The 72,089-nt window shown below is 41.5% G+C and overlaps 2 protein-coding genes across 3 annotated transcripts; one reads left to right on the forward strand and one right to left on the reverse strand.

Annotated features, from left to right (window-relative positions):
- The first annotated feature begins 18,421 nt into the window (after positions 1–18,421).
- LOC131240854 (uncharacterized) lies at positions 18,422–47,698 on the forward strand. The gene is made up of 11 exons (XM_058239357.1): positions 18,422–18,611; positions 20,530–20,712; positions 20,820–20,878; positions 21,930–21,995; positions 22,157–22,264; positions 29,390–29,456; positions 31,882–31,966; positions 34,825–34,985; positions 40,067–40,168; positions 44,023–44,245; positions 47,402–47,698. Exons 1-11 carry the CDS (start codon positions 18,573–18,575, stop codon positions 47,533–47,535), a joined length of 1,227 nt encoding a protein of 408 aa, XP_058095340.1. The 5' UTR covers positions 18,422–18,572; the 3' UTR covers positions 47,536–47,698.
- Positions 47,699–49,773: 2,075 nt separating this feature from the next.
- Positions 49,774–59,409, reverse strand: LOC131240855 (E3 ubiquitin-protein ligase GW2-like). 2 transcript variants are annotated; one of them, XM_058239359.1, is made up of 9 exons: positions 59,248–59,407; positions 58,738–59,098; positions 57,668–57,719; positions 57,526–57,571; positions 57,314–57,395; positions 57,042–57,201; positions 56,829–56,931; positions 52,561–52,627; positions 49,774–50,758 (listed from the first exon to the last, which is right to left on the reverse strand). In XM_058239359.1, the coding sequence occupies exons 2-9, from the start codon at positions 58,927–58,929 to the stop codon at positions 50,195–50,197; spliced, it is 1,266 nt and encodes a 421-aa protein (XP_058095342.1). In that variant the 5' UTR covers positions 58,930–59,098; positions 59,248–59,407; the 3' UTR covers positions 49,774–50,194. The 2 variants fall into 2 exon arrangements, with proteins under 2 accessions (XP_058095342.1, XP_058095341.1); XM_058239358.1 differs by having other exon boundaries at positions 58,738–59,409.
- Positions 59,410–72,089: the final 12,680 nt, after the last annotated feature.

The raw sequence follows: 72,089 nt of genomic DNA on the forward strand, positions 1-72,089 counted from the left end.
TCTAATAAACTCCACCGCCTTCTGATCCAATTTCTTCCAATTATCATCAAACATATCCTCGAATTTTGCTGATATGCCTAAAATTGGAGAATACAAGTCCTTGCAATAAAGCAAGTCCTCCATCTTAACCTTCCATATGGTCTAGTTAGAACCATTGAAGCTGATCATCCTTGATGAGCCACCTTCCATAATTCAGAACCAATCTCACTCCGTTCAATGAACTTAGCTCTGATACCACTTTGTTGGGAGTCTTGCAAAAAACCTTAGGATCTAGCCTCCCAAAACAAATCAGAATTATGGGATAATAAAGCAATGAAATAAATCAAAGCATAAACCACACCACATGAGATTTTTAGGTGAAAAACCCTCAAAGAGGTAAAAACTACGGGACCTCATCCAGATTAACAATTCATTATGAAGTAGAATGTTACAACCTTCTTCAATCACGCAGAAGTGGATAAACAATAAAAGAATAAAAGAAAAAAGGAGAGATCTCACCGATCACTAAGACGTGGAAGCGCTGAGATATACTAGATCATCTCTACGAGCATAACCTCTCTTTCACAAGCTTCCTCTCTCTCTTTCTTTCTCTCTCTCACACCTTTGATAGCCTTAAACCCTTTAGCAAACACTTGCAAAGTTTTAGGAAACCCTCTTGCATTGCTTAGAAAGGCCCTAGGCACCCATATTTATAGATTTAGAAAGCCCCTTTCGCACCTCTTGCGAAACCGCCTCCAATTTTCTCATCCGCACAAGATCCGAACTCAAATCTGCGTAAACTCGACTAGTCGAGTAGTGTCCTTGACCGGTCAAGCACCTCCCTCAACTGGTCGAGCACCACGGGAAAAAATAACCCAAAATCGCTAGACTTTGAGTCGAATCAGGGCTCAACTGGTCGAGCACCACCGTCGACTGGTCGAGTGAGGTTCACAACCGGTCAAGCCTGGGAGGAAATCCCATCACACACCACGCGAATAGCATGATTGAACATTGCTCCATGTGGTGAATCCCCCTTAATTGTTGGATCAGGATGATTCATGAGATGATGGGTACACATTAGGAGGCACGCCAGATGCATGGTTTGGATTCGACACACAAATTACGTGTAGGCCCCACGCAACTCAAACATACTGTAATTATCAGTGTGCAATTGGAACGTATGTCATCATTCCCATTACAGTCATAGCATTACGAGCCGTATGTACACGTTTTATCCTATCCTTGACAGGTCCCATCAAATGGGGCCAACAAATGAACCGTTTGGATCTAATAGTTATGTGTCCACGTACAAGTATAGACTGCTTGAGAAGGTATTGGATGTGTTTGGTTGTCTTGAGAAGGTAACAGGGCCTACTTCCAGCAGTGTCTGGGCCTACGTCTATTCAGGCTAGCCCACGTAAATCCTAAGCCTGAGGCCAGCCATACAGTTTTGCACAAGAACTGGGTTGTTCTTTAGATGTCCCATCATACATGATATATGGCAAAAATGCACTTGAAAACCTAAATGGGCTGGTCCCGGCTGCGCTGATAGTCTCTACGAAAGGATGGCTCGGCCCAATTAATAAAAAGATTTAAATTTTAGGCCTGAGCCTAGTATTCAGCCCCAGCCTAGACCAAAGAAGGCCATGTCTCAAGGCCTGATGGGCCAGCTCGAACCATTGACAGCCCTGACCTTAACTGTCCAATTTAGACCCATAGACTAGTGACTCCGGATCTGAGTTTGGTCCAAAAGAAATAAATAGAAACCCTGGAAAATTTTTAATACTCCAGCAAAGGGTGATGGATGACATGCAGGCACTTAGAAATCACTTTAATATTGTACACGCAGCATACAAGATTCAAATTAGACTGTCCATATTATCAGTCTCAGCTTGGATGTATCATGCACCGAAAATTGGTTTTAGTTGATTATCCAAGTATTGGATTGATGGATATTTATTGGACGGTTAAAATAAGAAAAAAAATTTAAAAATAAAAATAAAAAATAAATCAGTGTTTCAGTTTCAACAAACAAGTGTTGACAATCAGTGGTTAAGATTGCTAGACTAACCTGAATTTGGGACATTGACTAAGCACCACATGGGTTATGCTCAAACCCATGATCATAGTATTGAATGCAGTGCATGTACCACTAAACCATGTATTGACACCCGTCTGTTAGCATCATTATGTTTTAGCACTTAACTGTTTTACCCTTACCTCACACTAGTTGTAAATGCGTGGATCCACCTTAGTGCGTGTATATCATCCAACCCATTCGGCATGTTCACTCCACCATTTAAATGGGACACCCAAAAAATCAGGATGGTCCATTAATAGTCAATCGTACACTTGTAGAAGATGTTTTATTTTTGTTTATTGTTTTTTATGTTGTGGCTCACTCGAAAATTAGATTAGCCTAATTTTTTGTGCACCCAATTGTTACTGTGGGCAACTCTATTGGACACCTTGAGAAGAAGTCTTTAGAGCACCTTTTGAAATATCTTGGAACCTTGAATCTTGCCTTAAAATAAAATTAAAATTAAAAATTTTAATTTTAAAAATTTTAAAAAAAAAAAAAAAAAAAACCGCCTTTGAAACTCTCTTAAATTGTGCAAGAAGAACCATTTTCTCGCTTTCTAAATTTGTAGCTCCACCTTAATTCAAATATAAGCCTCCATTTCATAATTGAAATATCAAAAATACTAGTCTAAAGGTGTATAATTTTATTTTATTTTTTTAACACACCCACACACACTCCCACACACTCACGCTGTAGTGGGATTTCACCACCTATGGACGCTCGAACACTTGACTGGGTATTGAAACTATTGAGAGTCTACCACCTAAGCAAGAGTAAGGATCCAATGTGTGTGTGTGTAACTCCATCCTGTCCATCAGTTGTGAAACCCCTTGACTGGCTTGGAACCTTCAATCTTGCCTTTATTTTTTTTTATTTTTTTATTTTTTATTTTTTAAATACCTCTTTGAAACTCTCTCTTAAATTGTGCGAGAAGAACCTTTCTCACTATCTAAATTCGTAACTCCACCTTAACTCAAATATAACTTACCTAATTATAAGCCTCCATTTCATAATTGAAATATCAAAAGTACTAGTCTAAAGGTGTATAAATACTTACACTTTATTTACTTATAACATGACTTATACGGAGTTAAAAGATAATTAAAAGCACGGTGACTTTATTATCACTTATTTAATAGGAGCTGCTGCCCTAATCCAAGATAGGAAAGGTAAGCATAGTTGGCATATATTAGTGGAGAGGTAGCTAAGGATGGCAATGGGCTAGCAAGCCAAGCCTACACGACCAGTCGAACCCGACCCTACTTTGAGCTGGGCTTGGACCTACTTGCTTGGTGCATGGGTTGGGCTTGGGCTTCATATGTATGGTCCAATTAATTTTTGGATCAGGCTTGGGCTCAAGTCAATGAAGCCTGATCCAACGATATCTAAACAGACTTTATAAGTGCATGTGTGTTGCGTCACACAAATATGCAGTTCTCATGCATCCCTATTGTTACTTTGTGCAAGTGTATCCCACTTGATCAATGTATCAATAAGGAACATTTAAGTAGGAGATGGATTTTTGGGTTGAGCCCCAGAACGGGTTAGGTTTGGACCCAACCAATATTTTAGGTTTGGGTTGGGCTCGAGCCTCATGTCTAAAGTGTGAAGCTAGCCCCATCCAGTCCATTGCCGCCCTTGGAGGTGGGGTTAGTTAATCCTAAGCAGCTGAATGCCCAATGCCTAAAAATGAGTTCATCTCACTTTAAAGAATCATAGATGTCTGATGGAGATTATGATTATCGGACTTCTTTCTCTTTTTTTTTTAAATTGCCACAAAAAAGAAGAGTTTTGATAGGATACATGCCTCTTATCATATTACCATACAGAGGTGGGTCTTCATCATAGGATTGCATCTTAGATGATGACCTGAATCATCTATGCGCTGGATTCCATGTTACAAGGATCATTGTAGGAAATACTTGTTGAAGGTTAATTATGTAAGAAGATGAATCTGGATCGAACATCATAAACTAATATTTTAATGGTTCATATTTAAATACAAATATCAAAGGTTAGGATTATTGCTGAAGGACTTTGTGATACAGGGCACTATATCGTATTAAAACCTTGAAAAAGAAATATGATCTTTGATACATAATTACCAATAACTAAACCGAAATCTGAAAATGAGTTGTTTGCCAAACTCAAACGTATGTATCGCTCCCATTCAATTTTTTATCTTTTTATCATTTTTCTCTATAGTTTAAAGTTGAATTTCAAAATTCAAGTTCTAAATTCGAATTCAAATCTGATAATGAAATTAGTCAGATGGGATGAGACTTGATAGCTTTGAGCCTTATTCGAACTCCCTGACATTACTCTATAAAAATGGAAGGGATTCTCACCTTAAGATCATCTGATGATTATGAGCGTTCAAGAGAGAAAAAGAGAGTTAAGTTAGTACATCATAAATTCTGTCCATCTGGCCCATTATTTATATGATCTAAGCTATTGATCATAATTCGTGACCATCTTACCTGTAGAATCAGATGAGTGATTGAACCTCTCTACTCCCGTATTGATCAAACAAACCTTTGGATTAGTACAGTTCATCTTCGATTTTTGCAATGGTCCATAGATCATATAGACCATCAAATCCTGTAGGCCCCCTCATCCAAGCCAGCTTTCAACGTGTGTATAATACTGCACTTCTACATGACACTCCATGAGCCAATGTGGCACATGGGTGGGATATCCAAGCCGTCCATACTTAGTTGTGTAGATAGTTAGCCCCCAAAATCAGGATGGTCCACTCAAGATGACAGACAGTGTTAGAAAAAATATAAACAACTTAGAAAAGAATATTTACTACGTGGCACATCCTGTAGAGACAAAAACTAGTTTCATTGGTGTGGCAGAAGCTGATTATTTATCAATGTTTACTATTAGGGAGGGCCCAACCTGGCCCGGCTCAAGAAAAATAAAATATTGAATAGGGAAAGCACAACAGGCCCAACATCAGTTTAAAATCCTGAGCGAAGCCAGACACGGGTCCAGCTGTGCCCATAGTTGTATGGCTCAAAGGAGTCGGTTAGACCCACTCTCATTGGGTACCCGGAGTTACCCCAACCAGGGCGAGTCAAGATGATTCACCACCAACTCAGGCGAGTCAGGACTCGACTCAGGACTGACTGAACGAGTCCATCAGAGATCCCGAGGTGTCTTACACTATCAAGTGCCACGTGGGGTCACGTGTATGAGATCCGCCCCTACAGGTGTATCGCGTCATTCGTCCTCAAAATTAGGTAGATCCAAAGCTCGACTAGCTAAACCATAAATAAAATCATGCTTAAAAACCTCTAAATTCACATGGTGTGGCCCACCTGAATTTTTAAATAGCCTGATTTTTTTGCGATCGATTAATGCTGGTGGGATGCGCCAGATGAATGGATTGGATAGCATGTCCATGCCACTTTGAGCCCCATACACCATGTGGAAGCTTTTAATGGTGAGTGTTCCCATCCCAAACCTTTCATGTGGTGTGGCCCACCTGAATTTTCGATAGGCCTTATTTTAGGGGTCATGGACAAACACGAGGGAACACACATGATGGACGGGGTGGATCCCATGAGCATAAAATATTTCTCCACACAGTAGCCCAAGTCACCCCTCCTCAGGGACCCAGGCGAGCCACGGTATCAAAGACGCAGGTTGGACCCCAGTTGAGTTTCCTGCAAATGCGTCTAATTTCCAACCTGTATCCTGACCGTCTGCTTGCTAGTGCCAGTTCAATAGTTGGGATTTTCCAATGGAAGCAGCTGCAGAATACGGTCAATCAGCCTCTAACCTGATGAACAGGTGGTCCAGATCATCCCCACGTGTCAATGTAGGGCTAAGATGGTACGATGAATCCGTATCTTTACCAATGTTGCTTTACGCTTATAAAGCTCCCCTCCTACCCTGAAAATGATCACAGCCATTCATTGTGTAGGTTGCACCGTGGACGGTCCATAGTGCAAGATCTAACGGTTGGATCACCCACCCATCCAATTGATCGACTTTAGCCCACCGATGCCAGTCATTTGGCCTTCTTCATTTGGACCATCCATCGTCAGGGCCTGTGGATTGTCCAATCAAAGAGGCTTTTGCCCTCAAGACTGATGGCACCAGATGAACAGTTATGATTACCAAGCCATGGCTCCCATGAAGGATCAACATCCTACTACCGACCATATCACCCATCGATTCAAATATCTGGATCACAAAATCAACAGCCTCGATGAGGTACAAGTGCACGTGTATGATGATCTGAGAGCTCGGCCATTGATTTGCAGCCATTGCAAGACATCACTGGCTTCCATCCTTTAGTATCCATTTGTAACCCGTGACTAAAGGGTTAGGATTTATCCAAAAAATGAGATTTTTGAAAAATCCCCCCATCAACTTTTTGAACTATCAGATAAATGGTTACGATTTAGGGCCTGTTTGGCCGGACCGATCCCACGGTATTAGCTGGGATGGGATTAAAAAAACATCATTATTAACCATGGGAGGGACTGTTCCCTGTTACCGTGGGATAAGCTTAATTCTTTTTTTGTTTGTAATACGGTGGTACATTGAAAGGATATACCCACTATCATTTGAAACTATTAACAATAACACACATGTGTTATATCTAAACCGTTCATTTGTTTTGCAACGTCATTTTATGGCATAGGCCTCAAAATGAGGCAGATCCAAAACTTATGTGGCCCCAAATAAGCTTTCAATGGTAAGTATTCAATCTCTATTACTTTCTATGGTGGGGTCCACTTGAGTATTAGATCTACCTGGATTTTTGGCTCATGCTCTAAAATGATCTCGAAAAATGGGTGGCCGGTATGGATATAGCCCACACATCATGGTGGGACCTACACAGCTTGCTAATATTGAGTGATATTAGCACAGGACCCTATACGATTCCATCTAACCTACTTCCAAGCTTTTTCACTCTTTTCAAACATGAAGTGGAATTGGCACAGGACCAGATGCAATTCTATCCCACCTAAGCCCATCTAATCCAGCCGGCCAAACAGGCCCTTAGGGGCGTTACTCAATGTGGGTCAGCCCAAACTTTAGGTCATGCAAGGTTGAGACTTAGGCTTGGGTTAAAAGTCCTCGACCCCACCTGGTTCGAGTTTTGTCAGCGATACTCACCTGTGCACCTTCTCACGTGAGCACCTGTGTGCACCTTTCCACGTATGTCATGGGCACAGAATTTTAACGGTCTACATGATGCAGTACCCCTTAAAATTTTATAAGCTCTTTTTTTTTTTTTTTTTAACACACGCACACACACCGCCACACACTCACACTGTAGTGGAATTTCACCACCTATGGGTACTTTGAACACTTGACCAGGTGTTGAAACTCCTAAGAGTCCACCACTGGAGGAAGAGCAAGGACCCAAAATATAAGCTTAATTTTTAACTTGTTTCAAAACTCTAGTAAGCCATGACAAAGAAAAATATATATTAATTGGAAAATTATTTCCTTTTGCCATGGCCTACTAGAGTTTTGTATTGGATTGAAAGTTGAGCTTCTGAGATTTCAAGGGGTGTCGTATCACGTGAACCATTCAAATTCTATGCCGATGACATATGTGCAAGGTGCACATGAGTGTTCATGTAAGAATGTGAGTATTCTTATATTTTTTAGCTGTATCATGAGTCATAACTAACATATATGATATAACGGTAAGTCATAACTTACATAGAAAATAGGGTTTGCATAAGTTTGACCGGCATGTTTATGATCAGGAAATCATCATTTTTTTTGGCCCATAGCATGTTCACGTTGCACTACATAATGAATGATGTGGACCATATCACGCGTCATAATCGGGATCTCAGATCTCTCACTCACATTCCACTCCTCCATATAGGGCTCTTGGTCGATTATTCATGATCCATGAGCTTGTTAAAAAAGGCTAGAGTGGTCTATTTATTTTACGCAATCCGCACACAACACCCAACATCCGAGGGGACCATCACTTACTCCATCTATTTCTTTAATTTTATTCATTTATGAGTTGTAATTGTAGACTGCAATTTGTTATTTTGTAGTTACATGTGTCTTAAGTGTTATTTACAGGCTACAAGTGTTAACCCAATATAACTTGACCTTCACATAGGGATGAGTGTTGAATACCTTGAATTGGGTTCGGTCTGGGATTGTTTCGGTAATTGAGCTGGCTCTTCTCAAAATTAGGTTGGGTTAAGGTTGACTGATGTAGAGCAGGTCGCGGACAGTTTCATGGCTAAGATGGATTAGAAAAGGCCCGGTCGATGACAGAAGTGATCCGGACCGTCGGACCTTAGATCGAGTGTATCTCGTAATTCGGAATGAGTTATGTGACGTAAAATATATGATTTTAAGGTAGAACGAGATACTGTAGCCAACCAACCCGGCTATGCTGGGTTGTACAGCTCGGAATTGCAAAAAACTCCTGGATCGACGGTCATTTCCCTATTTTAATTTCATTTTTACTATAAATAATAAATTTTAGTTTGATTATAACTCTTCATCTGTCGGGCTTTAGGAGTTGCGCCCAACATGAAAAGAGCTTAGAATAATTAGGAGAACGGTTTGGTGAAGTCAAATAAGACACTTATTATTTTTGACCGAAAACCTTAGACATCACAACCGTCTATAAATAGTAAGTTTACTATTTATAGTAAGTCATGGATTCTAGGAGTTGTAGTTGTAGTTTGATTCTGATTTCTTTCTCATTGCTTGATACCCCTATTCAAAGGGATGTGAACTCGTTTTTATGCATCAATTAATTAATTTCGAATTTATTAGAATTTATTTCAACGTCCCGTAGCACACTTGACTATAAACGAAGAGGGCACTGAAGATGAGGCCGCAGAAGAAGACCATGACTTTAATGAACATGAACAAACCACTGAAGAAATAGCAGGTGGCGATGAAGTGACGGGTGAGGATCGTGGCGAATTTCTAGTTGTGAGGCAATTACTGTATGCCCCACGAAAGGAATTACATCCACAGCGACACAATATATTTCGTACTTGATGCACTGTCAACGGAAAGGTCTGTGATGTGATCATAAACAGTGGTAGTAGCAAGAACATCGTCTTAAGAATGATGGTGGACAAGTTGCAGCTACCAACGACGAAGTATCCTTCCCCGTACTCAATTAGCTGGATAAAAAATGTGAATAAAACTAAGGTAACTAGACAATGCACTATCTTGTTTTCAATTGGCAAAAATTATAAGGATCAAAAACTTTGTGACGTGGTCGACATGGAAGCTTGTCATATGCTACTCGGTCGACCCTGGCAGTCGAATCATGATTCGACCTATCGGGGACAAGATAATGTCTGCATATTCGTCAAGAATAGTCGAAAAATAATCCTTACCCCTATGGCACCAGAGAACCACCCTGAAGCTCCTAAAGTGGAAGGGAGTTCCCTCTTGACCATTCGGAATTTCATGGAGGAATCTAAAGAAACCGGCGAGGTATACGCCATAGTGGTGAAGGGTGAGAAAGGAACCCTCAAACATCCCTCTAAGTTTAAGACTATTGCTAAACGAATTCAAAGAAGTCTGGCCTGAAGATCTACCTAATGGATTGCCCCTCATGAGGGACATCCAACATCACATAAACTCCGTCCCTAGGGCTAGCCTGCCCAACTGCCCTCATTATCGGATGAGTCCGAATGAGTGTGAGATACTTCAAGGGCAAGTGGAGGAATTGATCCGTAAGGATCTCTTGAGAGAGAGCATGAGCCCATGTGTCGTACTAGCATTATTAACGTCAAAAAAAGATGGAAGCTAGCACATGTGTGTCAACAACCGGACAATCAACAAAATTACCTTCAAGTATCGGTTCTCAATACCACAGTTGGATGACATGCTCAATATGCTAGAAGGGGCCAATGTGTTCTCTAAACTAGATCTAAGAAGCGGGTACCATCAGATTCGTATCCGACCCGGTGATGAGTAAAAAACGGCATTCAAGACCAAGGAAGGGTTGTATGAGTAGCTGGTCATGCCCTTCGGCCTATCGAACGCACAAAGTACTTTTATACGTTTAATGAATCAAGTTCTAAAACCGTTCACTGGCCGATTTGTGGTAGTATATTTTGATGACATATTGATATATAGTCAGGATGAGGCGGAGCACAGGAAACATCTCAGGTAAGTGTTGCAGGTCCTATAAATTAACAAGTTGTACCTCAACTTGAAGAAGTGTAGTTTTTAACTGACAGCCTATTATTTTTAGGGTTTGTTGTAACATCCACAAGCATTCGTGTGGATGATGAAAAGGTACGAGCTATTAGGGAATGGCCAATCCCGACAAACATTCATGGGGTGAGGAGTTTTCACGGGTTGGCGACTTTCTATCATCAATTTGTGTGAGATTTTAGCACCATAGTCGCACGTATAACAGATTGCATGAAAAAAGGACCGTTCCAGTAGACCGATAAAGTTGACGAAAGCTTTCATGAGATCAAGCATTGTTTGTATACAACACCGGTCTTAGTGCTTCCTAATTTCAACAAATTGTTTGAAGTTGAGTGTAATGCTTCATATGTCGAAATTAGAGGAGTGTTATCATAAGAAGGCAGGCCGATAGCCTTCTACAGCGAGAAACTCAGCGAAGCCCGAAAGAAGTGGTCGACTTATGAGCTTGAGTTGTACACAGTTGTTCACGCGCTACGACATTGGCAGCATTATCTGATTCAAAGAGAGTTTGTTCTATACTATAACCATCAAGCAATAAAGTTTATTAATAGTCAAACTAACGTGAATCGTGTGCATGCTAGATGGGTTGTATTTTTACAAAAATTCACGTTCGTTCTGAAGCACAAGTCACGACAGTAGAACAAGGTGGCTGATGCACTTAGCCGTCGTGCATTACTACTTGTTACGATAAGCAACGAGGTGGTCGGCTTCGACTGTCTCAAGGAACCGTATGCTGATGATGAGGACTTCAAAGATTCTTGGATGAAGTGTCAAGAAGGTCACCCTAGTGACCTTCATATACAGGACAATTTTCTCTTAAAAAAGAATCGATTGTGCATCTCTCAAAGTTCTCTGAGGGAATAGATTATTCAGGAGCTACATGGAGGTGGCCTTGGTGGACACCTTAGGCGAGACAAGACATGAGCTCTTGTGGAAGAGCGGTATTACTGGCCGCAATTAGTACGTGATGTGAGAAAAGTCATACCACGTTGTCATGTTTGTCAGACCTTTAAGGAGTAATCTCAAAATACAGGCTTTTACACCCAGTTACCAGTGCCTGACGGTCCTTGGAAGGATTTATTAATGAATTTCGTGCTTAGTCTCCCACGAACACAATGCGGCATGGATTCAGTGTTCGTGGTGGTAGATCGTTTCTCCAAAATGACGCACTTTATCCCATGCAAGAAAATCCTTGATGCAACATACGTGGCGAATCTATTCTTTAGGGAGGTCGTACGGCTACACGAGGTCTCCAAGACCATTACTTTTGATCGTGACACGAAATTCATTAGACTTTGTGGACTTGATTCGATACACGACTTCAATTCAGCAGTACTTACCACCCACAGACTGATGGGCAGACCGAAGTTGTGAACCGCACATTGAGAAACCTTCTTCGCTGTATTTCAGGAGAAAACTCAAGCAGTGAGATTTGGTCTTGTCTCAAGCAGAGTTTGCATTCAATAACATGGTGGACCGCTTGATAGAGAAATCACCGTTCCAGATTATATATGGACGAGTGTCTCACCACACACTTGACTTGGTCCCTCTGTCCAAGTACCCAGGCACGAGCATTGTAGCAGAACATATGACAAATAAGATTATGAGCATCTATGCAGAAGTACAGACTAAACTACATGCCTCAAACGAGAAGTATAAAGAATAAGCGGACAAGCACCGGTGACAAAAAGTATTCGATGTAGGCAATCGCGTTATGGTCCATCTGCGTAAAGAGAGATTTCCGACCGGGACATACAACAAGTTGAAAAATAAGAATATTGGACTTGTCTCAATCATTCGAAAGATCAATGACAATGCTTATGTTGTTGATCTTCCAAATGACATGGCGATCTCATGGAGTTTCAACGTTGCGGACCTGACCGAGTATCATAAACCAGAGCAGGATGAGAACTCGAGGACGAGTTCTTTTGAAGTGGAGGGGACTAATGTAAAGCAGGTCGCGGACAGTTTCATGGCCTAGATGGATCAGAAAAGGCCCGGTCGACGATAGAAGTGATCCGAATCGTCGGACCTTAGATCGGACGTATCTCGCAATCCGGAATGAGTTATCTTACGTAAAATATATGATTTTGGGGTAGAATGAGCTACTTTAGCCAACCAACCCTGATTATGTCGAGTTGCACAGCTCAGAATTGCGATTGGATCGATGGTCTTTTCCTGTTTTAATTTTGTTGTTACTATAAATAATAAGTTTTAGTTTGATTATAACTCTTCATCTGTCGGGCTTTATGAGTTGCGCCCAACGTGAAAAGAGCATAAAATAATTAGGAGAACAGTTTGGTGAAGCCAAATAGAACACTTACTATTTTTGGCCGAAAACCTTATGCACTAGTAGACATCACGACCGTCTATAAATAGTAAGTTTACTATTTATAGTAAGTCGTGGATTCTAGGAGTTGTAGTCGTAGTTTGATTCTGATTTCTTTCTCATTGCTTGATACCCCTATTTAAAGGGATGTGAACTCGTTTTTATGCATCAATTAATCAATTTCGAATTTATTAGAATTTATTTCTATTTTTTGCTTTCTTTCCTCGTAGATTTGAGAAGTCTCTGTGAGGAGTTCAGAGAAGCTCCATGGATTCGGAGTAGTTATCCTAATCACATTTGTCCCTGCGTCATTGACCTTTAACTTGACCCAACCTTCCCAACTTGGCATTCGTAAGCCCTAGCTTGACTCGTACCAGCCCTAAGATCCAACAGGACAGCCGGACCCATTGCCACCTCTACCTTATTCCTTGATGCATTCCTGCCATGAGGTCTAAATTACCATTCTTAATAAATACATGTAACCAACATGTACTGGTATCATCCGTGAATGATGCAGCTGTATCAGACCATGTCAACCTCAAATAGTCGGTGGTGAACCATACGAAACTCGTACACCTATTTTAAACCTTTCATTCCCTAATTAAACGTACGCTGCTCGTGACTGTTAGATGTAATGATATTTTGAATTTTAAAAGCTTGCTTCGGTGCATCATCACATGCCGTGGTCTTAGTAGGCTCGTCTTTAACCCTTGACCCGCACACAACTTATGCGTTTACTTAAAATGACTATTATGATATATATTTCAAATGACTACGCAACAAAGGGATTTGGTGCATGTGGGGCCCATGATTCAGTGATCAAGATCGATGACTTCACGTGCCCATGCTCCAAAAATCTTGCACATTGGGAGATCCCCGTGTTTTTTTAGTTTCGCTGACCAAAAAACAAAGAAAGAGAAGAACATTGATACTCTGCTGGTGAGACGCTTCATATTCGTGCACTTGGATATTGTGGACGCGGCAACTCAAAATAAACCGTCCAAATTGTGGGGTCCAATTTATGTTGGTCAATTGACAAAAATAAAATAAAATTTACACTGAAATACTATTTTGGATGGTGGACTGGTTTGACATCTCGCTGAAAGTGAAATCGACAATTAATCAACGGCCAGAACTCAACAAACAAATTTAGTTAATAAGAAATCCATCCAGGTGATTAAATCCATCCGATATGTAGATTATATTCGATTGAGGGTGGATGTCAGGATTTGAACGGTTTGATTTGAGTGACGATGTACTAGTTGTATAGTTTTCACCTTACTAGACCCGCAAATCCAACTCAAATCAAATGGGATGTTTGCAATATGATACATTGGGATACCATCCATTGGAATTGGGATCCTTTCAATGGCCCAAAATGCTTATGTGATGGGGCACTCATTGGATGAGAATGCCCCCAAAATTATTACATTGGATATTTCAACTCTACGACTACACTAAAGATATAATGACCATTCCTTTTTAAAGCAAAAGAGCCAAAATTCAAACGGCTGAGATCAAAAACTCATCTAGCCTATGTAAAAAGGAACAACGTAAAATTCTAATTCTAAGTTCACACGTTGTGGCCCGCTTGAGATTTAGTCCGTCTGAATTTTTATTTTTTTAATCTTCCATTCATCCTCGTGATCCACACTTGATTAACGGGTTTGATGAAAGATAAACCTCTACACACAGCCCACTGTTAGGATCCCATACCAATTGTTCATTGTGGTTTGGCCCACCTGAGTTGTCGATCTGTATGATACTTTTTGCCATGGCCAATTGTAGAGGTACTCACCTGATCGATGGAGTGGATTTCACAAATATAACATTATGATCCCCGAACAGTCTTACGCGCTTGGCAAAACTTAGGGCATTCCCGAGCGAATAGAAAGAGAGCCGTTGCGTTAAACGTTTTTAGACGGATTCGGATTTGGCAGTGAGTCAGTGGCCCCTCTAGTACCACGTCGGTGCTAGAAAAGCTCCGTGGCCACACTGTATGTGTTTTATCCAAGCCGTCCATCCATTTTGGCAGCTCATTTTAGGGCATGAGCCCAAAAATGAGACGGATTCAAGTCTCAGGTGGACCATAAACAGTAGTGATTGAACGCTCACCATTAAAAACTTCTTCGGATCACAAAAGCTGACAGTAGTCGACATTAAGCAACCAATAGTGAGTAAAATGTGGCTATTTATGCTAGTATTATTTAAAAATATTGGCCATCCATAATGAGCCCACTTGTTGGACAGTCAAGATTGACACATCATCATGCCATGTGTACTCTAGAGAGACGGCTCTACCATATTCCGGTACTCCCGGCGTGTAGTATCAATCTCCAGAAAGCCAAAAGAAGCAAGAAACCCACCTCCACTTGTTTCAAAACCGCGATCTTACGTCCCCACGTGTTCCATTTCCTTCCCGCGTCCTCGGGCGTCCCCACCCAGGAGGAGGACGGACGCGGATTGCGTACCACCCCCGCCCGTCCCTAGCTCCGAACAGGCAGGTCTGTGGGCGGGCCCACCGTGATGTATCTGTACATCCAGGCCGTCAATCCCTTTTATCAGATTATTTTAAGGCATAAAACAAATAGGCAGATCTAACGATCAAGTGTACCACACCAAATAATAAGCTTGGTTGCATTAAAATGCACAAAGCATTAAATGTAAGTTGCATTAAATGCTAGAGTCATCTATGGTGTGATCCAGTTGATCGTTAAATCTTCCTATTTTTGTTTTTATGCCTTAAAATAATTTGAGAAGAGGGATAGACGGCTTGGATGTACAGATACATCACGGTGGGCCTGCCCACAGACCTGCCCGTTCGGACTAGGGACAGGCGGGGTAGTACGCAATCCGCGTCCGAGGAGGACACGGCTTCGGTGGATCCCTGAGTATGGGCCCATCTTGATGTATTTTACTTAAATCCACACTGTCCATCCGTTTTGGTACCTCATTTTAGTATTCATAAAAAAATTGAAGTATATCCAAATCTCAGGTGGGCCACACCAGAGGAAAAAGTGTTGATTGGCTATTAATAACTTCTTGTGGGCCACCATAGTTTTGGATCAAGATGATAGTTTTTTAGTCCCTTCATTCAAGTCTTTGTGACCTTATCAACAAGTCGGATGGCAAACAAACAATCTGATGGTCCAAAGAAGTTTTTAACGGTGGCTATTCAATTACTACTGTTTCTGTCCGTTGAATCCACTTGAGATTTGGATTTTAGGAATCATTCCTAAAATAAGCTGTCTAAACGGTTGGACCGAATTAATGAGGGCGTCCCAGTAAAAGGGATCTGACCTTGGTGGATCCGGCGATCCCACCAAGCCGCGTCCCCAGGAGGAATTTCTACACAAGTGGGGCCCAAGGGGCCATCGATCTCGTGGATTCTGGTGCCCATCAGATCAACGGTCAGCTTGCTGACGATGGTCCTACTTGTGCAGGCGAGGATCCGAGGACACCTGAGAGGGAACTTACCACTTTACAATTTACATGATGGTCGATCCAAAGGATGTGTACAGTACACACTCAGCTTTTCGGTTTGTGCAAGGCTCGGCGTTCAGTGATCCAGACCATTGGTCTCTTGAGATCCACCGTGGATGGATGTATTGTCATGCCCCAAAATTCGGGTACCAAATAAGGTGTCCAGGACCCGAATTTCAGACCCGTGACCTATATAAAAATAAAATAATAAAATACAATTAAAGTATGACAATTTCATATGCATTTCAAATTTTTTTTTTTTTCACACCATAACCCAACACTTTTAAATCCTAACACAAATTAAAATATCTAATTACATAATCTGTTATTACATCGATGCATAATTATTTAACTTAACTTGAAGTAAGAAAATCAAGTCCAAACATTACTATACTCAGGGTTTTAAAATAAAATAAAATTTATTCTATTTAGAATGACATGCCACGTGCATCTAACCACATTTCATGCTCCACTACTAATAGTAGTACCCTGCATCTTGAAAAATATTCATAATCTGAAACGGTTAAAACATAATGAGTTGACAACTCAATAGGATCACATCAATCCTGAGTTGAAAATCTCATAAATATTATCAAATTTAATCCCAACATATTAATCAAAATAAGACGAACATTGGAAGTAAAATCATAGTAAATAATTTGATATTCATGAATATAGAATGAATAAATTATTTAACATAGCTTTTCTAAAGATGCTAAGATTTGGAGTAGGCAAAACACTCATATGTGCTAATCCTTTTAGGGGATGACCCACGGTAGAGCACCGGTGTTGATCCTTTCAGGGTATGACCCTCGGTAAAGCACCGATATAACCTTTTAGGGACAAAAGCCCAGGGCAGTGCACCCGTGTATACTGATCCTTTTAGGGAATCACCTAGGGCAGAGCATCCATGCCGATCCTTTTGGGAATAACCCTGGGCAGAGCACCCGTGTTGTGCTAATCATTTTGGGAATGACTTTGGGCAGAGCACCCATAAGAATCATTGCATAAAACAAATAATTGATCATATAAATATTCATCATTCCACTAGATAATATCAAATGCAAAAAAAAAATAAGAAGAATAATAATAATAATAATATTATTATTATTATTTGCATTGGTTCAGTAGTCACATAAAGAATATTCTTCAATAGGGAATTCCTTATGAATATTTCAATGTCTAGATTATATAAGGCAATTTTTTATGAATTTTTCAAATAGGGAATGATCACCTACCTGCTATAGAAAAATTGCGTGATGAGAGCAAAATAATCTGAAGCGATGCTGATTTCTATGTGTACTAGCTTGGATTGATCAACTCTGAACTCGATGTTGAACCCTCACGGATACTCTCCTTTCTCTTGATCTCTCTTTTTTCTCCTTACAATCTTTCTTTTATGATTTTCTCTTTCGTTTCCTCTAGATAGCATGAGAAAATAAGGTATAAAAAATAATGTCAGGTTAGTTAGTGGGTTGGGAGTTTAATGAACGGTTTAGATTGAGGACTGGGTCCCACCATAATGATAGCAATCATGGTGGATGTGTTTCCATCCGCAACCATACAGCGGAGTAGTGGAAAGAGAAGGAATCGTGGAGGAGAGGGGGTTGCTTTGTGGCGCAAGTTACTCGCTTTGCTTTTGTTAAATTTTTTGAAGAGTGGGCCCCACAGCTATGATGTGATAAATCCACACCGTTCATTAGTTTTGCCCGACAGAGTTAGGGCATAAGCCAAAAAATAAAGGCCATCCAAAGCTTATGTGGGCCACATCATATGTAACGGTGGATTAACAGTGGAACCCACCATTTAAAAGAAACGTAGTATTACACGTATCCCTAAAAATCCCCTCTATAAGACAATCCTAACCTTTCAACTAGGTGTTTTAGATGCACGGTCCATCCACAGTACATCCACGAGCCTGGATCAATGAAACATGAACTCCACCTGCAAAAAGCCGGAAAAAACCCGAGTATCATGTCCTCGTGCCGAAAATGACAGAACTCTTCAAAAACAAATAACCATCCCACAGGCAGAGTATCACAACTTATGGTACCCTCCCATCTTAGTTGCCAGTTGTGTGGCACATCGGTGCCATGAAAAAGGTGAATTCCACCCATCAGGTGGGCCACACCTCTGTGAAATGGACAGCCGTTTCTGTGACTGCGGATCAACCTGATTTTCGAGAAGGCTGATCTTCATGGTGCGGCCCAACGTTCTCATGGTGCTGATGTCCTCCTCAGTTATTAATAGCTCGGGTTTGATAATCGGGTTCTATCCTACCATTCCTTTTTGGTCTTTACTAGTTTTGGACCAATGTGAAAACCTGAGGAGTATAAAAGCTAAGTGGTCCGGCGTAGTACTTTCCTTTCCTTTCTCAGCTCTTCCCACTCGACACTCGCTTCGCCATAGCACCGATATCTCTATTATTATTTTTCCGCATAAGAGAGGAGAGAGAGCTTTTCCTTTTTCTTTCATTTCCCTTCGTCTCGGAAGCAACGTAGAGAAATGGGAGACGAACCTTCTCTGACTCGCTGGTCTTTCCAGGTCTGTCTGTAAATCCGGTTTGATTTTGATGCGTTTTTCTTTCATTTTCAGACGGGATCGAGTCGGCATTCTCTCATGTCTTTTTCTTTCATTTCAGTAGTCTTTGAATATCTCGATTGTAGTTTTAGATGAAATCGGAAGTAGTTCTCTTTTTGGAGTTTCCGATATTGACCTCCGAATGTTATTTCATTCTTTCTTCAATCTATTGTAAATCACTATCAGTTTCTTCCTGGTATTTGAATTTTGTATTAGAAGATCCTCAAGAATTTGGAAAATTTTCTCTATGTATGTGGATGGAATTGTGCTTCTGCATGTTTTTCCGCCCTGGTGGTATCGCATCAGGTGGACCGCGCCAGGGTGTTACAGACCGTCTATTGTACACTTGGTGTAATGCATGCCGATCAGGACCACCCCAATTGAAGCTCTCATTTTCGATGCAGCGTTGCCGTCCGAAATCATACCGATTGGGCAATCTTAACCATCTCATTTTTCCTGTTAATTTCAGACTGTTGAAAGTTTTCTTTTTAACCGTAATTTGATGGTCATCGGCTGGACGGTTATAATCTTTCGATCTGTGCAATTTTTGCGCTGTGCTCCATCCATAATGGGACCGACGATTTGGATGGTCCAGATTTGTATCTGTGCATATCACATGTATGATGAGTTGTACCACCCTAGCAAGGTCCAGCTGCCCATATTTCAATCGTTGGAATTAGATTGTGATCATGTCTACTTTTGTCTTGTGATCCTGTCTACTTTTGTTTATCTCATGGCCTTGCCACTTGCAGAATGATATGTGCTTTGCTAGCCTCTGCAATACTGTAATTTGGGGGTTGTTTGGATGCCTGTAAAATCCATAGTTGTAAAGGGTTTACTGGTAAACAATTTAGAAGCAGGTGATTGGATGGCAAAATTTGCCTGTATGCTTTGTGGGGCCCACCATGATGTTACAGTACATCCATTCATCCGATGGGTCGCATGAGAGGGAACATTTGGGATGGGATGCACACCATTAAAAATCTTTCAGATTGTGTGTAGGGCCCACTGTGATGGGTGTAAGACAACCAATCTGTCCATCACGTGCGTACTTCAATGATCTCCTAAGGCCGAAAAGTCAAGCCTTTTTATGTGCTTTGCAGATTTCGGCAGAATTTAGCACCCCAAACTCTATGTGGTGTGAATACCTACTTTATACATTGTAAACACTTTACGAGTTAGCCAAACACACAATCTATTACCTATAAACATTTTATCACTTGAAGCTAAACAGAATAGCATGTAAACAGTTTCACACATGAAATTCTTCTCAGGTTTGAAGTGTTTACAACTTAAAATCTTTACCGGAATCCAAACAACATCTTAGGTGCAGGATTTGGCCATTGTTTGCGGTGGGCTGTCTTCATTTGCTTTTCATCTTGCATAGAGCTTGGCTTGCCTCAATCAAAGTTAATCATCCAATATCTTACATGTGGCAGGTCGGGCGGTGGATTCTGACCGTCTATCTATTGATACCACACCATAAGATCCTAGCCATCCGATCAAGGTCTTCAGATGGATGGTAAAGGATGAAAATAGTTTGTTGTTCAATGGGAAACGGCGATGGACAGGACCATCCAATCGCTGTGCTTTTCAACCATGGACCATTTAAAGATAGTACTGAGTAGATGGATAGTCTAGATCCATAACCCGATCTTCTACCTTTAAGGTACTAACAACTAATGCACAAGGTGCATTGGTTGCAACTTAGACAAATTTTAGTTAGTTTTTGCTAATGTCTTCTTTACTGCAATTCGCCAGAGTGTAAATGGCTTTTACTTTTCTCATTCCTTTTCTTGTTTCAACAACTCTAGACCAAATTTCATTGATTTGTGCAATGATGTTGGGATGTAATGTTTCTCTCTCTTTCTCTCTGTTTTAGGATTTTAAATTGTATTATGATGTGAAGTTTGGGAGAAAACGGGAGACTGAGCAGCAAGATGGGTCACTGCATCTAGCTGATCAACGATCAGTCACTAATGGGCATACTCGGAATACGGTGGTTGGGAATGGAAATATCAAAAACACATCTGATATGGCCATTTTTGAGCAGTTCCAGAGTCAGGTATGTATCAAATGATCCATAGGATGTCAATGGATAGAGCTTCTTATTCTTAATAAGCAACTCTTATGTATTTTTATATATTTTGATACAGAGATTTTCAATTTCAGGAGAGGGATGGCACCTCGCAACTTCCTGTATCTCTTTCTGGGCGAACTGACGAAAAGCCGTATGATTACTCAAACAACTCTAACTGTCATAGCTGTTGAGTAATGCTTGGTTTATTGGTTTAATTGGTGCAAACCACATGATAACATATGTTAAATATGAAACAGAGTAATTAAGTTAATTCCTTTTGAATGCCTAATCGAGGAAAACACTATACAACCTTGCATATCACTTGGTTTATCGAGGATCAACCTCTGCTTGCTTGAGCCTGTTGCCTTTAAAAGAGTTCTTTGATTTTCATGGTGTAACTGGACTTTGCTAATATGTTGAATAAAATGAGAACAATAGAAAATTTAGATGAACACAGTCATTGGCTTTCTTGTTTGGCGACAGACCTTAAATAAATGTCTTTGGTCGTGAAGTTCCCTCCTTTTGCAACAGAGGAGTGTTTCATAGAATGTCAAGGGACACAAAAACTAAACGACCCCCATATCAAGCAAGTTCGTTATGAACCAGCTCACAGAATAAATATTCAGTGCAACTTGAACCATTAACTATAGACTATGGATTCTCAAATTGTTCTTGGTTTTGTATGTAGGTGGACTAGCTGGGTCCGTTCAATTGTAGACCATATAATTCAACCGCATTCTATGCTGAGCTGTTTCTTGTTCATGTATTCAACTTGCCTACTAAATTAGTCTGGCATCTCCATCGTAGTTTCGATATAGCAGCTACGTGCTAATTCATCCTCCTCTTCCAATGGTTCATTATTGGACACAAAACCCCTTTCATATCATGGGAGTTGGTAGATTACTTGGCATTGCTCTTTTATATGCTTTGGTTATTTTTTCTCAAAAATGGGATCCATTGTCTCTGAAATGAGGATGGGAACATTGTCTTGATATTGGTAGTAAGAGAACAAGGACCCAAATGTGTCAATGAAAAGGAAAAATGTTTGGTAGTACCTGGCATGACTGCTCATATTCGGATTGAAGTTTTTTCAATTTGTGAAAGATACCATATCATGTCCTGATTCTTGGAACCCAAAAGCTGCAGGCAGCATTTGTTTGTATGCTAGAAAGCTTTTGACTTTATGATATTTACTTTTGCAGGCAAAGGTCTCTGCTTCCTGCTTTTGAATCTGCAGAAATGCGCACCTTAGCAGAGAGTTTAAGTAGGTAAATTCAGCGCCACTTAGATGGAAACCATAGCTAAGCAGTCCCTAATTCTGGGTTTTACAAAATGCCCTGTTATCCATGGATCAGAATCCATCAGTTGGCATATCTTTACTACTGAGTTGGTACGAGTGTTATTTATATTCGGTCTTTGTTACTTGCAGGGATATCATTCGTGGGAATCCAGATGTGAAGTGGGAAAGCATCAAGGGGTTAGAGAATGCAAAGCGCCTTCTCAAGGAAGCGGTTGTGATGCCAATAAAGTATCCCAAGTAGGTCTCATTAAGTCTGTCAATGCCTCATGGATAGTTCTATTAAAATTGTTGAGAATTATTTGAGAAATTTTCTTTTAGATGACTGGGGCCTCTATCATGATTGGGGCCTCTAATAATTGGGGCCTCTAATAAAAACACTTCTAAATGATGACGATGACGACGACGACCATCTCGACGACGAGAATCTCGCCATCAATCTCCTAGCAGCGTGATCTTCCCTGTTCCTCCTTCTTTATCCCTGGTTCGATCATGGGTGACGACAAAGGAAAAAGGAAAATAGAAGAATCCTTCATGGACATCGGTGAAAAAGACTGGAATGTTGTCCAAGCCAGACACCGAAACAAGAAGCTGGTGGGGGTTGGTCGTAGGAAATACTCTTCCTTCCCTACTTTATATGTGAAAGGTTATCCCCACGGGTGGTATCCCCTCAATCTGGAGAGGATTTTCGGGCGCGCAGGAGCTGTTATGGATGTTATCATGCCACTCGATCAAGAAACAGGTGCGTATCGCGGTTTCGCTCTGATTCGCATGGGCAACGAAGCAGAATTGGCAAGAGCGGTGCGTATGTTACATGGCGTGAGCTATGATGGTAAAAAAAATGCTCGTCCAGAGAGCACATTTCGGCCCTGAAACTCTATCTGCTAACACCTCTTAGAAACGATCCTCCCCTTCCATGTCCTTTCCCCTGGATCGCCAGGCAGCCGCTACGGCTACCTGACCTCCATCCCGCTCTGAAGGAGTTTCATTTCGAGATGCTCTGATCAACGGCCCAAAGGGCAGCGCTCTACACTCTCATCGGTTGGAAGAGTCATCAAAGGACCAGTGCAGTCCTAAATGTTTTGATAGTGAGGATGATCTTTTGGATCACACGATCGTGGTCAGCTAGGACATATTCGAAAGGAACCGAGCAGAGTTAGTTAAGTCGATGGTTATCATCATTGAAAACGATGCGACTATTTCGACCGTGAAGAACTAGATTCGAGAATGCACTAGTTTCCAACTCAGGTCCTCCGATTTCAAACCTTTGAGTCACGACGCTCTATGGGTAAGAGTATGCCCTGGCCTTAACCCTGATACTCTAACAATGGCGGATCGGTTGTGTGATGATGATCCGATTAAAAAAATTATGTCCTTGGAAGAATTTTCTATTTTTGGGAAAGAAAATATATGGGTTCTTATTTGGGATATCCCTATGGAATGCTGGTACGATGAGTTTCTCATCAAAGCAGCTTCTTGCTTAGGCTTCCTCCTAGAAATTGATCCCAAGACCCAGCTTGGAACGGAACTGGGGGTCATTAGGGCAAGGATAAGGCGAAAGAAAGGCAATCCTCTCCCGGCCCATTGAAGGTGAAGGTTGACAACCGGATCATCACGCTGCCAGTGCAGAAAGAATCCCCTCTCTCATTGCAACCCAGATGGGGTGACGTCTGGAGGACTAGGGAATTGAAGACGCAGCCGCTGTTTCATCTGCAATCGGAAAGGTGGGAAGAAGGAGTACCAGCAGCATTCTCCAGCGGACTACCGGAATAACGGCCTGTCAGACTTCCTGACAAGTCAGCTCATGCAGTCGGCGAAATCCGGCTCTCGCAGAGGATGCGTGGATCCATTTTCTCCTCCCGATCTCCTCCCGATCTTCGACCGTCAGAGAAGATCGGTGATGCAGGCGCGAAGAGACTCAACGCTGTCGATAGCTCGACACGCGTCCACGAACCAGAGTTCTCTCCTCGGCTAGCGGGCCCTCTCTCTCCTCAGGTTAATGTGATGATGACACATGGCGTGTCCATCCTTCGTCGAACGCACAGTATTTATAGCGATGAGCCCTCCGCTTCGGGATCGCGACGCGTGTCACCTGTTCGCTTATCCTACGGCTGCAACGACACCTTGATCGATGACCGTACATCTGACCCTAAACTGACGTCTCTCGTAGAAGTCGGGTCTCGTGACTCAGGTCCGTGTTGTACTCGACTCCGGCTCTACCCTGGTAAATGGGGCTCTTTGAAGGTCTCCGAGTCTATTCCTATAAACCCCAACCCTCTCCCTACCTCACACCCGATTCCTAGACTTGATGGCCCCCGCGTTATTCTCTCCACTGCTCAATCTCTTGTCCTACCACCTCACCATCCCCCCTCTCCAATCTGCCTGTCGATATTTTCAGAGATGATATGTCAGACTATCACATTTCTGAGTCCAGGCCTGATTCTTCGATCCCATCAACTCCTATCAACTCTGCTTCCAAAGACTGGGCGGACCTTGGCCCCCCTACGCTATTTCATGAGGAGACTTCTACGGATATTATTGACGCAGAACCGCTTCAGATGTGCTCTGAGCTTCCCATCCATCAACAGGGAGATGAATCCATGGCTTGTATGGAAGGAAAAAGTAAAAAGGAAATCTACAAGAAAATCCAAGATAAAAAGTGGATTAGAGACGCTGTGGGGAACGTGGGTTGCTCGCTGGGTCTCTCCTTCGGCAACAGGATCGAAGATTATACGGCCCTGTTCCAATTCATTGAGAACAGAGGTAGGCCTCTGCCTCCTGCTAAGACCCCTGTCAAACAAGTGTCTCGTTCTCCAAGCAACAGGGAGTTCCTCAGACTTCAATCGTCGCCGGCCATACCCTTCACGTCCTCGGCTAGATGTGGGAGGAAGGTTACTCGGGGCAGTTCGGTGTCCCAATGATTGTTCTTTCTTGGAATGTTAGGGGGATTGGCTCCAAGCAGAAGCGGAGCCTCATTAAACGGTCCATTTCTAGAAAAGTTTCGAACATAATTTGTCTTCAAGAAACTAAAGTCCTGGTTTTTTCTCCCGCTCTTCTAAAGTCCATATGGGGTGCTCAAGATGCTAATTTCGTCACTTTAGACGCGTCCGGTTCCTCAGGGGCTATCCTCATAGCGTGGAAGTCCTCGAGGTGGGATCTTCACTTCTCGTTGACTGGTGTTTTCTCTAAAGCAATCGTTATCCAAGATAAGTCTTGTTCCTTCTGTTGCATTCTTACTTCCGTATATGGTCCTAATGATGACTCCCTTAGACCCTTATTCTGGGATGAGCTGACTGCCATCAAACAGTCTTTCCCAGGTCCTTGCTGCTATGCGGGTGATTTCAACGTGATCCATTTCGCCGAGGAACGTTCACACACAAGGAGATCATCTCATGCCATGCAACTATTCTCTGATTGGATTTAAGCCGAAGAACTGGTGGATCTTTCCCTATCCGGTGCCAAGTATACCTGGACCAATGGCCGCAGATCCCCCACCCAGTTGCGATTAGATAGATTCCTTTTATCTACGGACTGGATCGATGAATTCCCGATTTCGACTCAAATGGCTCTCCCCAAATCGACTTCAGATCACTGTCCCATCCTTCTTTCAATCGATGTCGACAATTGGGGTCCCAAACCCTTCAAATTCAACCCAGCTTGGCTTAACATCGATGGTTTCAAACAGCAAGTCATGGATTGGTGGGTCTCCTTTCAGGCTGATGGCTTCGTTGGGCACCGACTAATGTGAAAGCTTCGCTGGCTTAACGAAAAATTAAAAATTTGGAAGCATGATCATCTCCAGCAGAGAGACCGCGACACCGACGCCTTATTTACTGAGCTACAATTGCTCGACAATAATTTTGAAGGCCGTGACCTCCCTCTGGAGGCCTTATCCAGACGTATCCAGATCATCCAGTCCCTCTCATCCAAATCTTTGGAGGATGATATCTCTTGGAAGGTTAAATCGAGATCCAAATGGATAGCTGAGGGCGACAAGTAGTTCCACAAAATTGCTAATCTGCGAGCCCGAGTTAAGGCTATCCATAGCATATCCGTAAGGTAGACAGACTGATGACAAAGGTGAAATTTCGAAAGCTGCGGTATCCCACTTTAGAGCTCTTCTCTCTTCTGAAGGCTGGTCCAGGCCTTGTTTAGATGGAATACACTTCCATTCTCTTTCCTCGCCCGAAGCTGATCAGTTGGAATCCGCCTTCTCTCTAGACGAAATCAAAGCTGCCATAGATGACATGGATGGAGATAAATTCCCTGGGCCAGACGACTTTCCCGTGAGATTCTTTCATGCTTTCTGGGACATCGTGCAATCGGATGTGGTTGCTTTTCTCAATGAGTTTTATGCTAGGGGAAAACTCTCCAAGGGTATAGGAGCGTCCTTCATCGCTCTCATTCCTAAAGTGCCAGGGGCTAACTCTTTCTTTGATTTCAGACCAATTAGTTTAATTGGCAGCCTCTACAAAATCCTGGCTAAAATCCTCTCCATTAGGCTCGCTTCTGTGATGGACAGGCTGATTTCCAAGCACCAAAATGCTTTCATCAAGGGAAGACAGATCGTGGATGTTGCTCTCATCGCCAACGAAATCCTTCACACCTGCCATACTTCAGAGATTAAATCAGTTTTCTGCAAGCTTGACATCGAAAAGGCCTATGATCATGTGGATTGGAGTTTCCTTTATTACATGCCCACCCGTATGAGTTTTGGTAAAAAATGGAGGATGTGGATGAAGGCCTGCGTCGAATCCCCCCAATTCTCAGTTCTTCTTAATGGTGTCCCTAAGGGTTTCTTCACCAGCTCGAGGGGCTTGCGCCAGGGTGATCCCCTCTCGCCCCTTCTCTTCCTCTTGATTTCTGAAGCCCTTTCCCAGATGCTGGTAAAGGGCCAAAGTGCCGGTCTGTTCAGAGGCATATCCATGCCAGGGGTCCCTTTGCCAATCACTCATATTCAATTTGCGGATGACACATTGATCACTTGCGAAGCTGAGTCTGAAGCCATTGCTAATCTCCCCATGACGCTGCGTTGTTTTGAGGCTGTCTCGGGTCTACGCATCAATATGGCTAAGTCGAAAATCTTTGGGATCCATATTGTCGACCAAGATCTTATTTCTTTCGCTCGAATTATCGGTTGCTCCACTGCTTCTCTGCCGACTTTCTTTGTTAGTTTGCCGCTGGTCGTCGGTTCCCCCCATGTGGGATAAGGTGGTGGAGAAATTTCAAAAATCTCTGGCTACATGGAAATGTCGGTATTTGTCTTTAAGGGGGAGGCTCACGCTCATAAAAGCCTCTTTATCAAATATTCCCATCTATTTCATGTCCCTTTTTCTCTGCCTCCCTGCTATTCGGTGTCGGATCGACAACCTGAGGAGAGATTTTCTGTGGACCAGAAAGGAAAATCAGACCAAATTCCATCTTCTTGATTGGCAGGAGGTTTGTACTCACTTTAGAGAGGGAGTTGCAAGTGTTAAAAACCTGAAGGTAATAAACAAGGCCCTCCTCGATAAGTGGACCTGGAGACTGGGATCAGAACTAGAAGCATTGTGGAACCGTGTCATAAAGCGAAATATGGGACCTCCCCGGGAGGTTGGTGGACTAGGGACTCATCGGCTTACAGAGCTTCGCGTATTTGGAAAGGAATCCTTCGATGCAAAAACCCGGTGATGGAAAACATATCTTTCCATTTGGGAGATGGGGCACTATTCGGTTTTGGGGAGACCATTGGATTGGGGATAGGTGTTTGAAAGAGCGCTTCCCCTCTATTTATCGTCTAGCTACTTTGAAGGACAAGCCCATCAACAGTTTTTTCTCTCGGTCTGAAAATGGCATAGTCTGGGACATTAGTTGCCGCAGAAATCTTTACGACTGGGAGGTCTCCCACTTCGCTGATCTTCTGGACTGTTTATCCAGGGCCTCCCCTTCCTACACTGATCCAGATCATATAATCTGGACCAAAGATAAATCATCTCAATTTACAGTGAAATCCCTATACTCTATTCTCCTTCGACCCCCCCTCCCCACTACTGCATTGGTCTCCGCGTTTATCTGGAACTACCCCGCCCCTCCCAAATATATCTGCTTCACTTGGCTGGCCTCTAGGAATCGAATTTTAACTGTCGACAATCTTATGAAGAGGGGAATGCAGCTCGCCAACATATGCCTTTGTTGTATGGCCTGTGATGAATCGATTGACCATCTTCTAGTGCACTGTCCTTTAGTTTCTCAGATCCGCTCGGACTTTATCTCAAGATTCAACATCAGTGGTTGTGTACCTGCTTCCGCGTCCTCCCTTCTTGCTTATTGGCACGGGTTCAAGATGGGCAAATCTAAATCCAAGGTTTGGAAAATGACAATCATGGCAATCTGGTGGGCGGTTTGGAGGGAGCGTAACGACAGGTGCTTCAACAATGTGCAGGCTTCAACTCAATCTGTCGGTTCGAGAGCTAAGCAGCTGCTTATCGAATGGGCCTCTGTTGTGCCCTCTCTAAAAAAAATTAATTTTCTCTTTTTAGGCTTCTAGTTTGCTTCTGTTCGTTTTTTCTGCTGCTGCTATCTCAGCAGCCCCTCTTGTTTTTTTTTTTTTCCTTTCTTCTCCTTTTTTAATACAATCTCGTTGCCTTTTTAGATGAATAAATATGTTAGGTAAGCTTTGTATTGCATATTGCGCCCACTCTTTATCCATTCATTTCTTGTATGTCCATTTGGTGAACTTCTCTAATTACACCAATCTACTTCTCAGTGCTGCACATTGCGTAATTGCATGAAAGAGAAACTGAAGCTGAAAAGTCTCATTGTTAGATGGATATTAGAGTATTAAGCTTGATCAGAAGTTGTTAGATGGAGATTAGAGTTTTGAGCTTGATCAAACTAAGTTGGGAGATTGATTCTGTTCATCAGCTTATTCCATTTGGGCTGCATTAGGAGTTTTGGCCATGTTTAGTTGCAGCACTGATATTTGGTGGAAAGTCCAAAGGGATTAAAATAATGCAATTTTGTTAAACTTCATGTCAAATTTCTGTAAAATTAAAAGGTCTTTTGGAATTGCTGTACACCTGAAATTTCTAAAAGAAGAAGAAGAAGAAGAAGAAGAAAGAGTGGAAGTACTCATCCAAGAATAGAAATACCCTTGAAGAGAGAAGTTAGGTCATTCCTTTTCTAATAAAAAAACACAAAAGGATAAAGGTTAGAAAGAGTGTGAACTGTGAAGACAGAAGCATCAAGGCTTCAAGTCCGATCCTTCATGTTCAGTCTACTGTCGTGAAGAGTTTTTCTTCTTCTTCTTTTTCCCCCTGCAGGGATCTTTGAAATTTCCAATTCATAGAAGCTGAAATTCTTCTTCATAATGTGTATTACTTTCAGGTATTTCACTGGTCTTCTATCACCATGGAAAGGTATTCTGCTTTTTGGTCCTCCAGGAACAGGGAAGGTTTGTACTTGACAATATCTAGCACTTGGTGAAATTGCATTTCATTATTCATAATATCCAATTTATTCTGAAGAATCCAGTCTTCTATCAAATTTTTTTTTTTTTCTTAACTTCTTCTCATTATTCTTTTATAGGTGCTTGCTTGCATTTTCTTGGAACTTGCAAATTAACATATGCCTCTTTCTCCTGACCTTTATGAAATATGCATAATCATGTGTATTATCAATTAGGACTTGCGAAGACCTAATTGAGGACCATTTTCTTCAATATGTTAAGATTTCTAACTATTCAGATGTATACAGATATGCGTTTCATTTTTACATGTTTACACCAAACATTTTTAGAATAAAAAAAAATGCTAAAAACAGGACACTAAAAAATTTCTGAATTCAAGAAAAATGTCTGGAGAAAATAGGATATGGGCTTCATTTCTTTGGAAACATTTTAGAGGTTTCCTTGTATAATAAAATTTTTGGCTCATTTCCTAGATGTTCTTGCTGAGTGAGCATGGAAGCATGTTCCATGCTTTCCACAACATGACTGGAGGGATGTTGATTTTTTATGCTCATGTAGATAGCATCATCACATGAGCAGATAGCCTGCCAAAGGGAATATACCCAAGCAAGGGCACGTGCCCAAACCTACATTACAAATATACTCAACCCACTCCAGATATCAGCGGAACAACGCCCCAAAAACTCCATGACAGAATTGGCTCATAAGGACACCTAAGTCCAGATTTTATCAATCAACATAACAACCAGCTCCAATCCGTTATTAAATATTCTATTGTTCCTTTCCCTCCAAATTGATCGTAGGAACACTAAAAATAATACTTCAGAATTTTCTGTAATTTTAGGCTCCAGCCTTTCTTTTAATAAAATTTTCACCGTTCAAAAAAATACTTCACAACTTTCTCCACCCTTCCATGCTTCTGGCAGTGAAACCAATGAGGCTATCATTGCTCACTTCACATCAAACTAATGTAAGAACCACTCTGGCTAGCAGACACAACTGGACAATGGATGAATAAGTGATCCATGGTTTCCTCATCTGGTCATCCCTTGGGCATATACGACGTGCATTGACTATGATTTCTGCCTATTTCACTAGAAATATATAGTTAAATTGAACTTTGTTCCTCTCACTAACCAAATGTGAGAACTCTACGTGACGCCTTCACTTCCCTTAACCAAGAGTAGGAAACTAATGCACAAAGAGATGCACAAAAGGGGAAGCTAAAAAACTATCTGAGAAATGAATATAAACACTCAAGAAATGCCAAGGGAAATGGGTAAAATAGAAGTTTCCTGGACTTGGTTTAGAAGCAGCTTGTTGCTTCAAATGTTGCCGAAAAATACTCACACTCCGCCATTTTTTTCCCCTGTGCCATGTTTCCCTTTTGATTCCCTATTTCCTTGGGAAATCAAATGGAGTTTGTTGAAAAACATTTCTCTGGTAGAGCATGTTGTGTCTTCCAGTCAGCAGCTACCGCCTGTAGTATTTGTTGCTGTGTGTTAGGGATAGGGACTATTATTTTGCCTTTTTGTTATATTAGGGTAGGGGGCATTTGGGAAAGCGATAAAGTGTTGAAGTTATACCATTTAAGCCTCATGCCATTTGGGCAAATAGATGGCAGTGCTCCCATTGGGTTTTTTTTCCTGTCAAACTGGTGCCAAGATGCGCTTACACTTATTTCTTTTTGTACAAGAAACAAACTCTATGGCCATAAGGTGGGCAAATGGTTAATGTGCCCTGTGGGAATTAGGAATTTCCCAGTGCACCCAAATGGAGAAGCATTCTGTGTTTTACCCATTGATATGGAGGTTTTGCATTTTCAACACTCCGGATTGATTTACTGGACCCATGATGTTCCTTTTTTGGTTTTTCTTTGAATGTTCCTGCATGATCATTGAAGGTCATATTGTGCTTTTGTTATGTCACATGTCATTTAAAGATAATAGATCTCAAGAAGTTGTTTTCCCTGAAATATTTACCTCCAAGTTCAAGTTGGGATTTTGTTTTTTCGGCTCGCATAAAAAAACGAAGTAAATATCAAAATTTTGATTTCCCCTGAAATTATTACCTCTTCTTAATTTAGTTTTCTATTTTATAGGGTGATTTTCCTTCTCGTAATATATATATATATATATATATATATATATATATATATATATATATATATATATATATATATATATATATATATATATATATATATTGTATGGCAATGCTAAATAATAATATCAGACTTGGTATTTGAATTTTGTTGGTCACCACTATTTTGTCTAGTTGCTGGCTTCAAAAGTTGGTGGCTCTTCCTTTTCCTTTCAAAATCACATATCTGTTCTCCGGCAGATGACATATGGTTTGGTCTTCTATTTTATTATGCTTATTGTTGACTAATTTGCAACTTGTATTGCAGACTATGCTCGCAAAGGCTGTTGCAACTGAGTGCAATACTACTTTTTTCAATATTTCAGCATCATCTGTTGTCAGCAAATGGCGTGGTATGTATTAAACTGATACTTCTTTATATTACTAGTTGTCTTTGTCTGTGTGCATGTGTGTGGTGATTGACAATTTATTCAAAATAAACAAAACACCTCAAAGCTGGTGCAGATATTGCCAATAACAAGGGATGGTCTAGAAAAGCTTCCTTTGTGAAGAAGCTGACACATCATTAGCTTCATGAGGAACATATCAGAAGACATCGAGATCAGAACTAAGTTCCCTTGATACGCATAAGCATTGTATTGTAATAATTAGATCATTATTTTAGGTTTTGTTTCTTCTTTTTAGTTACATTCTGATTGATCCATATAGGTCTAGCAACCCATCTCCACATGCAATCACATGCGATGACCTTGCACATGCTATTGGCATCCAGGCTGTTCATTAGGTGGGCCACACCACATGATGACTGATGCCAATCAGGCCAGTGCATTCATCGGGCAAGCCATAAGTGCATATTGAATGTGGACGGTAGGCAATTCTTCTGGACTGCCCATTTTCATACATGTGTTGCCCACTTGATGAGTTCAGACACTTTTGATCCTTGTTGTCTCCAGTGTTCGAAATATCGATACTATCGGCCGATATATCGGCCGATATTATCGTTATCGCACCCCTGCGAGACGATACAGTCACGATAACCCCCGGAAGATACCAAAAAACTCAAAATCCAGATATCGGCCGATATATCGTCGATATCGCACGATATTTTGACGATATCACGCGATTTCCTCTCCATTATTGTCGGACATCGACGTCATCATCCGAAAAAATCGGGAAAAAAAAATAGAGGGTGGATTTCGGTACCTGTAGAAGAGATCGCCATGATCGGAAGCTTCCATTTGGTGGGCCATTCGAATTGAAGCGCCATTCCTGGGTTACCGCAAATAACATCTCCAATTTTGGAGAGAAATCCGGCCACATCCGATGAGATTTGGGGGAGATTTTAGGGTTCTAGTTTCCGGAACCCTCTCTGTTTGAAAACCAAAGGCCGTTCGAGCCTTTTTTCTCGGACGCGGATTAGCTACTGATAGGTTGAGTAGCGAGATCGCTACTGAAGTGACGTCACCAAGTTACGTGGGTCCCACCATGATGAATGTGTTATATCCACACGGTCCATCCATTTGGAGATATCATTTTAGGACAGGAGTCAAATAACGAGGGAGATAAAATTCTATAATGGACCCCACTACAGAAAACAGTGGAGAAAGTGACATACACCGTTGAAACCTTCCTAAGGTCCACCGTGATGTTTATTTGAGATCCGACTCGTTAATAAGTTAAAAAAGGCATTATAAAAGGGGAAAAAATATATCAGCTTAATCGAAAACTTTTGTGGCCCTCAGAAGTTTTTAATGGTGGGCATCACTCTCTCTACTGCTTTCTGTGGTGGGGTCCATTGGAGCTTTGAATCTTAGTCATTTTTAGGCTAATGGCATAAAATGTTCTCTACAAATTAATGGACGGTGTGGATACAAAACATACATCGTGGTGGGGTCCACGGAACTTGGTGACGTCAATTCAGTAGCGAGTCTCGCTACTCAGCTAATCCCGCCCCTTTTTTTTTTTAATGTAATCGAGTATGCGCGCACGGCGCATGACCAAACTGTGTTGACGTCACCAAGTTCTGTGGGTCCCAGCATGAGGTATTTGTTATATCCAGGTCGTTCGTCCATTTGGCAAGCCCTTTGTAAGGCTTGAGCCGAAAAATAAGACAGATCCAAAGATCAACTGGACCACACTGCAAACAGCAGTGGTAGATTGAACGTTTACCATTGAAACCCTTTTGAGGGTCATGGAAGTTTTAGATCAATATGATATTTATTTTTCCTCTTCATTCAGGTCAGGTCTGTGTGACCTAATTAATAGATTGGATAGAAAATAAACATTATCGTGGGCCCTACGACCCAAGGAGGTTTCAACAATAGGAATTTTCCTACCCACCTTTTCCTTTAGTGCGGCCCACTTTAGTCTTGGATTCTGCTCACTTTTGCTCTCAAGTGCTAAAATGATCTCAAAAAATGAATGGACGAGGTGGATTTCTTACAAACATCATAGTGGACCCCACATAGGTTTTGAGCGAAGGAACTTGGTAGCAGCACCCCACCCCCAGTGTGGTGGGAAGTGGATCCCCTAATGAGTAGTGTACTTTGTAAACTTTGTGGGCCAACTATAATTCATGTATTTTATCCACTCCGTCCATCCATTTTACCAGATAAATTTATGGTTTGAATGAAGAGAAAAAACTATTATTAGCCTGAACCAAAACTTTTGTGGCCCACTAATGGTCAATCACCATTGTTTCCTATGGTATGGTCTACCTAATTATTGGATCTGTTTTATTTTTTAGATAATGTCTTGAAATGATATGGAAAAACGGATGAACGGGGTTGATACTGAATATAGTTGTTGTAGTTCAATCGGACAGCGCACAACTTGGGACCTTATACAAAGGAAATTTATTATGTACACTTCTTTTTTGAAACTTTATGATTTAAAAGTGTGTATTAAGGGCTTTTTTAACAATCCCCAAAGTTTCATTAAAAAATTCAACCATTTTCCCAATGTTTCCCCATGTTTCCCAAAAAGTGCGATAAACTATGCGATACAAACAATATATCCCGTGTGATAACTGATACGTATCTGTATCCCAAGGGTGCGATACATTGTGCGATACCGATATTTCGAACACTGGTTGTCTCACAGTGGGGTCCATGCCTGATGTGCAGCTTGGATGGACCACACATGCGACAGGTTGGCATGTGCGGTCTTAGAATTACTTAACTGTCTAACTGTCTTCAAAATTTTTTCTGGTATTATTATATCATTAATAGTACTGCATGTGATATTGCAGGTGATTCAGAGAAGTTGGTGAAAGTTTTATTTGAGCTTGCTCGGCATCATGCGCCATCAACCATATTTCTTGATGAGATTGATGCAATCATTAGTCAACGTGGTGAAGCGCGAAGTGAGCATGAAGCCAGCAGACGTTTGAAGACTGAGCTACTTATACAGGTGGTTTTCGACTGTCTCAAATGAGTAAAATTTAGTTAAAAAAATAAAATAAATCTCATATAAATGTAAATGTACAGTCATTTATAAAGGAGGGGGTTTGGGTCACAATTAATGATAGTCAAAACTTAGGTCATGCTTGTGTTGGTGACATGAGGGAGGGTTAACTATCATGATAGTCAAAACTGGTTTATCGAGGGAGGGAGGGAGGGAGGGAGGGGCTTTTCTTAATCAATTTGGGGCTTCCTTTTCCAAGGTGCGTTAGCATCATTTCATGCTTGAGGCAACAATTTTAAAATGAAGACGCATTTATTTTCTCTTGTAGAGCTTATGACATGCATGCAATGTTGTCAAAATCCTACGATTTACGATTTGGGTCGAATCTTGAGCAAAATTATTTGAATCCCACCTTTGAATCCCATTTTATATGAATCCTACAATTTTATGATTTGAATCCTATAATTTATGATTCAAATCCCGATTTATGATTCAAATTATACTTGTTTTCTTCTAGTTTAAGCTTCACTTGGCTTTCATTTAATGTTTTTAAATTGGTGGAGACTATAAGAATCATTCAGAAAAAAAAAAACCCTTTAAAAAAGAATAGTTTAGAAATGGTAAATTATTTTATTTTGTTATTTATAAGAGATTAAATTATATATATTCTCTTTAAAATTAAATTATAGAGCTTTTTTGTAATGATTTCTTACTTTTTAATTGGTCGAAACACGAAATTGATGTATGACTTATCTAGAATGTTTTTATGGATGGTTATAATCAGGGACTTACATGTATTGTGGAATGATGGTTAGAAATCAAAATATCTTTTTTCACCAGTCTACAAAATCAAATGTTGCTTTTCCAATGTAATTCTACGTTCAAGAATGGTATCAAGAACATAAATTATTAAAGGATTCTTGTAAGTTTTTTAAGAAAAAAATCTTGAAAGACAAAAAGAAGGAAAGATAAGAATTCTTTAGCACTATCATGACATTGTATTACTTGGTGCATATCGATGACAAAAAGGATGAGTGTTGAATTTTTAATTTTTTCTGATTTATTTATATTTTTCATATTTTTTAAGAAAATCATAAAAAATCTTACGATTTATGATATGATTTGCGATTCGATACGATTCAACACCTATTACGATTTGCAATACAATAACGATTTTGACAACATTGCATGCATGAAGTTTTCCATCCATTTCCATCTTTCAACTTGTTTAGCAAATTGTTACCCTTTCTAAGAATATAAATTATAAATCTGACTTGTCATGAGATAATGGAGTGTTCACAAGACTGTTAACACTTGAAACACCACTCAAAGAAGCATGTATTTAGAAGGGGAGAGATCTGTCTATTGCCTGCATGGTTGATGGTGTTAAAGGAAAATCTTTGCAGTATGCAGTCCAGATGTTACTTTCTCGAGATTGTTGTTTTGCTTTAGATTTTTTTATTCGAAATCTTAGAGCTAAAGCAGACCTAATCTTGGATAACCAATGGTGCAAATCTTTTGCAATGCCTGTCTTTCCAATTTATCCAAACCATAGAAATATTACAGCAGCCCTTCTTCACACCTCTACTCACGTAGGTGTTATCCTTGCTTGTAGTAGATTAATAGGTTTTTTATCACTAGAAACTAAAGTAAAAGATCTATGCAAACCAAATACTAAAGTGAATAAGGCCCCAAGAACAGAATAAGAAAAGCTGTGCTCAAACCTTTGAATTGACATATGTGCAATGCAATTCACTTCCGACCACCTTAGTGATCTCCATGCAAACCTGTCATATCATCATCATCATCCAGAGATGAGCTGAAGTATCACAATTTGTAAATCTTGTTGAATCTGTGATGATGAACTTTCATGGTATCATGTCAATGGAATCACTCAACAGTTATCTTCTGACCTTTTGGTAAGTTGCCCTCGTCAATAGGTAAGAGCAATTATAGTTATATATGTGACATTTTTACATTTCAAAAATGAATGGACGAGGTGGATTTCTTACAAACATCATAGTGGACCCCACATCGGTTTTGAGCGAAGGACCTTGGTAGCAGCACCCCACCCCCCGTGTGGTGGGAAGTGGATCCCCTAATGAGTAGTGTACTTTGTAAACTTTGTGGGCCAACTATAATTCATGTATTTTATCCACTCCGTCCATCCATTTTACCAGATAAATTTATGGTTTGAATGAAGAGGAAAAACTATTATTAGCCTGAACCAAAACTTTAGTGGCCCACTCATGGTCAATCACCATTGTTTCCTACGGTATGGTCTACCTAATTATTGGATCTGTTTTATGTTTGAGATAATGTCTTGAAATGATATGGAAAAACGGATGAACGGGGTTGATACTGAATATAGTTGTTGTAGTTCAATCGGACAGCGCACAACTTGGGACCTTATACAAAGGAAATTTATTATGTACACTTCTTTTTTGAAACTTTATGATTTAAAAGTGTGTATTGAGGCCCTTTTTAACAATCCCCTAAGTTTCATTAAAAAATTCAACCATTTTCCCAATGTTTTCCCATGTTTCCCAAAAAGCGCGATAAACTATGCGATATAAACGATATATCCCGTGTGATAACTGATACGTATCTGTATCCCAAGGGTGCGATACATCATGCGATACCGATATTTCGAACACTGGTTATCTCAGTGGGGTCCATGCCTGATGTGCAGCTTGGATGGACCACACATGCAACAGGTTGGCATGTGTGGTCTTAGAATTACTTAACTGTCTAACTGTCTTCATAATTTTTTTCTGGTATTATTATATCACTAATAGTACTGCATGTGATATTGCAGGTGATTCAGAGAAGTTGGTGAAAGTTTTATTTGAGCTTGCTCGGCATCATGCGCCATCAACCATATTTCTTGATGAGATTGATGCAATCATTAGTCAACGTGGTGAAGCGCGAAGTGAGCATGAAGCCAGCAGACGTTTGAAGACTGAGCTACTTATACAGGTGGTTTTCGACTGTCTCTAATGAGTAAAATTTAGTTAAAAAATAAGATAAATCTCATATAAATGTAAATGTACCGTCATTTATAAAGGAGGGGGTTTGGGTCACAATTAATGATAGTCAAAAGTTAGGTCATGCTTGTGTTGGTGACGTGAGGGAGGGTTAACTATCATGATAGTCAAAACTGGTTTATTGAGCGAAAGAGGGAGGGAGGGAGGGGCTTTTCTTAATCAATTTGGGGCTTCCTTTTCCAAGGTGCGTTAGCATCATTTCATGCTTGAGGCAACAATTTTAAAATGAAGACACATTTATTTTCTCTTGTAGAGCTTATGACATGCATGCAATGTTGTCAAAATCCTACAATTTACGATTTGGGTTGAATCTTGAGCAAAATTATTTGAATCCCACCTTTGAATCCCATTTTATATGAATCCTACAATTTTATGATTTGAATCCTATAATTTACGATTCAAATCCCGATTTATGATTCAAATTATACTTGTTTTCTTCTATTTTAAGCTTCACTTGGCTTTCATTTAATGTTTTTAAATTGGTGGGGACTATAAGAATCATTTAGAAAAAAAAAACCTTTAAAAAAGAATAGTTTAGAAATGGTAAATTATTTTATTTTGTTATTTATAAGAGATTAAATTATATATATTCTCTTTAAAATTAAATTATAGAGCTTTTTTGTAATGATTTCTTACTTTTTAATTGGTCGAAACACGAAATTGATGTATGACTTATCTAGAATGTTTTTATGGATGGTTATAATAAGGGACTTACATGTATTGTGGAATGATGGTTAGAAATCAAAATATCTTTTTTCACCAGTCTACAAAATCAAATGTTGCTTTTCCAATGTAATTCTACGTTCAAGAATCGTAACAAGAACATAAATTATTAAAGGATTCTTGTAAGTTTTTTAAGAAAAAAATCTTGAAAGGCAAAAAGAAGGAAAGATAAGAATTCTTTAGCACTATCATGATATGGTATTACTTGGTGCATATCGATGACAAAAAGGATGATTGTTGAATTTTTAATTTTTTCTGATTTATTTATATTTTTCATATTTTTTAAGAAAATCATAAAAAATCTTACAATTTATGATATGATTTGCGATTCGATATGATTCAACACCTATTACGATTTGCGATACGATAACAATTTTGACAACATTGCATGCATGAAGTTTTCCATCCATTTCCATCCTTCAACTTGTTTAGCAAATTGTTACCCTTTCTAAGAATATAAATTATAAATCTGACTTGTCATGAGATAATGGAGTGTTCACAAGACTGTTAACACTTGAAACACCACTCAAAGAAGCATGTATTTAGAAGGGGAGAGATCTGTCTATTGCCTGCATGGTTGATGGTGTTAAAGGAAAATCTTTGCAGTATGCAGTCCAGATGTTACTTTCTCGAGATTGTTGTTTTGCTTTAGATTTTTTTTATTCGAAAGCTAAGAGCTAAAGCAGACCTAATCTTGGATAACCAATGGTGCAAATCTTTTGCAATGCCTGTCTTTCCAATTTATCCAAACCATAGAAATATTACAGCAGCCCTTCTTCACACCTCTACTCACGTAGGTGTTATCCTTGCTTGTAGTAGATTAATAGGTTTTTTATCACTAGAAACTAAAGTAAAAGATCTATGCAAACCAAATACTAAAGTGAATAAGGCCCCAAGAACAGAATAAGAAAAGCTGTGCTCAAACCTTTGAATTGACATATGTGCAATGCAATTCACTTCCGACCACCTTAGTGATCTCCATGCAAACCTGTCATATCATCATCATCATCCAGAGATGAGCTGAAGTATCACAATTTGTAAATCTTGTTGAATGTGATGATGAACTTTCATGGTATCATGTCAATGGAATCACTCAACAGTTATCTTCTGACCTTTTGGTAAGTTGCCCTCATCAATAGGTAAGAGCAATTATAGTTATATATGTGACATTTTTACATTTCAAAGATTGTTTGAATGTGTCATTCCTAATCTCAGCAAGTGTTTCTATTGTATATGTTCTATTTTTTGCACACCCAAACTCATAATATACATGCTATTTTGGTTTTCTCAAAATTGATCGCTTGAATTAGACTACAGATGGACGGTTTGACACGGACAGATGAGCTTGTCTTTGTTTTAGCAGCAACAAATCTGCCTTGGGAGCTGGATGCAGCTATGCTTCGCCGTCTTGAGAAGCGAGTATCCTTTTTATTGTCAATCTATATTATGCAACATGATTATGATTAAGAGGGTGTGCACTTGCAACTGCTATGTTCTTTAGGTACACAATTGAAATGTCCCTGATTTGAAAACTCTGCTGGTCATGTTGATTTTTCTTTTGTGAATGTCTAATTTTTATTTTATTTTATTTTATTTATTTATATTATTTATATTATTATTATTATTATTTTTTTTGGGGGGGGGAAGGGGCGCTGGGGGGGGTGGACAAAAGAGAAGAAAAACAAAGAAAACGAGACTGAAAAACAAATACAATATACAAAAGAGAAGAAAAACAAAGAAAACAAGACTGAAAAAAATACAATATCTCACTAACCCCATATCCCAAAGCAGATACCCAGAAAATAGAAGGCCCTAGCTACCAGCTCCACTTAATGAGAATTCCAAAGTGAACCCCAAATGCCAATCATACTGGAAAGATCCAACACCTGAAATCCGCCGCTGCACCTGATGATGCCACCGACCATGGCTGGGCCAGGATTTCCAAGAGAGTAGCTGTTGAAATTTAATTTCAACCAGCCGCCAGGGGGAATGCTCCAATTGACTGAGGCAGCTATGCGAGGGCTACAGCATTGCAACAATTCAGCCCAATTGGACAAGAGAATGTGCCGGGAAATCCTTCACTTCCAACTTACCCCACTCAGTGATAAAACTCAATCTTCATGGCCACCTCAGGAACAGTGCAGCACTTTCTTTGCCTCTGAAATTCCCTCATTTCTCTCCAGCCTCAAACCCCATAAAGTGGCTTTCTCAGCCATCTTCTTGCCCACACCTTAGGAACCGTGCTGTGCTTTTTTTTTCTTTTTATTATTGGTAAGGATGAACTGTTACATTCTTGTAAAGATGAATTGTTACATTTTTGTATCCCATGCCCCACCTTAGGAACCGTGCTGCGCTTCTTTTTTTTTTTTTTTTGTTTTCTTCTTCTTCTTCTTCTTTTTATTGGTAAGGATGAACTGTTACATTCTTGTAAAGATGAATTGTTACATTCTTGTATCCCATGCCTGAATCCTGGTGACCTTGACTCTGGGGCCACCTTATATTTCAAGAGTTTGGCAGCTATAGGCACCCTTAGAAATTCTTGGAACTGATTTTTGAGAACTCTTAAGTCCAACATAGACTCATCTTCTTATGGATTCTTTATATTTTGTATAGTTCCAATGGCTGTTTTTTTGCTACTACAGCCGATTATAGTAGAATCCTGTATTCAATCTGAGTGGTAAAATAGACTGAACTGGCCCAGAAAACAATTAAAAAAAGGAGGTTCTTTGGAATTGGCTAGCAAAAATTCAAAAGGTGCTTTTGTAGCAGGAAGACACATCCTGGACAGTCCTCTTGTTACTTATGAATACTTGGGACTTGAGGTATAGAGAAAGGGAAAAAAAAATGTAGTATGCAAATTGGATATTGAAAAGGCTTACGATCATGTCAATTGAGACTTTCTCGACTACATGTTAGGAAGACTGGGATGTGGGCAAAAATGGAGGAATTAGATGTATGAATGTGTTCGATTGGCCAGGTTGTCGGTGCTTGTAAATGGCTCACCTAAAGTTTTATTCTGTGGGCTTTGAGAGGTTAGCCAGGGTATCCATTCTCCCTGTTTCTGTTTGTGGTGGTGGCCAAAGCCTCTACCAAGATGCTGTATAGAGGATAGTCAGTGGACTTGATTAGAGGCTTCAGCGTGAGGAGAAACTCACCCCCGATATATTACTTACAATTTAATGCGGATGCTGATATGGTGGACAACTTAAGGAAATGAAAACACCAAACCATCCAATGTAAAGACAGTTTTCAGTGCTGGTTATCCAGTTACAGTAGCGACCCCATAGGCTTGTGCTTTTGCGTCTCTCTAAAATTGCAGTTGGTGAAATGTTTTGAAGTGGTATCAGGGAAAGTTAATTTATGTAAGAGCGAGTTGCTTGGGTTGTTTACCACAAGAGATGAGGTAGAGGCTTTTGTTATGACTTTTGGTTGTAGGGTGGGGTCGTTCCTGTTGACATACCTTGGGCTCCCGTTGTGTGTAGGCAAACCTGCCAAACATCTGTGGGATAAAGTCATTGAGAGGGTTGTAAAGAAACTATCTAAATGGAAAAGCAGGCATCCATCTCTAGGTGAAAGATTAACACTCATCAGGGCAGCAATGCTAAATCTCGCTTTATACTTAATGTTGATGTTCAAATATCTGGCCTCGGTCTTGGAGAGACTAGATAAATTGAGATGGAACTTCCTATGGCAAGGAGCTGAGGAGAAGCATAAATTACATCTCTTGAAGTGGGATGAAGTGTGCAAGCCTTTAAAGGAAGGGGGAGCGGGAACAGAAAGCTTAAGAGCTATGGAGGTTTAATTTTGAGGAAGGAAGGAAGGTTTTGGAGAGAGGTTGTTGCTAGAAGATATGGCATCCTGTAAGGTGAGTGGAGGTAAGCCCTTCTTCTCATTACAAGGCTTTAGGCTCGTGCGTAGAGTTCTTAGACTGAAGAACATATTCAAGATCGGAATCTGTATCTCTTACGGCGATGACAAAAGAATCAGATTTTGAGAGAATGTGTGGAGTCGCCACTATCTATGGTATTTCCTAGGCTAGCCTTCAAACCAGGAAGTGATGATCGACAAATATTACTCTCTTATTGGGAGCAAGGTGGTATGGTGTCCGCCATGTCGAAGGAACTTGTCAGATGAGTAAGTGGAGGAATTTTTTTGACTGACGGAGTGCCTTCATTGCATTTTGCTGGTAGCAGGGGGAAAAGACTATCATTTGTACTATGGGGAAGTCGGGCTGGTTTTTGGTTCGTTCATTTTACAAACTCTTAAGTTGTTCCCCATCGGATGACAGCAAAGGTTGGCTATCTTTTGTTTGGAGACTTGGTGCCCATCCCAAGGTGGCCATGTTTGCATTGGGGGGGGGGTAGGAAGGAACACGATTCTCACAATACATACTCTTCCGAAGAGTGCTATGGTTATCCCAAATTACTGCTTGATGCGTTTTGAAGAGGCGTAGTCAGTTGAGCATCTGCTCGTTCATTGTTCCTTTGCCGTGAAGGTGTGGTTGAAATTTCTTAGTCGTTTTTGTATGCAGTGGGTTCTGCCACGGACAATAGGTCTTTTTCTGGCTTGGAGAGGGTGTGGATTTGGAAAAGAGCTGAAGCTAGTTTGGAGGTTGATATCAGGGGTTATTTGGGCCTTTTGGGGTGAAAGAAACAGCCAGTGTTTTCAAAACAAAACCAGCATGGAAGTGGATGTCCGCAAGAAGGCTAAGATGGATATAATAAGCTGGGTGTCTGTAATAATGATATAGACCAACTTGGTTGGTCTTTTCTGTCCGGGCTGCAATTTGTTTTGTTTCTTTGAGCCTTGTTGCTTGTTTCAATAAAATTCTCTCTACCTTTAAGAAAAAATAAAAATCAAAAATCAAAAGGTATCTGTTTTATTTGGAAATTTTAGTTAATTAAAGGGTCAAACCTTGAAACTATTAGATGAGTCACAGCTCAAGAGTTGATATTCCGATCCCAGTTCACCTGGCAATAAAAATAATAAAAGAGAGAAAATCATGGCGAATACTGGATCTACTTGATGTGGTGGCTGTATTATTGCACCAGTCCGCCCCATGTTGGATTTTAGACTTGTTGCCTTCACTATTGATTCTTCTCTTTCTTTTAGTTCTATTAATTTTGGTGGTCTGGGATTATTTGGAGGTGCCATAGCAGAAAGAAAAGAAAACTCTAGGTAATTGTAGTCATTTAGGAAATGAAATGGGAGGACTTGCGGGTAAAATGGTGTAGTTTATTCATCCAGCAGTTTCTCCGTGACGATCCGATAAGATCCTTGTACCTCTTCCAGAACCTGAAGCAAGAAGGGCCATGTTTGAGGAACTCTTGCCATTGGAGCCTGGCGAAGACGAGCTTCCATACGACTTGCTGGTGGAAAGGACAGAAGGTTACTCGGGTTCGGATGTCCGTTTAGTTTGCAAAGAGGCAGCCATGCAACCACTAAGGCGGTTAATGGCAACTTTGGAAGAAAAACAAGAAACAGTTCCCGAGGAAGGTACATAAATTGCTTTGTTTTCTTTCTTTCTTTCTTTATTTTTATTTTTATTATTTTTTTAGTTTTTAAGAAATGAAGATGCAACAGATGTATCTAGTTTTGGAAAATAAGAAAATGAACTAATAAAATGCTCTTGGTTCTTAAGATACAAAAATAGTAGTCCTTGAGAGTGATTTTAACACCATTAATAATCAGCAGCAGGGCTGTCAATGGGCTGTGCCTGTGTGGAGCAAAACTCAAAATTTTGAATGGGTCCAGCATGACTGGTTCAAAATCAGGCCTAGACTAGATCAGCCAATGCCTGGCCCATAACAGCCCTAATACGTGGTTGAATTACTTGGAGGTATATAGGTTGAATTACTTGGAGGTATATAAGATACCAGAATCTAGTGCATCCTTTCATTTAAAAGATGCCACGTAAAGCTTTCCTGATTTATTTCCTGTGTGTGCATGTGTGTGCGTGTGCGATGTGATCAAGACATCTTATCTAACTATAGAAATCGTAGAATTGTGAGAAATCCAATTGGTACCCACTTGAGCAGGAAAAAAAGGCCATACACTGATTGGTCCATGTAGGTGTAGACACCCTATTTCGGCATCTGACCGAGTCAAAATTGAGTCACTTTTGACATGCCATTTTGTCAAATTTCAACACTGTCGGACCCTAATTATCAGTGTTGGTTCACCCTTCAATTGCTTCCATATCCTTTGTATGCACCCACATTTTCATGCATCATTCTGTCTTCAAATGATAAGGGAAGTCCCCTGTGAGAAACATTGAGCCAAATCCAATACAACGTCAAAACATACATCCCATTTTAGGCCGCAGCACGAGCTGCACAACTGTAGCCATTTGGACCCCCAACCCATCACAAAAAAAAAAAGAAAAAAGAAAAAAGAAAAAAAAAACTTACTAAAATGTAGATTTTTACTTTAAAACAAACTGGGATAGTTGGCATCAAAGGCAATGACACCAATTTTAGTGAGAATCAGCTGGCGTCAGGGCCACTAACGCCAATGTAGAGATTCATTTTTGGAGGGATGGCCAGACGGTTTTAGAGCCACTGACTTTGATCCTGTGTTGCCAGCCGGTGTCAAAGCCACTAACACGGATTTGACTCCAGTTCCTAGAAATTTGTGTCCATGTGTTCATGGATTTCCCACCATTGGGGATGTCTCCGAAGTCTATAAATACCCTCATACCCCTCAATTTCACTCCATTGCACACCTTATAGTCCTCACTACACCAATTTCTTCCCTTCTCTCCTACTCTCAAAACCCTAAAAGCCCAGAAAATCCCAACACAACCCAAACACCTCTCAGCACAAGAAAGAAGTTTGAGTTAGAGGTGGAGTGAGCCTTGTGACAAATATTGCCGAGATTTTCACTTGCAAAATATTCATCACACGATATTATTGCAATAATATGTTGCGGTATTTTCAAAATCTCGGTTGTTTTCAATTTATCACAAAATTATTGCTTTTTTAATGTAAAACTTATTTAAGAGGTGAGTAATTCATTTATACCTAAATGCTTAAATTTTTTAAAAATGTTTATTAGTTATAATAAATATTTTTTAATATTTTATTTTTGGTGAGATTTTCCCAATAATATCACAAGAAAATTATCAAAATATGAAAGTCTCCCGAGAAATTCCCATGCTGATAAATGGCCAAGAACAAGATTTTTCTCTATTGTAGCGAGGATGGGTGTCCCCCAAAGAGATCTGGCATAGTTGACTCTAATTTTCTAGTTTTTGTTTATGTTCTCTAGTGTTTTCTAATCTTAGTTAATTCATACATTCATTGCTTTCTTTTTTGTTTTAAAAAATTTCTGCACGCTTTTGTGCGTGGGAATTGATCTACCCCTGAAAGAAAATAGTGTCCCCAAGGCCCTTTCAAAAGCACTATTTTAAAATAAAAAAAATCTTCACATATTCAATCTCATACAACTAATTTATCAAATCAGCCTATCAACCTTTTTTTAAAATGATCAAGTGAGCAGAAGTGGGTATCTGATGAAACAGAAATGATCCCCTTCAATGCATAGTGATCAACAATCCCCTCATTTTATTTGCTGAGGTTTAATGCACTTAGTTTTGTTTACCTTTCTTTTTTAATTTCATTTCTTAGGAAATAAAAGTGTGGTGTTAGGTTCTTTTGCATATCAAAATCAAGAGGGGATTCCATTCAACATCAGAGATACTGATACTTATCACCTATTGGCACCACTCCCTCTGGAGCTGACACTTGCTTACTATCTGGAAGGGGACACCTGTCCCTCACTGCCTCTGACGCTCATCAGAGCCAATCTCAACTGCCTCCGTCTTTTAATTTCCCTTTTCTTTGTTTCAATTTTCCATTTGATTTTTCTCCTGATTCTAGGACGCGCTTCCTAGTTTTGTGTTTATGCACCATGTGTAGTAAATTGCACGATAGTAGCTAAGACCCCACAGATGCCTGTATGCAAGAGGCGATTATAAAAAAAATGTTTGGCCTGTTTGCCAAAATCAAATAGTAGTGATCATTGATCTGAGTCTCAAAACTGGCCAAATCAGTGGCTTCAGATTCTTTTGTGGTGGGTTTAGTGCTTTTCCAGACTGACCCTGCAAAATCTACGCCCAAGTAACCAATCTGAGTGCAGCCAAATGTGGGCCCTTTCTCTACTCAAGCAAACATGCTTAAGACTGCTCTACTATTATATACCTGTTAGAGAGTTGCCTTGTTGATAAATAGGTTGTCAAGACAATGTTGTAATTTTTTTTTGGAACAGCATGTCTTCTTCTATTTATTTATTTCTTTTATTTCTTTTTTTCTTTTTCTGTAATTTTCAAATGCAAAACCAGTAATGGACATTGACTGATTATCTGTGACAGCAATGCCATGATCATCCATCATCATTAAAATTCCTCGTAGCTCCATAGGTGTTTTTACTTGCTTCGGAACTGAAAATTTGTGTTCATTGTCCATGTGGATACTTTTGCATCTTATGACTTTTGAAAAATATTCAATATTATAATCTTGCATATTTGTCAAGTACCTCAATCAACAAGTAGGTGTTCTATCATCTGTCCTTATCCCTTTACATTCTCTACAGAACTCAACATAAGAGGTCGTTTTTCTTCTATTTAACTGGTTTGCTTACATGGTCTTGCAGAACTGCCAAGAATTGGTCCAGTCACACATGAAGACATCGAAACGGCTTTGAGGAACACGAGACCATCAGCTCATCTTCATGCTCACCGTTACGACAAATTCAATACTGATTATGGTAGCCAAATTGTTCGGTGAAAGGTCAAGTCGGCACCCTTTTCAAACTTGGTCTATATATCCTTTTGGGTGTTTGTGCATTTATAACCATCATTCTTTTATGAAACCATGTGGTTGAATTTGGTCAGGTCTGGTTAGGAAAAAAAAAAGTTCAAGAATTTTGTATCATTGCCTCTTTTTTTTTTTTAAATGATTTAAAATGGTGTTTAGGGTTTGTTATATGGTTTGATGTTGGGACCACATGGTTTGTTGCCTACAGAAGTTGTTGTCACTGCTTTATTTCTCCACACCACAGTGCCATTTCCCAGCGGCCATGCAAGGGCGCAATGTTATGCATTTGTAGCTCTTTTAGGTGCCACTGAAATTCGGCCGGCATAAAATTATGTCTGTTGCTTTGTTCTCGAGCAGCTTGAAAGCAGAAGTGGATGCATGAACAGGTGTTGATTTCGGAACTGTTTTTAGCTCTTTCAAGATTAAGATGGAAATTATAGCATGGTCAGTATGGATTGCGACTTCTGTCTTGGTTCAGTCACTTGTGACGACAAATATGCAGGCTCAAGAAAGTGTCCAATCGATTCGGAATGATCACAATCCGGGAGTCTGAGAATCTTATCTGTAGGACCGACCATTCACCATTTTCACTAACCATAGGCTTTAATGGCCACTGATCAGACAGGCTGGATTGTCTGAGCGTTCATCCATTCTAAGTCCACTATATGGACGGTCTAGATTGTCCAATTTGCAGCCTCATTGGTCCACATAACTAGGTGATGGGGCACGCATTTTCTGGACCCCCTATATAAATTTCAATCACGTAACAATCGTTCACCCATTGTGGATGTCGTTGCCACAGTCACCTCCTTCAATACCTAGTGAGAATTTTTGAACACTGGGAGATCATTTGCCATCTTCCTCGAGAAATAATAGAGGTAGATGACATTTGATTACAACATCGATAGTGGAGCCCACAGTTATGTGGTCCAGACAATTGGCCTGATGGGTGCCATAGTAGAGGATCCCAAAAAAGTCCCCTAGTTGGGAAGCTCATAGTCCTTAAATCAGAGGCCTAAGAAGGTTGAATAGCTCAAATGTTGGATGGCCAGAATCTTTAAAGAAGGGGGCCGTCTGTTCAACAGTTAAGAATTCAGACAGATCTGGCTTTATGGTGAGGCACATTAGGGTGCTACTTGTTGAATGCAATGAAACCATCAAGACAGCTGAAGTGCTCCATATGCAGTGTGCTAAAAATTTCAGGCATGGGCACGGCCATCAAGTGAAAGTCGGATTGCCTGCAGCACCCGCCAACAGGAGTATCCCTGGTAGCACAATGCAGTCCAAGCTCTGTGGGCCCCACCGTGGTATATGTGTTTTATCCAATCCGTCCATCAGTTTTGCCAGAGCATGAGCTAAAAATGAGGCAGATCCAATTTTATTAAATATACCATCAGTCAGCATAGAGGTCTGATAGGCCAGCCCTCCCAGCCCAACTTAAATAAATATACCATCAAAGATCGAACAGGCCAAGGTGTTATCAGGTCCTCACAAAGTTTCAAGCAACGACCAGCTCCAGCATGCTTGCGCATCAACTTCCCTCTAAAGATTACCTTCTTATTGATCTTTTGGATCCAATCTCACCATCCAACACCTAAAAGATAAGTGCGTGGCTTCTCTTAGTGGTGGCAATGGGCCAGGATGCCGGGCCTGCCTTTGGCATCCCGGTCCTGTAGGGCCAGGGGCTTAAAATCTAAGGCCGGTGTCAGGCCAGCTGGTCTAGGGCCAACTGTGAATGGTCTTGATCAGACTGTTGGCCCGGTCCCATGATAAATTGGGATCCTCTTTGTACATGCAGTGTATAATCAAAACCATCAATACGATGGGATTCATCATGGATGGAGGAAAACTGCAAAAGGAAAGATTGAAAAAAAAAAAACAAAACCAAGTTAGGTTGGGGCCATTTCAAACCTTTGGTGATGTCACCCTTTCCGTTGGAGGGCCGGCCCAGTTAGTCTACGGCTAGGGCCAGTGGTGAGACCTGTTTAGCCCGTTATGGCTAGGGCTAGGGCTAGGGCAAGGGCTGAGTGCGTTTTAGCCCGTTAGGGCTAGGGCTCAGAGTACTAGGCCCGGGCCACGCGTAGGTCCGACCCATTGCCATCTCTAGTTGCTACTCGTTACATTTGATCTGATTATTCGCCTTCCGACAGGGAAGCTTCGGATTCCTGACCCAAAAAACAAAACATCAAGATAAAGGAGGCCAGGCACTTCACCAAGATATGATGTATTCATAGAAGTTCAACCAATGCTCCTAACGACATCTCTGCCAGATTGCATTCTTCAGATTTCAACAGGAACCACCTTCACCCATACAAGACAGGCATCTCCTGGCAAGTTGGAAGAGCAGAAAATTTTAGAAAAAAAAAAAGAATTATTGCAAATTCCATGCCCCTATCTACCTTATCAAACTCTGTTCATCCCATCCGCACCCTACTACTGTGCCCCATTTTTTTTTTCTCACTTCTTTTCCTTTATACTTACATCTATATACGGGAAAAACAAAAAAGAAAAAAGAAAAAAGGCCAAAACAAAGGGAGAAAAAAAGAGATGAAAAGGAAACAACAAACAACAGCCACCAACGATAAAATGGAAGCATGAAATTTGGTTACTACGACTGTGAATTCTGCTACTAGAGCCAAGCCAGTCCCTGTGGGCTCCGCCTTGCTCGAGCCTCCGCCAGAGAAACAGCCATGGCCAGCATCATTTGCTCCTCAAAGCTCTCGGGCAGAATGGGTCCTGCCATGATGGGCTGAAAATGGTCCCCAGCACTGTCAAGCATTGCAGCTCCTACATCCACCGCAGTATCCGAACTGGCATAGCTGGTCCCTGCTTCTGCCACCTCTGATCCATGATCCATCACCCACTCGCCTTCCTCTCTAGGTACTGTCCTTCCACTGTCAGGCGAGACCTCGATCCAGCTTTCAGGAGTGCAGTTCTCTGCCGCCCTCTCATCCACAGCATGTAATCCACCAGACTGAGGTAGCATGTCATATGCTGGCACATTCTCTGTGGCATTAGCAGAATCCCCATCCATGTGTTGACGCTCGGCCAGGGCAGCAATAGCACATGCAAGACCACCAGAGGGGGATGATTCAGACAGGGTTACAGCTGGAGAGGGGTGTCCATCTTCCGAAGCACATGGTTCAGATGGAGCGGTGTCACCGCTAGCCAGGTTTCTTTGGGTGCCACGCTCCTGTTTGTATTCGGATGAAAATACTTAAATAAATGAATAAATAAATAAGAAAGAAAGAGGGAAGTTCTGAAAAGGAAAAAGGAAAAAGAAAAAAAAATAAAAATCACAAGGAATAATATTAAAGGTAATGATATGGTTAGATGCCTAATTAATGGGAGCAGCACACTTCATTGAGGGCCGTAGGCATAACAATAGCCAGCTGTTTCGTTTCTACATGAGTGGGTCATCTGTACATAGAAAATCATGGCCTACCAGATATCTAATGAATTTGGCATCTTGCCATATGGTCCATGTCATTTTTCCAATGAGAAAAGGATGGGCCAATTATCAATTTCATTCAACCTGACATGCCGCTCTAGGAACACCACCAGAGCGTTACAATGCCCAAGCGGCAGCCCAGTGTTGCCACAGCCCTGCACTATATGAAATGATAGCATTACCAGGTAATGGTATACAAGCTGCAAGTTTTCTGGTGAAAATGCCAATTCCACAGTTGGTTGCCACCAAAACTGTTGCAGCAGAGCAGCTAGGTCTGGTTAATTGGACAAACAAAATGCAACCCAAAACTTCTATGGAACTTGCCAACCACACACGAGAAAAAGGTTTAAAAAATCTCTCAAATTTTAGACAAACAGGGCTGAAAATAGTTAACTTGTTCTCCCCTAATCAATGGTCGTGTTGTTTCCAGTATTCCTTTAAAGACTGAGGTTAAAAACACTACTTCTCCTCCTAAAACAGGGAAACAAAAAAAAAGAATTCCAAATACCTGGACACTCCATGCACCATGGGGGTTGTATACATGCTTTGTGGTGATTTCGGACCCATATTGGTTTTTAAAACCTCAAATTTTTATTTTTATTTTATATGGTTATGTACAAAGGGTGAGAAAAGCATCCAGTGGGACTAGTGGATCCCATGGTGAAATCGATGCGTACTTCTAGCCATCCGTATGAATCCATGGCAATCTGGACTCTGGACCCCTGATCTGGTCCAGATCTTTCATATGGGTTGTTGGATGGCCTATATTTCCAATCTGGACGGTTGGATAGGCCTTGAAATTAAATAAGGACTCTTGGATTGTCCAGATCTTCAAACAAATGGTCCTCATTTTCAATCAAACATCAATGAACAACTCCTGGTATCCGATTGGATGGTCCAACATCAAAACCTTTTATGGGATAAGGTCTGTTACTCTGTCATGCAAACAAGGGCAGGGCAGGGCAGGGCAGGGCAGGGCAGGGCAAGGATTAAAAAAATAATAGAGTAGGATGGAGCCATCACGAAGGTTAAAAAGAAAAAAGAAAAAAGAAATTGCTTCCAATTTCCAAACATATAAAACTTCCAGTTTCCAAAAGAGAAACATCAGCTTTGATGATGTAAAGCATTCTTCCTGAAACTTCGGTGCAAATCGGTTTGTCAGTGAGTTACAAAAAATCTTTTCATCTTGTCAAGGAGGTAGATATGACAAAAATAAGTTTCCATAACTAGAATCCAAACATTCATCCATATGACAACAGACAACCTTTATGTTAGTATATTTGTATCTCATTTACAAAAAGGAAAAAAAGAAAAGAAAAAGAAGAAGCATACTATAGTTATATCTACGTAATTGTAAAATGAGCAGTCTTTGTTTCACATATAATAAGTTGCTACTATCTGTTTTCACCCTTTTAAATCTTGGATAATTTGCTCAATGACATACCCATGATTCAAGGGGTTTCCAGTTTGTGGTGAAAATGTTTAAAAAATGACATTTTAATATTTCAAATAGAAAGGCTGATCTAATCTGTCAGGAGCATCACCTGAATGGAAAGCCAGATTGCTTCCATGACCATTATTTCCTCAAGATCCAGATCAAATTCATCCTCCCTGCATTTCAAAGACAGATATCTCATGAAGGTCATAAGATAGTAGTCAACTCAGAACATATCAACAAATTATACATGCACTTACAAAGAAGCTGCAGATACAAAGGCTCAGCAGTCAACATACGCCATACAAAAACTAGAGTTATATCTGAAAATCACTTTCAAAGTACATTGCATCACCACCTCAGATATAGAGCAAAAGAGAAGCACCAGTAAGAATGTAACATCTTCTTTTTTCTTTATAATTATTATTATTATTATTATTATTATTTTTTATTTTATTTTTTAAAGTTGAAAACTAAAACCATCCTTAAAAGCCATCTCATGAAACCATTTGATACTTCTACTAAGAACTAGAAGGTCACAATTAAAGCAATATGACATGCATTTGCAAGGTCTCAAACAGAAGTTAGACTAACTAGGTAACATGACTGAAGTTGTCTTTAAAAAATAATTTGGGACCACATTGTGCCACCAAACCATGCTTTATGACACAGCCATGCTTAGATGGGACAGAATATTGGGCAATTAAGGAACATGTTCATAGGATGGGTAGCTTAATTGAGGATGTTGAGATGGATGAGTGGCAAGACAAGGAAGGATAGAATTGGAAATGATGCATTCGAGGGAACTTAAGAGTAGCACCAATAGGCAATAAGACGAGGGAAATTAGACTTGGTTTTATATGTGGAACAGAACCCAAGAACAGCATCAGTTAGGAGTGAGTTGGTGTAAGTTGGAGCTCTGAAAGGGCAAGGGGATAGGCCCAAAAGGACATGGATGGAGGTAGTAAAAAAAAAAAAAAAAACGGATGACCTACAGTCTAACTGAAGATATCGCCCCGGACAGAGTAGAACGGCAGAACAGGATTTGTGTAGCCGACCCCAACTAGATGGGATAGGGCTTAGATGATGACAGGGATGATAATTGTGTCAACAAACCAAAGTTACAGAACAACTACTCCTAAAGCATAGAACAAAAATGTTGTACACAACAAAGTAACTCATTTTAAGTGATATTGAAACTATGCCAGCCTGTTACCAAAAATGAAACTAATACCCAGCCACTAAGCATAATAGTTTTTCAGCCTCAATTTCTTTTATGTTGCAAACTTAGGAGCTATGGAGAATTTTTTTTTTTTTTCCCCCTTTTCTTTCTTTCTTTTTATTATTTATTTTTGGAGGATTGACAATTACCAATTAGTCAGGACAAAGCTTAGATGATGATGATTTGGCAGCAATGATCAAGTGTAAGTGTCCAATACACCTACGTGTCAAATCAAGATAAATCTATTAAAACCCGACCAGTTGAGCAACTAAGTGTTTAATACACCCCGCTGCAACCCTTGTAAGAGCAGCCCATTACCTTAAATAATTTTAATGCTTCTTTAAGCAATTTGGGGAAGCATATGTCCAGTTGCATGCCCTCAGTAAAGCTCAAGGCAAAATAAAATGGATTGTGCATTAATGGATCCAAGCCATCTGATCGTTCAATAAGGGTCATTGGTCCACAATCCAAGCCATCCAATCATTAGAAAAGGGTCATTTGTCCACATTGATGGCTGATTGTGTGATCGAACCCATTTAAGAGCTCATATTGCAGGTCACCATATTAAACATCAGGCCCATCCAATTTCCAGATTGGAGATAAGACTATACAGCCATCCAGATTGAATATCTGGACCACATCAAGAGCCCAAATATCTTAGTGAAAGATCAGAACCATAAGATCAATCATGATGACGAGACAACAGTCCGATCGGATTGAGGGATCCAGAAATCTAGACAGATGGCCCTGAAGGACAATCAGTTCGACTCAGTGGCCCACAGGTCCTACCGTATTTCTAGCAAGATGTGCCATAACGGCTGTTATGTAATGGTAATGGTGGCAACCATTACGCTTATGGCATCGTAGCGGCTGTTACAGCCTGTATCATAGCAGTAATGGTGGTGGCCCTTATGGCCACCGTTACCATTATGAAATACCTTGATTTCTAGGCTACAAAAAAAAAAAAAAACAACTATGTATGGGTTTTGTACAATCGTACAACACCTTCCTAAGTCATAGGGTAGTGTATGGGCTTCTTTAATAAAAGTTAAAACTCTACACTGATCTTTTTAATGAGAAAAACTCTAGTGCTCTCAGAGCACTATAAGTTATATTACTACTAGTTGCATCAAGTCACTTCAAGGTATTTTGTATCGGTAACAGTGGTCATAATGGTTACTACCATTACTGATACGGGTATCAGCCGTAACGGATGATACAGGGACGTAACGACCGTTACAACTCCCGTAACAGTTGAAAATTTTCTTTTGCCAAAAAAATTCTGAAAAAATATCTAGAAAATCCAGAATAATATAAATATTCCAAATATATATTCATTTTTTTTTTGTTTTGAACATGTTTATGGTAGTGTAATGGTCCACTCTTTGGCGAGAGTGTTGTATCAGGCTGTTTAGTGAATTTGTGAACATGATTATATGTATCTAATGTTTACGCATCACAATCAAGCATTAGAACTAGAAATCAGAAAAAAGACATAAATACTACTTTTTCAGTTTTTTTGAAAAAAAAAAAAAAGCCATCGGAGCTTCTATTTACTCAAATCACTTTAATCTATGGTTTTAATCTTAAAAACTATAGTAAGAGTGGCCGAAATTTTTTGTAAAATGAGCTAGGAGAGTTTTTGAAATGCGAAAAGTGAAAAAATGAGGAGAAAAATGAATTCAAAAAAAAAAAGAAAAAAAGGAGAGTTTTTCAACCGTTACGGTGGTAACGGTCATTACGCCCCGTAACGGCCAATACGGACTCAAAAAATTAACTGCCCTATTTCACCCCTATATCGCATAACGGTCATGACCGTTACCCATACGTATCGGCCTTTACAGGCATATCGTAACGGATATGGAACACATTGGGTCACTTAAACAGTCCACTCAATTGATCTGAACTCTCCACTAAATCAAGAACATATTTCATGGGCTACCATGAAAAAATCGCACTGATTAGATATCCCAATAAATCCTCGATTTGACCTTCATTTTTTAGCCACCCATTTTCCTAGCCATGGATGGGACAGTTAGGATAGCCTAGCAAAAGTAATTCTTTAGAATCATAGGGAATCCATGATGCTCTCTACCACATGGATGGATCAAATTTCTGACTGGAACTACTTTTGTGTAACCGATCTTGACCATCCATATTAAAGGTGTCTGATCAGGTGGTTAATATTATCAAATTGGTGCCAAGTTTGCATGCTAGCCCATGAAACGTGCATTGGACCTAATGAACAGTATGGATCAAGGGGTCGGATTGTCTAAGTTTCCCAATGCAAGTAGGAGCACTATAACTTATTAGTGCTCTGAGATCACTAGACCATTTCTCCTTTTTAATTATTTATTCGCAGGGTGAGGCAATTCAGGCAAGTTTATCATGTGGACCAATAGGCTTTTTGCTTTGGTTTCTTTGAGTAGGAGTTATAAAGGAATGCTATAAATAGTCACATAGTCACATACAACCTCATACATATGAAACTGTTATGCATGAATTCAACAATTTGATTGAATGGATTCCTTTATTTTTGTTTCTTGAGATTAGAAACCATTTTCCAGAGGTGAGACACTTCCAGAAAACGCTAGCAAAAATACTTCCTGAGGTTTTTGTGATGAGACTCCTGATAGTTACCTGTCTTTAATTTGTTTCCTCATGTTGCTGCACTTGGTGATTATTGAGAAGTTCTGTAGATCTAGTGGGAATTATGACCTTCTAATTGGTAAGTATGTATTTGATCTCCTTTTAAGTTCGATTTCCTATTGATTTGCTAGTCACCCATCCCCAACCTTCCAAAGTCTTAGAGATCTCACAAACAACACCCAAAATTTAATTATGTACCATACAACTAGACATGAATGAACCTTCAAGACTGACATGGATATGAGAAGAAACTGCAAAAGAAATCTTCAGACAGCTTCGTCAATTGATAATTTTTTAAAAAAGATGATGCAATATTATTAGGACAAGACAGAAAACAGAAAAACTAAAGAAAACTAAAATAGACAACAGCCTAAAAAAGAAAAACAGCAGAAAAGTAAACAAAACAAAGAAGTCAAAAGGCCCACACCCACAATTACGGCACCCAATTGTTCTGTCAATTGATAGAAGATTGAGAGCAGCATATATCTAGTTGAATCATCACAAACCTGTTCTGCCTTGAGTGTGAAGGATGTCTAATTGCAGGTGCAGCACGCGAGCCTTGATAAGGCATGACCTCATCAGCTTGTGCAGGAAAGCTAAAAGATGGCACTGGGAAGTAAACAAAATCACATCATGCAATCAGAAAAATAATAGAATAAACAATGATCACATCAAAATAACCATTGCTAAGGAAACTGGATTCATAATGTTCAGCAAACCTGCAAGCGAGCTACTTGATATATCCCGATATTCTACTTCCCCTGGAGTCACTATTCTGCTAGAAGAGATTATCTCTTGTCTCTTCTGAATTCTCTCTTCTTCGTCCTGAAGCTCTTTCTGCCGCATCCTTATTTTTGCTTCAATAACCCTTTGCTCTTCCTATGCAAAGAATAAATATAGGCAATGGTCAGAACACCACCTTCTTCTGCAATGGCGGAATACATTCACATGTCACTAAACCAGAAACAGGCTATTGTAGAATGAATCTTACAACTTGTTCCATGCCCTTTTCCTCCTTTGTCCTCACACCACGATATTCCACGGCGTAATTTGAGGTTTTGCAAAATGGGCACCTTAAAATGTTAAAGTTGAACTGAGGATAAAATATTTAAAGGGAGTGTTTCACATAGAAGATCAGGAGTCTAAAATCCAGAGAACAATCACTTGTCAGACAATTGAAATTCACCAATAGAGAAAGGATACTGTGTTGGGCGAGCAGAATGAGGCGGTTTCATCTGCAGAAAGCACTCTGGCAACAAGCACACCATTAGAGCACGTTGTTATAGAGAGAATTTTCCTAATCTGTATTATAAATCGGGTGAAAGAGAGAAAAGAGAAGACATACCTGTACATATGCCTTTCATGCAACATCTTGAGCGATTGAGACTTGGATAATACTAATGGAAGAAAATGTCAAAAAACAACAAATTAGAATCCATACTTATGATTCAATCAGAGATCTTGTGTGACCTCCGAAAATCTCCAGATGATTTGAGCATTCGAATTATAAAAAGACAATAAGGAAGGCTACCACAAACATCTACACCATACATGTGGTACATGTGTGCGGTGATCGGACCATTGAATTTGTGAGCATTCACATGGTTAGGGTGTAGGCAGAATTCAAAGAAACTAGACAACTGGAGTCAACCGACACAAAGTTGAGAAAACTTTGAGAAGAGTCCACATTCCATGAGCAAAATTCTTGAGGATCAGATGGTTAAGATTGTCTGAGCTCTGTGATTTCCAGGCTATGGTACATCAACATGGTGGACCACCAAACAAAGGTTTCCAATCACAATACACAATGGCTCACCATAATTTTCTTTTCCATTTCTTCCAACCAGATTAGAATGCCAACTACCAACCATACGGGTAAGAAGCCCAACAATAAAAACATGTAATTTAATAAAAAGGATGAATGCAACATGAAACCTGCATCCTTACACAGTTTGCACGCCTTCAATTCTAACAAGTGGGGTATTGGGTATTCTAGATCAGTGGTCTTTTTTATCCCACCATGGATGGACTCTGCCCCAAATATCTCCTCCATAATACAACCTAAGCCTTTCAATTTCTCACCCTTGGATAGACACTTAAGGAGCGGAATACAGCAACAGTCTACATTCAACTGGAAAAGGTCCCAAGATTGGTTCTCTGAGGACTCCCAATCCAGGGGATTTTTGGGCATAGTCCATCCACGGTAAGACACAACAGACCAATGGTCCGGATTACCGAATCCTGGACACCACTTGTCAGAACTGAAAACCAACATATATGGCCGACGCTGTGTATATCACATGATTCCTCTATAACTAACAAATACGGTGGCGACGGAAGAAGATTCGTCATTCAACGACAGAACAGAATAAAGAAGAAGAAACAGATGGAAGCGAAGCCGACAGAATTACTGACCAGGAAGCAGATAGGGCATTCCTCCAGATCGAGGGCGCACTCATCATCGCCGGGGTAGCAAGGAGCCAGCTTAGAGTCGAGAATCAACTTCCTAAGCTTCTTATGATCGACATCACGATGTTCATACAGCCCTTGCGGCTTCGTGTACTTCTCATCGATCATATGCCGTCGCTTCCCCAGTTTATTCCCCATCAAAAAGCCCTTGCTGCTCTTCAAATTCCGACAAAATCCATCTCCCTAACCAAATCCCGATTCATCTCGATCAGATCGATCCAACTTACCAAGTCGAATCGATGAGACCTAATTCTCGTATCGAATTCCGCAAAAAGACACCATCAGAGCTCCCTCATCTTCCATAGATCTGCGAATCAACAAACAGCGATTCTAACGAAGAATTTCGAAAGACTTGCTGAAGAAAGATTCAGTAAGGGACGGGAATTCGAAGAGAAAACACTAATTTATCGGCGATCTCGATAGTATTTGGAATGATTCGAGATGTGACAGAGATACATTTGCAGACAGATGCAAGGGGGGGGGGAGCAGAACTTTCTGGAATCACAAGCGAAAGGGTTTTCTCTCTTCTCTGAGAGAGAGATGAGGAGTTTTTTGAAAAGAGAAAGAAGATGAGAAAGGAAATAAAAATAAATAAAGCGCGCAGAGGCTATAGCAAAGAAGGATGCAGTAGACTCGGCAAGAAGAGCCGAGTTGGGGGGCGAGAGGATGGAAATGGGGCTCGGACTGCATTAATTTACGACAATGCCATTAAAATTATAATGGATGATCAGCCTTCCTTTCTTTTTCGAGAAATACTCCAGTGCTCTCAGAGCACTCAAAATTATAGTGCTCGTAGTTTCATCGGGACTCTTAGAAAGTATTTTAATCGATCTGAACTGTTCATTAAGTCCGTATCACTTTTATATTCTATTATGAAAATTTTAAAATGGTCTTAAGATTCAATTCATCCTCAATTTGTGATTATTTTCTACACCCATCCTTCTTCCAACCCATGACTGGATTGTTAAAACTTCCTAAAAAAGTGATTATTTAGAATCATATGCAATCCATGATGGCCTTTAACAAATAGATGGATCAAATTAGACTTATTTTTCATAAAAAATTATTGACCGTCCATATTAAAGACGTTGGTAAAATCATTAATATTTTTCAAATAGGTTTGATGTTTGCATGGAGGTCCATGAAATGTGTAATGGATCTAGCCAACAGTCTAGATCAATGGATTGGATTTTCTTAAGTGCTCCATTGCAACTAGGATTGACATAACATAAACTCTTACAGTGGTATGAGAACGTTGGAGCATCTCTCTTTTTTCTCTCTCTCTCTTTTCTTTTTCTTTTTTAAAATTTTCATGCGCGGCATATAAGCACACGCAGTCGACTACATAATAATTGACTGCGTGTGGGGTCCATCGTGATGTGTGTTAGAAATCCAAACCGTAAATCAGATGAGCCCCATCACAAAAACCGGAATTCCAGAAAATCATACTTATCTAAAACTTAGTTGGTGCTCGCCACAGGGGAAAGTATAAAATTGCTCCTAAAACCTCTAAAATAAGGTAGTATGGCCCAACTGAGTTTTTTAATGTCTGGTTTTTGGGAGGTCCCTTCATCCAAGTGGAGACACATGATCAACGTGTTGGATACCATGTATATAGCATGTATGATACCACAAACAAAACTACGGTGGTCATCCCTTCTCCATTGATTCCTGTCGTTTTGGGACACCTGAATTATCGATCAAGCGTATATGAGCCTAAAATTGGGAGCAAAAACTGATGGACGGGTTGGATTTCTGACACACATCACGGTGGGTGAACTGCACCTGTTCAAACTCAGCCATGCCGGATGGATGGGTGTGATGGATAGAAAGGGATCTGGCGTCGGGCATTCATTCATAGATGATCCGTACCGCTGATCAGGTGGGCCTACTCCACGGATGAGCAGGAACCCAAAATCAACGGTGACTACGATAATGATCCATGCCCGAAAATGCGATGCAATCAAGAGTTTATAGACAACCCATAAATTACGTACGAAGTGGGCTTACTGCATTGACAAATCTGCTATTTGTAAAATGACGGTAACTCATCAAACGCGCGTGTGCATGAAAGCGCTCGTCCGGGCTGATCAAATTGCCATGCCAGCTGTCCATGAGAGTATTGAAAATTCCATATTGGTTGGACACTACCAAACGGGCACGGATTCAATCAGGTCGGGACCTCACCGAGTTTGATAAAGTTGTGACCGTGGGGCCCACCTTGACATACATGTTGTATATCCACGCCGTCTATCCATTTTTCCAGCTTATTTTAATACATTATCCAAAATATGAGGCAGATCCAAATCTCCGGTGAGCCACAGCACAGAAAATAGTGGTGATCGAATGCCTACCATTAAAAGCTTCCTGGGGTCAACTGTAATGCTTATTTTCCATCTAACCTGTTGATAAGGTCAAACAGACCTGGATGAAGGAAAAGTATATATATCATCTTGATCTAAAACTTTTGTGGCCCACAAAAAGTTTTAATGATCGATCACGGCCATTTCCTGTAGAGTGGTCCACTTGAGATATGGATCCGGCTCATTTTTGGGCCCTTACGGCGTGGATATACAACCCCTACTTCAAAGTGGGCCCACAGTCACGACCTGACGAACTCGGTCAGGTCCAAGAACTGACTGGACCGTCTCGAACACATGATTTCGCCTGATGAATTTGGACCACTAACATCTAGGTTTCAGCCATCATTCAAAATTATGGTTAATTTTCTTTCTATAATATGGTTTTGGCGTATATTCCTTCCACGATGGTCCAAACTACTCTAACGGTTTGGATTAACATAGATGAATGCCACGTGGACGAAAGACGAATCACCACCATATATAAAAGAATGATGATGAATCCAAACGTCCAGCGAGCACTGCGAGGATGCAAGGGTGGAATTGTAATTATGTCATGAAGCATCTTCAATAGATTCATTAGAAATCAAGGGCATGTTGGGCAAACGGGTGTACTAATTATGTCATGCGGTGTGATAAGGTGAGAATGCTGAGCGGTGAGGGTAAAACCAAGTCAGAGTGACTAAAGACAATTCAACGGTTCGACAGCAATGGTCGCAACCCATGCCCCATCCTGACCGTTGGATGGAGCCAAGCTGCTCTGGTTTTAAGCTCGTACTGGTACCTCTTTCTGACGTGGCCGACGATGCACGGGCTGCACGGCGAGGCCCTTCATCATTGTTTCTTCCACCGCTGCACGCCGAATGTCGTAGGGTTGCCACGTGGACAGTTGTTGTTGGCTTGCACGGGGTTTTACCGAGGCCAGATTGTCGCATCAGGTAAGAATTCATCCGGACGCATCCCTATAGGGTACCTCGGGATTACTGGATCTGGGATCATGATCCGTGATCCAAACTGTTGATCTGACTAAATACAACGAGGAAGATGGATGCTTTAGAAATCTCCAAGATTGTCAATACGCAACGTAAAATGGTTAAAAAATAGGAGTGCCAATCCGAGGTTTCGGTTTGCAACGGTTCTGATCCCTAACATGAACCAGATCCAATGGTAGCCCCCACCTCTTCTACTGCAATACGTGAGCGAGGACGCATTCTAGCAAACATTCGAGGGTACTTTTAGATCGATAACTGATCACCTGCGGAAAAGTCCACCACATGCTGTGGTGCGGCACCATCCTTCCGGAAGCGGATTGACTGGGGTTCAACTAATGTGTTATGTGGAAACCATCGTTCTGTTGGACGAAAAATAGGGTAATTTTTTTTCACTGTAGACTCGGCCTTCCATCCACCTCCCTTTTTTTTTTTTACCCGGACAAAAAATTATCGTACTAAATTAGATTTCTATCCATACGGCCAACCAAATAAAAATGAAAATATTCTTATTTTTTCAACTGTTTTTACCTGAAAATCAGAAATATTTTTGTCTAAAACTCTCTCTGCACTTGAAAATTTTACTTCAGCAACATAAGTTTTCGACCCTTTATAAAAAAAAAAAAAAAAACATAAAAAAGAAGCATTTACAATGCTAATTTTTCCCGAAAAATAAGATAGATCACATAGATCCAACGATAAAGTGCACCACACTGCAAGAATGAGCAGGGGTTTGAACGTACAAACCTTTCGAGGGTCACTGGAGTTTTGGATAAATATAATATTTGTTTTTCTTATTTATCAAGTTACCATGACTTTATAAATAGATTGGATGGAAAATAAACGATATGTTGAGCTTCTTTATAAATGTCATGACAATGAGAATCATTATTCCACTTCTATTTATAGTGTGATGTGCTTGAGTTTTGGATAAGGCTGATTTTATAATTCATGCCTTAAAATGATGTCGCCAAATGGATAAATTGTGTGGATATAATAAGTACATCATTGCAAGTCCACATAACTTTAATCTCCTTTGAACCATTTGAACAACTTGGAGCTCGAGGAGCGTCAGGTAGGCGGTGTGTGGACCTACCTCCATGCCACTTGTTGATGCTAAAATCTGGATCACCTTCTACAGAACTATGCATGCTCGGAGTGAACCCTGGTCCTACACAGAAAAGTAAACAAAGGAGACCTTGGCTCAAGTAGGGAACTCTCAGATGCCAAAGTCAGGTTAAGGGAAAACTGGGTCTAAGTTGTGTAGAATAGAGTGGGGGTGCGAGATATTGTGTACTTATTGCAATGGGTTTCTCTGGTATTTATACCTGAGGATCGAAGGGATCGCTGTCGTTAAACTCAACATGATCTACTCTATCATGTGGATGTTATGCACGTGGAGATATCGGCCATTATCCTTAGATCGTGAACCTAATTATTCTCCTATATGCCTTATTGGGCTGTATCTCTGAACATGATCTTCAGCAATGCTCCTACCCGAGCTAGTCCAGCAACTCGGTTCCTTGAGCTCACGATGGGACTAACCTTGTTCGGGCCTCAGACTTAACATATTCGAGCCCATGGCCAAATCTCATGGATCCCGTGGTCGGAATTCATGGTCAGACCTTGTGGTCGGAGCCCATGGTTGGAGCCTATTGGGAATGCCCATCTTAAACTCGGTCTCTAGCTTAAAGGCTGAAGATAGGGCTTCAGTCGGTTGATCAAAGGCCGTAGTTCTTTGGATGAGAGCTCTAGTCGGCCGATCTAGGGCCATAATTCTTCAGATGAGACCTTTAGTCGACCAATCCAGGGTCGTAGTTTTTCGGATGATAGCTCCAGTCGCCCGGGTGGCTCAACCTAGCTCTCTTCCGAAACCCTAGTTTTGGGATCGTAGTCTGGAAGCATGGTTGGCTCTGATGTAGCATTGTTCTTTTGACGGTCTACTCGTCAGTTCGGTTTGCCCAAGTCGGCCTTTATTGGTTCGGCTCAAACTTTCCCATAACACCACTTATAGCTGAAATCAGTACCATGAATGAGGTTGGCCCACTCCGGAGGTGAATTGCTTGTGTCCTCCACAGGAAGTTCCCCCTGTGGTTCGAAGCTATATGTGGGCCTACAAAGATGCCCTTGACGAATACACTCCATTCATCAGTTTCTAAAGATCACAATAGCACGTAAATAATATGTTGGGGGCAAAAATACAAGTCCGAAGACTCGGACTTAATGCCTCGGGACTCGGACTTGATACCTCGGGTCGCCGAAGGATGCGTCAAATCCGAGGCATGGTTCGCTAAACCGAGACGATGGTTGAGTCGGTTCGAACGACTTATCAGCGTTCCGGGCATGTGTCGGGCGGACCGCCTTGCAAGACCGACCGTCGCTAGGTCAGATCTCATCCCGGATATCTTGGGATAAGATCTCCGACCCCGAAGCTCACGGGATCGGATGATGGCTCAAGATGGGCACGATCCTATCTCCGTGATACCAGGAGAAGATCCCGCGCTCAATATCAGGAGGACCCGAGAAGACCCAGCAGCTATAAAAGGAGGACCCTTGTCACCTTGAGAGGTACGAAACAAATCCCTCCTAAAAACCTTCCAATACTTTGAGACCCCGAGTCCAGGCCTGACTTTGGCATCGGAGGGTCCCCTGCTCGAGCCAGGGTCTCCTTTGTTTTCTTTCTGTGCAGGCATACAAGGGTCTAGGAGGACGAACCAGATAATCGCATCAACAGTTTGGCGCCGTCTGTGGGAACGTGCAAAAAGCCATCCCGTACCTCTATACTGAGTCCAATGGTGATGACTAGAAGGACGGTCCCAGAAGAAGATTTGAATGAGAACGCGATTACAGGGCCACCCGGTCCAATAGAACGCACCTAACAACCGCCGACGAGGGGCGACCGGAACAAGCAACAATCAGCGGGGTCGCGACGATGGGCGGTTGGACAAGGAGGTTCAAGAAATCCGTTCCGATATGAATACGATGAAGTAGATGCTGGAACGAATGTATCAGCAGCAAATGCGGCCACTCCCGCATCTTCAAGGGGAGACAGCACGCCGACTACGGCGGTTGATCCTCAACCTCCCGCGCCGCAGTCTGTCCGCCCAAGCCAACCCCAAGGCGGATCAGAACCATCTCCGGCGCAGTCAGCCAACGCTTCCCTGCCCCCGACTGATCTTCGGCACGAAATAGAGCGAAGAAGGCGCAATCGCCCTTCCATGGAAGGCACGGCAGAAAGCAGCGAACCTTGGAAAGCCGACATTCAAAATTTCAAAAAAGAAGTGCGGGAAGAGATGGCAAAAGAGATGGCGGACATAAAGCACGGCCGGAACGTATATTCAATCGGGTCCGAAGCGAAAGCATCCCCCTTTGTGGACTCGGTATTGAAAGCCCGATTGCCCGAGAGGTTTCGATTACCTCAAATCGCTCCTTTCACCGACAAGACTGACCCGACCGAGCATATTGAGTGCTTCAGAACCTATATGGAACTCCATGATGCCTCGGATGCAGTAATGTGTCGGGCCTTTTCTCTTACATTGGCCGATGTAGCTCGATGTGGTTCAAACAGCTGAAGCCAAAGTCCATCGGTTCATTCGTTGATGAGCAACGCCTTCCTCACCAACTTCATCGGCGGAAAGAAAAAATTAAAGCCCCCACATCTGAACAAAATAGTTCAAAAGCAGGGAGAGCTAATGAAAGATTACATCAAGCGTTTTAAGTTCGAATCCCTTCAAGTTCGAATACATTCGTAAGTTTCGGCCCTCATTTCACTAATGCAAGGAGTTAGGTATAAGCCTTTCCTGGCTTCTCTAGACAAAACTCCGCCCGATACTCGCAGAGTTTATGGCACGGTCCGATAAATATGCCAACGCCGAGGAAGCGCGAATCTGCGTGAAACTAAAACCTCGGCCAAAGAGTCGGCCAAAAAGAAAGCCGCTGGGGGAAGGAAACGCAAAGAGGATCAAGCGCGTGACGAGCGAAGGTCGAAAACGGCCGGATCGAAAATTTTCCATATACACTCCCGAATAAGACTCGGGAAGAGGTACGATGGAAATAAAAAACGAAGGCTTTGTTATCTGGCCCTAAGCTCAGGAGTAATCCTAATCGGCGGGATAAGGATAAGTACTGCCATTATCACCGCGATCACGGGCATAACACAAGTGATTGCCGTCACTTAAAAGAAGAAATCGAACGACTCATAAAAGACGGCCGACTCAGAGAACATATGGTCAAAGCTGGGGCATCCGAGGCGCGCCCGACCGAGAGTCAGCCTATGGAAGAAAATTCGGACGATTATCGGCGGTCCACAATGTGGGGGCGACTCAAACAACGCGCGAAGGAATCACGCACGAAAACTCAGTCAGCCTCGGTCCGAGCTCATGATTATAGATCGGCCATCAAAGGAAAAGAAAAGAGAAAGGTATTGCATATCGTTCACTGAAGAAGACGCCCGAGGTATCCATCACCCCCACGATGATGCGCTGATCGTCTCCTTGGCGATCGCTAACCGAAAAGTGTTTCGGATACTCGTCGATACGGGGTCATCTGCAGACGTGTCATTTACTCAAGCGTTCGACAAAATGGGGATCGAACGATCCGCGTTACGCCCGGTTCGGACCCCACTGATCGGTTTTTCCGGAGGACAAGTATTGCCCGAGGGGACTGTCTCATTACCACTCACTGCTGGCACTGCCCCACATCAGACGACGATGATGGTTGACTTCCTGGTCGTCGATCAACCCTCGGTATACAACGCGATACTCGGCCGACCTTCATTGAGTCTCCTCCAGGCCGTGGTATCCACATACCATCTTACAATGAAATTCCCGACCGAGTCAGGAGTCGGAATCGTTAAAGGAGACCAGCAAGACGCGAGGCGATGTTACATGATAGCTGTAAAAGGAGCCGCCGACAAGAATCCGACCAACATATTAACAATCGAATCGTTGGACCCTCGGGGCGAGAATTATGAACGAGGACAGCCGGTCGAAGATCTTGTCTCAATCGCCTTAGTCGAAACAGATGGATCCAAGACAGTGCGAATTGGCTCATCTCTGCAGTCCCCTTTGAGAGAAAAGCTGATCGCCCTGCTCCGAAAGTACGCCGACGTATTCGCTTGGAATCATGAAGATATGCAAGGGATCGACCCCTCTGTGGTGACTCACCGACTTAACGTCGATCCGTCATATCGACCGATCCGACAGAAGCGACGACCGCTCGGCCCTGAACGATACGCCATCATCGAGAAAGAAGTCAACAAACTACTCCAGGCTAATTTCATAGAAGAAATACACTATCCAGAGTGGGTCGCGAATGTCGTGCTTGTAAAGAAGTCCAACGGGAAGTGGCGAGTCTGTATTGATTATACCGACTTGAATAAAGCCTACCCCAAAGATAGCTTTCCGCTTCCGAGGATAGACCAGCTAGTAGATAGTACAGCCGGACATGAGCTCCTTAGCTTCATGGATGCTTATTCGGGATATAATCAAATTGTAATGCATCAAACAGATAAATCAAAAACTACCTTTGTCACCGACAAAGGCCTTTATTGTTACCGAGTGATGCCATTTGGTCTGAAGAATGCCGGTGCAACTTATCAAAGGTTAGTTAACAAAATCTTTGCTCGACTTATAGGCCGAACCATGGAAGTATACATCGACGACATGCTTGTCAAGAGCATACACGCGGCTGATCATGTGAATGATTTGGAAGAAATGTTTCTAATCCTGCGGAAGTTCCGGATGAAGCTAAATCCAAGTAAATGTGCTTTTGGAGTAGGCTCCGGAAAATTCCTCGGTTTCTTAGTCAGTCAGCGAGGAATAGAGGCAAACCCTGAGAAGATAAAGGCTCTGATTGATATGGAATCCCCCAAAACCATTAAGGACGTCCAAAGATTGACCGGACGAGTCGCAGCACTTAATCGATTCCTGTCCAGAGCTACGGATAAATGTTTCCCTTTCTTCAAACAATTGAAAGGAAGACAAGCGATGGGTTGGACGGAAGAGTGTGAAGCAGCATTCCAGCAATTAAAATCATATCTCGGTTCTGCACCTCTCTTATCAAAACCCGAACCAGGGGAGTCGTTGCTCCTCTACCTAGCCGTGTCCGAGGCAGCGGTTAGCTCGGCTTTGATACGAGAATCTGAAGGAAAGCAACTGCCGGTTTACTATGTCAGCAAAGCATTACTGCCAGCAGAAACGAGATACCCAAGCTTGGAAAAAGTGGCCTTGGCTTTAATAACTTCCTCTCGGCGGCTTAGGCCGTATTTCCATGCCCACACCATCATTGTAATGACCGACCTTCCGCTTCGGGCAGATCTGCAAAAACAAAAAAAAGGAGGGGGAGAGTAAGGCGAAGTAAGTCGGGGGAAATTTGGAAAATTCAGAAGATTCGTTCTTAATTACCTGTAACTTCCGAGTCCAGACCTGCAAGGTGAAGGCGCTCCGGCTGTAGAAGCACCTTCCAAGACCTGTCCCCCGGATCCAACGACTTCAACTCTTTGATCCGAGCCGAGGCAGTGCTGCCGAGCTTCGGCTTCTTCTTCGGAATATCTGCCAAACATAAGTTCGTCAACTTCAGGGTATTTAAAAATAAAATAAAATAAAAAAAAAAAAAAAAAAAAACCAAGTCACCTGCTCTTTGGAAAGCCCGAGGGACACGAGCCTCGTGGGACCCGGACTCATCCGTCTCCCAGCGACCACATGCCCAAAACCAACGCTCTCTCCAGTGTTTGTTGGAAGTGGGAGGGTCGGTTATCAGGGAACCGCCTCCGCCTCGCCAAGCAGCGAAGACGTAGAAGCCGGGGTAGTTCGGATTTACCCGCACCTGATACAGGTGGAGAAATTCGTCGACTGTAAGTGGTGGCTGTTCCATCTCAGCCCACAACACTGCACATCCGAGTAAGTTCCTCCACCCATTCGGGACTATCTGCCCCGGGGCAATCTTTATGCGAGACAAAACTCCCCGGACTATGGTCTGAAGGGGCAGACGCAAGCCGCATTGCATCGACACTTGGTAAATCGCGACTGCCCCGGCAGGAGGGTGATCTGGTAAATCATTCGGACGGGGAAGATAGGTGATGACCGACTCGGGAATATGGTATCCGACTCGGATTCTGTCCAAGTCCGTCTCAGTCAAGACTGAGGGAACCGGACCGCTTAAATCTTCCCCCGATCCTTCTTCAGATTCGGCCTGCGCCGACTCACTAACAGGAGCAAGATCAGGGGTTCCTTCAGCGATTAAAACTTCATCTTCTTCCTCCTCATTTTCCTCCATATCCCTTGGCAAGTTAGGCCTTCCCGGGCGGGTTAATAGAGACGACCCGCCCCGAGAAGGAACGACGGAAGCTGGACGCTCCGCCGAGCTTCGGTGACTCTCTCCGGTAGACAAGCAGCGTTGGCGTCCACTGCTATCTCCGTCAGTAAGGAAGGCGATTCCGCAACGTTCCAAAAACGTTGCGCTTCGCCTTCGTCTCCGGAAGCTCCCCCCTGGAGACTTTGAGAACTCCTATCCGCCATTATTACCAAATAAAGAGGAAGGAGAAACTCACCGGAGGGAGAAAGGAAAACGGAGATGGCGGAAAGAGGCACCGACGGTAAAGAAAAAGAAAAGGAAGGAGATGAAAGGCTATGTAAACCCTAAAGAAAATGCGGAGCGGGAATGGCAAGAGCAGTAAAAGTTTAAAGTGCGGGGCCCCTGACGTTATATAAGGTCGCCATACGGCGGAGACAATTAATGAGGAAATGATTCGACGCCTGCATCGATTCCCTCGCTCGACACGTGGCGCACGTCAACTGGCAATAATAATACCTTCGCTACGTGTCCAATCCTCATTGGCGGGATGTGTGATTTGACGGCCGACGGCGCATGCGATGTCAGAAGCTGAACCGTCCTCCATCAAAGGCCTCATGGAATGCATTTAATGATCACGACTCATCTCGGACTGAGTTACGAACCGACTCCAAACTCGCTACTCCTCAGTGTCATATGAAACACACGGAGTAAGGGGGCTTACTGTTGGGGGCAAAAATACAAGTCCGAAGACTCGGACTTAATGCCTCGGGACTCGGACTTGATACCTCGGGTCGCCGAAGGATGCGTCAAATCCGAGGCATGGTTCGCTAAACCGAGATGATGGTTGAGTCGGTTCGAACGACTTATCAGCGTTCCGGGCATGTGTCGGGCGGACCGCCTTGCAAGACCGACCGTCGCTAGGTCAGATCTCATCCCGGATATCTTGGGATAAGATCTCCGACCCCGAAGCTCACGGGATCGGATGATGGCTCAAGATGGGCACGATCCTATCTCCGTGATACCAGGAGAAGATCCCGCGCTCAATATCAGGAGGACCCGAGAAGACCCAGCAGCTATAAAAGGAGGACCCTTGTCACCTTGAGAGGTACGAAACAAATCCCTCCTAAAAACCTTCCAATACTTTGAGACCCCGAGTCCAGGCCTGACTTTGGCATCGGAGGGTCCCCTGCTCGAGCCAGGGTCTCCTTTGTTTTCTTTCTGTGCAGGCATACAAGGGTCTAGGAGGACGAACCTGATAATCGCATCAACATAATAAATATGCAGATTCAAAACACAAGTGGACCACATGGGACGAAGCAGGGGGATTGTAAATGTCCACCGTTGAAACCTTTTGAGTCTACCAAGATGTTTATACGCTGTCCAAGCCGTTGATATGATTATTACCTCTCAGATAAACCGTAGTCGCAAATATCATTATGATACAAAACTTCTATGGCCCCACAAAGTTTCGCATAGTGGGCATTCAATCGCTGCTGTTTAGTGTTGTGCGGCCCACCTGAGTTTTGAATCTGCCTGATTTTTGGATTCTATCCTAATGTGGTCTTGAGAAAACGACGGACCGAGTAGACTTTTGGGGCATCTCCACTAGCTTGGGTGGGCCATACTTGTACGTGGAGTCTAATAGCCGGTTGTATTGGAGTGGCCACCTGATGAAATAACTGGCCAGTTTTTGTTCGATGCGATCTTTATGGTGGGGCCCACATTTTCATGCTCTGCAAAAGTGGCATGTTGGCAGGAAAAGCTTGTACGGTACCACAAGTCGTGGGCCACTGGTGATCAGTTCTCTAGGTTGATGAAATCTGGTTTCGTAGACCACCAACCAAACAACCAATGGAAGTGGTCCTCGAGGTGCCATTGCGGTTAGCAGAAATGGTCGGACGTACACATGCAACATATGAGTCGGTCCCATCCCTGGGGACAGCCTTAGTTGGTAGTCCTTAGTCCTTTTCCCTTATCTATCTATGGGCATCTCCCACCACGCATCCCCATCTTGGGAAAGTATCCTAACCGTCCAATTAAAACAGGCATTAGAATGCAATATTACGCATTGACCACGAAAGGTTACACAAATCTAATAAGTGCGTTGGATCATCCAGTCCATGGAAAGCTAATTGCCTAGTGAGTTACTCTGGAACGCTATACTGTAAACTCTATGGGCCCGCCGTGGGTTTGCGTGTATTATCCATGCTCTTCATCCATTTTTATAGGTCATTATAGGGCATGAGCTCAAAAATGAAGTATATCCAAAGCTCAAGTAGACCAAACCATGTGAATCAGCAGGGACAATGACATCTACCATTGAAACCTGCTTAGCATCATTGAACTTGCTCACGAGCCCACAGTCTTGGATGGAGGGAAAATAAGAATATCAAATCCCACTGTTTCTTACGGTGTGGTCCACTTGAACTTTGGATGGAGGTGTACATGAGTCGAACCAAGTCAAGCTTGGCACAGCTCATCTCGGCTCGGCCACTAGCTTACGCCATCTCCAACTTGGCTCGGCTCGGTCTTCAAGCTTGACTAGTCAGCTTGGCTTGGTTCGGTAAGCATCTCGGGACAATTTGAGCTGAGTTCGAGCCAAGTTCATCTGTGCAACATTTTCACAAACACATGGACTGCACTATCAAATTGCCAT

This window comes from Magnolia sinica, chromosome 3 (assembly GCF_029962835.1).
Source record: "Magnolia sinica isolate HGM2019 chromosome 3, MsV1, whole genome shotgun sequence".
NCBI classification, from domain to species: domain Eukaryota; kingdom Viridiplantae; phylum Streptophyta; class Magnoliopsida; order Magnoliales; family Magnoliaceae; genus Magnolia; species Magnolia sinica.

What these genes read in the sequence shown, in the direction of transcription:
- LOC131240855 (XM_058239358.1), bottom strand. Translation starts at nt 58,929, where the DNA reads ATGGGGAATAAACTGGGGAAGCGACGGCATATGATCGATGAGAAGTAC. An exon ending in AAAAGGGCATGGAACAAGTT is followed by an intron (nt 57,202 to 57,313) that starts GTAAGATTCATT and finishes TTCTTTGCATAG; the next exon opens with GAAGAGCAAAGGGTTATTGA. An exon ending in CAATCTGGCTTTCCATTCAG is followed by an intron (nt 50,759 to 52,560) that starts GTGATGCTCCTG and finishes GAATACAAACAG; the next exon opens with GAGCGTGGCACCCAAAGAAA.
- LOC131240854 (XM_058239357.1), top strand. Translation starts at nt 18,573, where the DNA reads ATGGGAGACGAACCTTCTCTGACTCGCTGGTCTTTCCAG. An exon ending in TGTTGTCAGCAAATGGCGTG is followed by an intron (nt 31,967 to 34,824) that starts GTATGTATTAAA and finishes GTGATATTGCAG; the next exon opens with GTGATTCAGAGAAGTTGGTG. An exon ending in AGAAACAGTTCCCGAGGAAG is followed by an intron (nt 44,246 to 47,401) that starts GTACATAAATTG and finishes ATGGTCTTGCAG; the next exon opens with AACTGCCAAGAATTGGTCCA.